This window comes from Elaeis guineensis, chromosome 5 (genome assembly GCF_000442705.2).
Source record: "Elaeis guineensis isolate ETL-2024a chromosome 5, EG11, whole genome shotgun sequence".
Taxonomy (NCBI): domain Eukaryota; kingdom Viridiplantae; phylum Streptophyta; class Magnoliopsida; order Arecales; family Arecaceae; genus Elaeis; species Elaeis guineensis.
In genome coordinates this window covers 33,765,099-33,837,187 of record NC_025997.2, presented here as the reverse complement: position 1 = coordinate 33,837,187, position 72,089 = coordinate 33,765,099, and the positions used below count along the sequence as shown (strand labels likewise).

At 39.4% G+C, this 72,089-nt stretch overlaps 1 protein-coding gene across 12 annotated transcripts; it reads right to left on the bottom strand.

Annotated features, from left to right (window-relative positions):
• Positions 1-32,562: 32,562 nt before the first annotated feature.
• On the bottom strand, positions 32,563-50,936 carry LOC140858151 (sm-like protein LSM4). Of its 12 annotated transcripts, none has more exons than XM_073257880.1 (11): positions 49,268-49,286; positions 48,946-49,029; positions 47,002-47,065; positions 46,184-46,348; positions 44,872-44,958; positions 40,800-40,841; positions 40,542-40,640; positions 40,360-40,437; positions 33,562-33,604; positions 32,952-33,107; positions 32,563-32,838 (listed from the first exon to the last, which is right to left on the bottom strand). In XM_073257880.1, exons 3-11 carry the CDS (start codon positions 47,026-47,028, stop codon positions 32,816-32,818), a joined length of 720 nt encoding a protein of 239 aa, XP_073113981.1. In that variant the 5' UTR covers positions 47,029-47,065; positions 48,946-49,029; positions 49,268-49,286; the 3' UTR covers positions 32,563-32,815. The 12 variants fall into 12 exon arrangements, with proteins under 12 accessions (XP_073113981.1, XP_073113980.1, XP_073113977.1 ...); XM_073257879.1 differs by lacking the exon at positions 49,268-49,286 and adding an exon at positions 49,111-49,225; XM_073257876.1 differs by lacking the exon at positions 49,268-49,286 and adding an exon at positions 46,447-46,517 and having other exon boundaries at positions 48,946-49,024.
• Positions 50,937-72,089: the final 21,153 nt, after the last annotated feature.

Below are 72,089 nucleotides of genomic sequence, written 5' to 3'. Positions count from 1 at the left end.
TTATCAAATAAACGTCCTTTCTTACAATACCTTCTTGCAGACATGCGCTAAGGTTCACCGTCTTACTATCAAACCCTATACTAGTACCATCTTATTACAAATATCAGTACACAGTTCGGTATGATACGAGATAATATATCGAGTGTCAGTATGGTACGATACAACATGCTGGTATGAAATCGACATGGTACAATACGCCACATACCCAATGATGTGAGGCAGCATGGCAGACCATGCATGTACTTGTATGGAGGTCACCATAAATCACCATGTAAACTTATTAGACTAAATGCTTTGAAAAGTAATTTTTAGGGAAAAAGAAAAAACTAATGCACAAGATATAAGATTTCATATTGTATAAGTGCTGCCACACCTCATCAGTTCCACGTGGCCCTGAACGGCCCACTACCAGACAGTTACGGACGTCGCTATCAATCGGTTATGCTCTCCCACCTATAAAAGAGACCTCCTAGATACGTTCTCCTCTAAGTTCTAAGTACTATCTCTAAACTCTGCTAAAAATCCCAATCGAGTGCTCTATTTCTATTGAAGCAGAGTACTAACTTGTGCGTTGGAGGGTCTTGCCGCAGCACTTCCAACTCCGGTTTAGACTTTTCTTACAGGTTCCGATGGTGGCCGCGATCTCCTCGACTCCAGCTTCTCCAGCATCGACAGAATTCTGCACCAACAGTATGTATATATATATAGTATAAAATATAACAGAAGATGGGCATATAATATCATGGAACATTGGAACAGGATGTGGATAAAGGAGCAATACTAGTCTTAGGTAATGCACGATAACCCAACATCATAATTCGAATTACTTTCATATAGAAGCAGTACATTCATGACAGGTTGATCTACCCAAATGACACAGAAAGTTAGATAGTTATACCATAGTTTTTGCCCAGGTTGGACAAAAGACCTTGATTCAGATCCTGCGTTAATGGATTTCAGGGCATATAATTATATGAGAATAAAAAATCTCCTGTGAACCGAACCCTCTACTACTTGAATATAATTATCGGTAAATCACGACAGCTAACCCATGCACCCGGTGACAGCCAAGGTATATATATTACCGTTGGTCTCAGGTTCTGTTTTATAACACACGAGTCCTGACCGCGCTGGGTAAGCATCGTTGGCTAGCTTCTTGGTTTACCCATAGCATCCCGGAGCGGTGATCGATCGTGTATCTCTGACGACTGTGATAGCTCTCGGAGGAGAAACGCCAAGAAGAGAAGGCTAAGAGAAGAGGAAGAAGAAGCAGAATACTGAAAAAGAGACGATGAACGGAGAGGTGGATGGAATGAGGTTTTTTCCAACGGATGTGGAAGTCATCCGCTACCTCCGGAAGCGCGCGGAGGGCTCTCGACTCCCACCTAAGCTGATACATAAGTGCGATGTTTATGCTCAACAACCGTGGGACCTCCCAAGTACGTGATCCAACCTCTTTTCTCTCTTCTTCTTTTTTCCTTCTTCCGGTTTCCTCTAGTACGTATCAGCAGCAAGAACGATCGAGTTCTTGATCGATACATTGCTTTGCCTAAAACCCTTGATCCTTCTTCTTTAATTTCTACACGTCCTTCTCCTTCTTTTGGTCCAAATTGCATGATCCCTCTTCTTTCTTTCTTCATCTGGTTTGTTCCTGCTCCTGTTTTCCTTTTTTAGCTAGTATCACCAGCAAGAAACGAGTTCTTGATCATATGCATAAAACCCTAATTAACACCCTGGATCCTTCTTCTTTCCCCCCCACTCGTCTCCTTCTTTTTGTCCAAATAACATGCAAGATCCTCCTCTTTCCTCCCTTCTTTTTTCTTATCTTCAGGTTTCCCTCCTCATGTTCTTGTTTTTATTTTCCTTTCTTAGTATTGTTGCGGCCAATCGCCTCGTCGTCCGATCGCCGGGGAACGTACACCTGCAAAAATAAGAAGTCCACACTGATCAGAGGCAGCTCCGGCGGGGACCCTCCGACGGTCAAGTCAGAGAGGTGACTGGGCAACAGTGAAATGAAGATAGAGAGCTCGATCGAGGGAGAGAGGGAGAGAGGAGCGAGCCTGTTGTTTTGGAGTCGAGAAGTGGGGGGAGCGGATCCCTTGCACTGTTGCCCTCCTCAAGTTATATAGTGGAGCACGGTATGGCGCCGTCATTAATGGTGCAGACAAGTGAGGAACTGTCAACTCACTGTAGACTGTCAGAGTCGCCGTGAAAGTGTCATGTCGCCGTGGGGCTGTCAAATCGCCAGGGTTGACAATGCCCTCGACGGGACAATGTCCCTAGATGGCCGCGCCGCACGCGGCTGTCAGGACTGACAAGCTCTGGTGGCTGTACGGCGATCGGAGGAGTCGACCGATCCTAGGTCGGTGGCCAGCTGAGTGGCATCGGGCCCCTCCGTTGGTCGGCGAGTCTTACGCGAGTCGGCCATCAGACCTCCGGGTTCAGTCGGTCGAGAAGGGTATGCCCGACATATCCTCAGTCGGTGATGGGTCGTCAATTGGCCGGTGATGGCGCCCGTCAGTCGGTCACTCCGACCGTCAGTCGGTTGGTCGGTCCCCTCGACCGTCGGTCGGTCGGTCGGTCCCTTCGACCGTAAGTCGTCGGTCGGTCCCTCCGGCAGTCAGTCGGTCGGTCGGTCGATCCCTCCGGCCATCGGTCGGTCGGTCGGTCGGTGGGTATTCCCCAACAGTTGCCCCCCTCCACTCCTGAGTCGGACGGTGAGCTGGCCGATGCTTTTATTTGGGCAGCAACCATGGGCGAACAGGAGTGGATTCGTCGCATGCCAGATTCCGACCGTACCGCGGGCTGATCTGATGTCAGGCGTCTCATAAATGCCAAGCGATTCGCCGGCGTCAGATGTATAGTCGGTGTCAGATGTCACGTCGGCGTCAGGTGTCAGACGTCGCGTCTTGTCGTCGTCAGACGTCACGTCGGGTGCCGGACGATGCGGTGTCAGATGACCGGATATCCGGCGCCGATTCTGGGAGCGCGGGGCGCTGTCAGGCATCCCATCGGGAACGCGAATCGGCGCGGGCGTATTAATGCGGAACCGCGGCTCCGCTTGCCGCGTGTCGAAGGTGGTTGGCCGGCGCCCCCCGCATTTAATATGGGCGGTGCGGCCGTCCTGGGATGGGGTGCGCCGAATCCTCAGGCCACCCAGAAGCCGCCACGTGTCGCACATCCGCGAAGCTTCGGTCAGCGCAGAGACATTTCGGCTGTCGGACGGCCCTATATATATAGGACCACCCGAACCCAAGACCTCACTATCGCCGTTTTGCTGCCGAAACTCTGTCCGGGCGATTTCTCAGTCGTCGCGGGCAGAGCTTTCCTGCTTCCAGACGAGTTTCTTCCGGTTCGTGGTCTTCCTTTCATCCTCTTCTTCTTCTTCTTCGCCTCTCCTTCTTTCTCTTCGCTTCTCCTTCTTTTTGTTCGGTTTCGGTGCAATGGCCAGGAATCCGATCCGGGGAGCTCGGTCGGGAAATCCGACTGACGACTCTCGGTCGACTCCGGAAGTTGAGGTTTCCTCGCTTTCGGGGCCGAATGTTGATCGGCTTCGGGAGCAGTATTGCATCCCGGAGCAGTTTCAACTATCCGCCCCAGGGGCCAGCGGTCGGGTTAACAGCCCTCCGCCCGGCCAGCTGGCGTTGTACGTCGAAGACCTTCGCGCAGGTCTTCGGCTCCCGATTCTGGAGTTCGTCCGGAATCTGTTGAACTATTACGGACTCTGTCCGGCGCAACTGGCGCCGAACTCCGTCCGTCTCATAATTAGCTTTGCGCTGTTGTGTCAGCTCGTGCCGACCAACCCTCGCATTTCGCTCTTCCGGGCCTTCTTTGTGCTCCGACCCCACCCTAAAGTCCGAGGGTGGTGGCTCTTCAACCCCCGGAAGGGCCTTTCCTTCATCACTGGTCTTCCATCGTCCATTCATGGGTGGAAGAACCAGTTTTTCTTTGTTTCTTCTCCATCCTCTTGGGGCTTTCCTTCCCACTGGGACGTGCCCCGAACTGAAGCCAATGACAACAGCCGGGTGGAGGCGGACGACCGGGAGGACTTCCACCGACTAAAAGATATGTCGGTCCCGAAGCAGAGGGAGCTTGTTACCGAACAAGCTCTCTATGACGCCGGCTTGAGCTTGGTCCCCCGACTAGGTATCGCCCGATCCCCCGGTCTCCTTTTCATTCGGCCCTTGGTCCGGTTCTTTAATTAACACTTTTGTCGGTATCGCAGGGACACCTCCAAGAATGCGGCCGACTGACGTCGAGATTCGGCAATTTGCGACAAGGAAGAGGCCAGCATCGGGGGCCGGACCTTCGCGCCCTCCGAAGAGGCCTGCTCCAGCGGCATCGATCGTCGAAGCGTCGGTGACCGACCAATCGGAGCTCGTCATAGCGCTCGCGGCTCTGGCAGCACGTGCGGAGGAGAGGCCGGTGGAAGAAGCGGCCGAAGGAACGTCGGCTGCCTCACCGGCAGCGGTGGAGCCGGATGACGTTCGGGAAACCGAACATCATCCGACGGCGTCTGTGGCCGCAACGGAGGGTGCTGGTTCTACTTCGAGCATCCCCTCGCTGCCGGTTCCGTCGGTCGGGGTAGCTGATCGAGGGAAAGCCCCGATGGACCCCGCAGACGAAACAAGGTCGGGGAGCCGCTCTGTGCCGCCCAGCGCACAGTTCCCCGAAGGGGCGTCGGCGTTGGCCGACCACAACCTGGCGAGGAGGTTGTGCCAGGGGATCCTCCTTCCGGCCGACGTGGAGTCGCTGAGGTCTCGGCAAGTGACCGAGATGCTGTCCAAATTCTACCCGACCATGGTCGAGGTAAGCTTTGTATTGCCTTCTTTCTCCTTAGAATTTTTCTCACCATGAGTTCCTGACGAAGCGCTTACAACGGCAGCTGATCTACACAATGTCGGAGCTCGAGGCCGGATACCGGAGGTTCGGGAACGTCCGGGCGGCCTGGAAGGAGAGGTCGGCGGTGGCCGAAGCTGAGAAGGCAATGCTGGTCGACCACCTACAGCAGTCGGCCGATCGGGAGGCCAAGTTGGTAGACGAGGTCTCCCGGCTCGGGTCCGAGCTAAGGTCGGCCAAGAAGGAGGCCAGACACAAGGGCTGGTCCGTGCATCGTCTGCGGCATGAGCGGGACGGCGTTGCCACCGAACTCCAAGGTGAGCGCGAGCAGCTTCGGGTCAGCCTGGAGAAGCTTGCCAAGGCTGAGGAGGAGCTTTCGATCGCCCAGGCCGATGCCGACATAGCAAAGGCGGAGGCGGAGTCGGCGAAGGATGCGCTCGGCCGGGCGAAAGAAGAGGCAAGGTCGGCGAAGGAGTCGGCCAGTCGGGCGGTTGAGGACTTCCGGGCCTCCGACCAGTATCGGGAGGAGATGCTCGAGTCGGGCTTTGCCTCGTACCGGGTGGGGTACGAGGACGGTCGGGATGCGGTCCGGGCCTTGTACCCGAAGCTGGACCTCAGCAGCATCGTCCCACCGGGGGCCGAGGAGGAAGCCACCGAGGAGATGGCCGACCAGCCATCGGGAGGCATCGTCGCTGCGGAGGAAGCTGTCCCGGAGCAAGTGGCGCCGACTGTCAGTCCCCCGCCGATCGAAGGTCCAGCTTCAGCCGTCGACCCCGCGCCGATCGTGGCCGACACACCGGTCATCCCCGATCTCCCGTCGGTCGAGGAGATCGACTCAGAAGGGTGATCGGGCCTTGCCGACTTTCTTTTGTTTTTTCTGTTTTTTGAAATACTTGTAATCGGGCTTCAACCCGACTTTGTAAACATTCTTTCAACTTTGAATGAAAACTTCTTCCACTTTTTTCTCTGTCTGTTTCTTTCAAATGTATGGTTGAATGCCTTCGTGAGTCGCTAACTTATGTAAGTCGCTAACTCACATAAGTCGGTAGGACGTTCGGTAACTCGTGCTACTACGAAGGTGGGGTAAGTCCCGACTTTGGATCGGCTTCTGATAGTCAAGGTCATCAGTCGGGCGCGTCTGTTGAGTCGGCAGCCGATCGACCGTGATAAAGGTTCGATCGTCGGGCCTCCACTGACGCGTTCGAATGTCGTCCGGCGCATTCAGTCAGGGAAACGACGACAAGTCGAATTCTGATGCCCTTGTGTTGGGTATTCATGCTGCGCCTTTTGATATACGGTGGTAAGCCGAATATCGTCCGGTCGGCCGTAGCCCGGTCGGTAAGTCGCCAATGCGACAAAGGTCGCGTCGTGCGATAGACGGTGGTAAGCCGAATATCCTTCGACCGGCCGTAGCTCGGTCGGGAGTCGCGACATCGGTCGCGTAGGCATTTCACCTTTCTTTGGTCGGGGCTCGATCGGCTTGTTAGCCGATGGTCTCTGGCCCGAAAGTTCGATCGTAGAAGGAGTGTCAACTCTCGTTAAAACAGATGCATCGGCCCTTTTAAGGGTCTGATGCGTCGTCGAAAGTCGAAGGAGTGCAACCCCCGTTGATATGGATACACCGGTCCTGGTAAGGGTCCGATGTGTCGTCGAAGGTCGAAGGAGTGTTAACTCCCGTCCGTGTAGATACGTCGGTCCTCGCAAGAGTCCGATGGGTCACCGACGATAAGGTCGTCGGCTTCAGGCAGATACCGAGTCCAAGTTCCTATGTCGGGGCTTGAACTTGGTGAGCGTTGATCGCTAGTCGAAGAGTTAAAACTTCGAGATTTCAAACCAAGCTAGTATTCCGACCGAATGATTACAAAGTTCATTGGTAATACAACTTCAAGTTGTCGGCATTCCAAGTTCGGAGAATGGGTTTCCCTTCAAGGGTCTCCAGTCGGTAGGCTCTCGGACCATAAGTGTCTGCTACCTTGTAGGGCCCTTCCCAATTTGGAGCCAACTTTCCTTGGTCCAGGGGCTTCGACACTTCCGCCTTCCTCAAGACCAAGTCGCCAGGCCTGAAGAGTTTCGGTCTGACCTTGGCGTTGTAATACCGAGCGACCTTCTGTCGGTATGAAGCCATGCGAATTTGAGCCTCGTCTCGTAGTTCGAGGAGGAGGTCTAGGTCGGTCCTCCGATATTCGGAGTTGTCCGGCTCTTGATACCACTCGACTCTTGAAGATGGCAGTCCAATCTCGAGCGGGATCATGGCCTCCGTTCCATAGGCCAAACTGAAAGGCGACTCCCCGGTCGGAACGCGGGGGGTCGTTCGGTAAGCCCACAGAACGGAGCCCAGCTCGTCGACCCAGAGGCCTTTGGCTTCGTTTAGTCGGGTCTTGAGTCCGTGGAGCAAGGTCCGGTTGGTCACCTCGACCTCACCGTTGGACTGTGGGTGCCCGACTGAAGTCAGTCGGTGCTTGATGTGGAACCTGGCGCAGAAGTCTCTGAAGTCCTGGTTGTCGAATTGTCGTCCATTGTCGGTGATGATCGTATGCGGCAACCCGAACCTGAAGATGATGGACTTCTGGATAAAGTCCTCCATCTTCCGCTCGGTAATCTGCGCCAGGGGCTCAGCCTCCACCCATTTGGTGAAGTAGTCGATGGCGATGACTATGAACTTCCTCTGACCCGACGCTGGTGGAAAAGGACCGAGAATGTCGACCCCCCACTGGGCGAAGGGCCATGGAGCGACAATAGGAGCAATTTGGCTGGCCGGTTGGTGTTGAATGTTGGCGTACTTTTGACATGGCTCGCACCTCCGGACCAACTCGGCCGCGTCTTTCTTCATGGTAGGCCAGTAATAGCCCTGTCGCAGGACTTTGTAGGCCAGGGACTTGCCCCCCAAGTGGTTCTCGCAAATTCCTTCGTGCACCTCTCGGAGAGCGTAGTCGGCGTCGATCGGTCCCAGGCACCTAAGCAAGGGAAGGGAGAACGACCTCTTGTAGAGTCGGCCATCCATGATTACATATTGAGAGGCCGACCATCGGAGTCGCTTGGCCTCCGTGGGGTCCTTGGGACCGATCCCGTCGGTCAGATACCGAACGATCGGGTCCATCCAACTTGGTTCGGCCGTTAGCTGCTGTACTTCTTCGACCCGATCGATGCTCGGCTGCTCGAGGTTCTCCACGAACGTCCGACCCAAGGAGTCGAAAGCCGAAGTTGCCAGTCGGGAGAGTGCGTCGGCACGGACGTTCTCCGACCTAGGGATGTGGGAAATTTCAAAATACCTAAGGCGTGCCACGAGGTCCTTCACTTTCTGAAGGTATTGGACCATGGTCGGATCTCGCACCTCGAATTCGCCCTTGACCTGTCCCACGATCAGCTGAGAGTCGGAGAATGCCCGGAGGCTGTCGACGCCCAGTTCTTTCGCCATCCTCAAGCCAGCGAGGAGTGCCTCGTATTCGGCTTGGTTGTTGGAGGCCTTGAAGTTGAACCAGAGGGCGTACTCGGTGACCACCCCATCCGAATTTGTGAGCAGGAGCCCGACCCCGCTTCCCTGAGCGTTTGAAGCTTCATCGATGTGGAGTACCCAGGTGGAGATCGGGTCTGGCTCGGAGACCGCGTCTCGTCCCGGGTCTTCAGCTCTCGACCCTTGGTCGGTTGTCGGGCACTCGATGATGAAGTCGGCCAAGACCAGAGCCTTCAAGGCAGGCCTTGGTCGGTACTGAATGTCGAACTCGCTGAGCTTCATCGCCCACTTTGCGAGTCGTCCAGATGTGTCCGGTCGGCGCAGTATCGCCCTCAGGGGCTGGTTGGTGAGCACCACTATGGCATGAGCCTGAAAGTATGGATGGAGTCGTTGCACGGAGACGGTCAGGGTGAAGATCATCTTTTCCGTCTCCGAGTACCTTGCTTCGGCACCATGGAGCACCTTGCTGATGTAGTAGATAGGCTGATGGGTTCGGTTCTCATTTTCTCGAACGAGCACCGAACTGATCGCCTCAGAAGATGTGGCCAAGTAGAGATACAAGGTTTCTCCGACCTGCGGCTTTACGAGCAGCGGCGGGGAAGCCAAGTACTTTTTCAGGTCATCGAAGGCTTGTTGGCACTCATCCGACCAAGAAAAACCATTTGCGTGATGCAAAGTTTTGAAAAATAGGAGGCACCTTTCAGCTGATCGAGAAATGAATCGGCTGAGAGCGACGATTTTTCCGTTCAGCTGTTGGACCTCCTTCTTGGTGTTCGGATGACGCATGTCGAGGATTGCCTTTATTTTCTCAGGGTTGGCCTCAATCCCTCTCTGAGAAATGAGGAATCCGAGGAACTTCTCTGAGGTCACCCCAAAAGCGTACTTGGTCGGGTTGAGCTTCATTCGGTGTCGTCGTAGGGTGCGGAAGGTTTCCTCGAGATCCTGAACATGATCCGGGATCTGCGCGCTCTTCACCAGCATGTCGTCCACGTACACCTCCATGTTGCACCCGATCTGGTCTTTGAAGACCTTATTGACAAGTCGCTGGTAGGTGGCGCCGGCGTTCTTCAGTCCGAAGGGCATCACCCGATAACAGTAGAGGCCCTTGGGAGTCACGAAGGCGGTGTGCTCTTCGTCTTCAGGCGCCATCCGGATCTGGTTGTATCCGGCGAAGGCATCCATGAAGCTGAGCAGTCGAAATCCGGACGTCGTGTCTACCAGCTAGTCGATCTTTGGAAGTGGGAAGCTATCTTTCGGGCAGGCTCGGTTGAGGTCGATGTAGTCGATGCAGATCCTCCACTTTCCGTTGGCTTTTTTGACCATGACAACATTGGCGAGCCAATCGGGATACGTGGATTCTCGGATGAAGCCCGCTTCGAGTAGCTTGTCCACTTCTTCGTCGATGGCCCTCTGCCTCTCTGGAGCGAAGGACCTTTTCTTCTGCCTCACCGGTCTCATCGTCGGGTCGATGTTGAGTCGGTGGGTTATTGTTTCTGGGGGGATGCCCGACATATCTACTGCCGACCAAGCAAATATGTCGACATTAGCCGTCAGCAGCTCCGTCAGTCGGCGTCGTTCGGTGTCGGGCAATTGGGACCCGACCCAAATCTTCCGATCCGGATTTTCAGCTATCGGGATCGCCACGAGCTGCTCGGCCGGCGAACCTCGTTCTTCCTCCTCCCGCTGGTCCAGCTTGTCGATTGTCAGGGAGCCCTTCGACTCGTCGTTTTGAGCAGAGATCTGGAAGCACCGTCGGGAGAGCTGTTGATCCCCGTGCATCTCTCCGATTCCATTTTTGGTCGGAAACCGAACGAGAAGATGGTACGTCGAGACGATCGCTTTGAGGGCGTTCAGTCCGGGTCGTCCGAGGATGGCGTTGTAGGCCGAAGGAACTTGGACGACCGTGAAAGTTAAGTGGACCGTGCTTTGCCGTGGTTCGGTGCCGGCTGTCACGGGCAGGGTAATTTCTCCCTCTGTCGTGACAGCGTCTCCGGCAAAGCCGATCAGGGGCATGGAGACCCTCTTAAGTCGGTCGATTGACAGTCGCATCCGGGAGAAGGTCAAGTAAAACAAAACATTCGTTGAACTTTCATTATCAACAAAAATTCGTTTTACATCATAATTTGCTATTATTGCCAACACAACAACAGCATCGTCGTGGGGAGTTTGGATGCCCCGAACGTCGTCCTCCGTGAAGGTGATTGCGTCATCCGGGCGCAGCTTTTTCGTCGGCTCGTCTCCCGCAGTCGTCCCCGGGCCCAGCCGCTTGGAGATCATGTTGATGACTCCGGCCGTCGGCTGATTGGTCGCCGCTTCTTCAGTCGGCTGGGGTCGTCGATCGACAACGGGTTGGGTCGGCGGACCCTTCCGAAATTTGCCGAGACACCCCCGGCGGATGAGAGCTTCGATCTCATCCTTCAGCTGGATGCACTGCTCGGTGTTGTGGCCGTGGCCTCGATGAAATCGGCAGTACTTCCGACGGTCGAGGCCTTTTGCCTTCAGAGGCGGAGGCCATCGCAGGTATTCTTCCCCCTCGATCTCCATTAGAATCTGTGCACGAGGGGCGGAGAGAGGAGTGTAGGAGTCATACCTGGGGCATGCCGGCCTCAGAGTCTGTTGCCGGGGTGACTTTTGGATTCGTCGGGTTGGCGAGACCCGACTATCGGTCGGGGGCCTGCTTGGTTCGGCGGGTTCCCGACCTTTCCTCCGCTTCTCCTTCGGGCCTCTGGGCTCGGCCAAACGTCGGTCGGATGCTCCTTCATCCGCGCGCATATACATGTATGCGCGCTCCAGTAGCTCGACGTATGTCCGGGGGAGGGTCTTGTCCAGAGAGTAGGTGAATCGGGATGCCCTCAGACCCCGCTTCATGGCTGAGATAGCCATGTCTTCGTTGAGGTCCCGGACCTCAAGCGTGGCCGTGTTGAATCGTGCCACGAAGTGTTGGAGCGTCTCATTTTCCCCCTGTTTGAGGGAGAAAAGGCTGTCCGACGTTCGCGGCGGCTTCCGGCTGGTGCTGAAATGGGCCACGAACGAGTGCTCGAGCTGTCCGAAGGAGTGGATACTTCCCGATCGAAGACCGGAATACCAGGCCCTGGCAGCCTTGCGGAGTGTGGCGGGGAAGCCAATGCAAAAAAGAGCGTCAGTTGCCCCTTGGATCGTCATGAGAGCTTTATAGCTCTCAAGGTGGTCGATCGGGTCGGTGGAGCCGTCGTAAGGCTCCACGTGCGGCATCTTGAACCGATTGGGAATCGGTTCGTCGAGAACTAGTCGGGAGAGAGGTTGGGCGGTCTGGAAGTCGACGTCGTTCGAAGACTTCTGGCCGTCCACCTGCAACTGCGCGAGCCGGCGGTCGATCTCTTCAAATCGGCACTCGTAGTCATCCGCCCGTCGGTGCTGGGAGACCCCAGGAGTGGAGTCTCCAGAAGATTCCGAAGGGGAGGCGGACGACGTGCGCGGTCGCTTCTCCTTCCTTGCCCATTCCAGCAGGGAAGGAGAAGGCTGCGGAGACCGTCGGTCATCGCGCCTCGGCCGTCCCTCCTCTTCTCCGTGGGAGTGTTGTTGGGGGGGCGCTCGCACGGAGGTGACGGGGATCGGCGCGGTCGTCGACGGCTGCTGCTAGAAGGTATCGAGCAGGCCGCCGGTTGTTGCTGGAGGCTTTTGACTGCGTCCGTCAGTACGGTCATCTGCCGTACGATGGCCGCGATCTGCGCCTCCGTGGTCACTGCGGGGCGTGGAGAGCTGGGCTCCGCCACCGACGGTGGCGGGGAGGCCTCTTCCCGACGGGAAGAGCGCCTCGCCGACCCGGTGACCCTCGATCGTTGGGTTCTTGTCTTTGTCATGTCGTCGTCCCCCCTACCTGGCGCGCCAATCTGTTACGGCCAATCGCCTCGTCGTCCGATCGCTGGGGAATGTGCACCTGCAAAAATGAGAAGTCCACACTGACCGGAGGCGGCTCCGGCGGGGACCCTCCGACGGTCAAGTCAGAGAGGTGACTGGGCAACAGTGAAATGAAGACAGAGAGCTCGATCGAGGGAGAGAGGGAGAGAGGAGCGAGCCTGTGGTTTTGGAGTCGAGAAGTGGGGGGAGCGGATCCCTTGCACTGTTGCCCTCCCCGAGTTATATAGTGGAGCACGGTATGGCGCCGTCATTAATGGTGCAGACAAGTGAGGAACTGTCAACTCACTGTAGACTGTCAGAGTCGCCGTGAAAGTGTCATGTCGCCGTGGGGCTGTCAAATCGTCAGGGTTGACAATGCTCTCGGCGGGACAATGTCCCTAGATGGCCGCGCCGTACGCGGCTGTCAGGACTGACAAGCTCTGGCGGCTGTACAGTGATCGGAGGAGTCGACCGACCCTAGGTCGGTGACCAGCTGAGTGGCGTCGGGCCCCTCCGTTGGTCGGCTAGCAAGAACGAGTTCTTGAACCCCAACTAAAACTCTAGATCATGCATCCTTCTAATTTATTCCCGCATTCTTCTCTGTCCTCTTGTCCGAATTACAAGTGAACCGATGGTTCCCTTTGTCTCATTGTCTCTTGCTTCCAACCATGCATCGTGGAGTTACTTTCTTAATTATAGCATGTCTTCCGTTCCTGTTTTTTTCGTCAGTTCTTTTGTCTTTCTGTTACAATCTAGTGTCCTGAATCTTGTCTCCCTGTTTCTAATTATTTTCTCCCTCCATCTACAGGGGATTTCAAGCGCGGAATAGGGGAGGAGGTGTACTACTTCACCCCCAGGCACAAAGCAAGTGCAAATGGCAGTGGGTGCAGGGCCAACCGCAACGCAGGGCAGGGCTTCTGGCATGGCAATGGTCGGGACCAGCTCATCTTTGACGAATCCTTGGAGCTGATCGGGCACAAGACTTCCCTTGTCTTCAAGTTCAGAGACAGCAAGAGGAAGAGACTGCACCCCAACTAGATCATGCACGAGTACCTCCTCCACTCACCTGATGGCAAGGTATGCAATTTTTCTATTTTTTTTTGTTTCCCTTTCTTTCATTTTCTTTTTCTGAATCTAATATCATTATAGTCTCACGTCATGGCTTCTGGCTAACTAGATTGTTTAATACATCTGATTATGATCTGTTACTCCAACAGCTTTAAAGTTGATTATCTTTTTCCTTTCAAACCTTGGTACGTAGAATCTTCGACCGCTAATTGACGTCTCCATTTTGCAGTTTCAAGAGATGGCTCTATGCAGAATTCATCCCAAGGAGGAGAACAAAGAAGTTAAGAATGATTATCCAGCCGCACATGACTGCAAAAGAAGATGGATACATGCTGCAAGGTCGACGCTCTTCAATCAGGCTTATGAGGTCAGAGATGGTAACAGTGGTGAAGATGTTGCGATGGTGACTGCCACCTGGACTGAGCAGGAGATTGCATCTCAGTTGGTTCCGCTGCTAGGACGTGTAGATGACCGCTCCACTGGCACCACCATCTCTTCCACTTCTGGCGATGGTTGCTTCATCGATTCTGAACCCCTGAAGTGGGCTGACAGCATGATCTCAACACCACCATCTTCTCAAGCATCAGTTCCTTCAAGCAACCAACCTATCGAGGTGCTTATGTCAGCAGAAAGTGGAAACCTCAGTGAGGCCGAGATCTTGGAGTGGACTGATAGCTTGTTAGCAGCTGATGATGGCATGGTGGCACAGCCAACTTCTTTTGCAACCGGATCTTCTTTTGCAACCGAAGGTGGTAGCAGTGGTGAAAATGTTGCGACGGTGACCGCTACCTGCACCGGGCAGGAGATTGCAGCTCAGTTAGTGCCACCGCCAGGACGTATAGATGACCGCTCCACCAACACCACCATCTCTTCCACTTCTGGTGATGGTTGGTTCATCGATTCTGACACCTTGAAGTGGGCTGACAGCTTGATCTCAACACCACCATCTTCTCCAATATCACTTCCTTCTAGCAGCCAACCTATCGAGGAGCTCATGCCATCAGACAGGGGAACCCCTAGTGTGGCTGATGTCTTGGTGTGGATTGAGAGCTCGTTAGCTGCTGACGATGGCATGGAGGTGCGGCCACCTTGATCTTCAATCGGCCACCCCACCAGCGCCAACGTCAAAGAGTGGGCAGCTATCTTGGAAGCTGGAGAAAATGCCTTTGCACTTGGACTTATATAGTTGTTCTATTTTACCTCTCTGGTGCTTGGGTACGCATTGTATCGACTTGAAAAGTGTATTTAAATATTTTTAAGGCTTATTTTTGTACCACCCATGTACTTTTGAAGATATTGCATTGTGTTGATATTGATGGCAAGTGTATTTAAACTTTTTTGGCAAATTAATGAGATAAATGGTTCTGAGTTTTTTTCTTCATAATTTGGTGGGAGTGTTTTTTTTCTTTTTTTTGATGAAGTGTGAGGTCATACCACCCTTATATTGATTGCTGTAGAATATGTGCAGAGTGGGGGGGATGTGATGGATCAAGCTGAGAAAGCTTGATCCCATGCCCGACATTGAAGTTAAGGGGTTACAGGTTGCAGGTTTTACTGGTTTTCAGACAATGAGTTTATGGGTTTGCTGATACCGGCTTTCGGACCATGAGTTTCGGGTATTCAACATTTACAGGCATTCAGACCAATGGTGTTCATGTTTTGCGGTTCTTCTTTTTGAAGACGTAAACAGAGTTTGAATGGCCCAGAAGAGCATACTGGCTGGAAGAAAAGCATTCTGGGTGAGAGTGTAATTTTAATCAAACCATGCATATATCGATGCAGCTGATTAAATACCATAAATCAGGAATTAAATAGTTGATATTCTGTAATTTTTTATGACTTTCTAAAATTTAAATTTCAGCAAGCGTAGTTGATATTTCTCTTGTTTTTATTGAGAAATTGACAATTCCACGAATACAGTTATACCACGTTGCCACTTACTAAGTATATTTTACGTCTTCTCGTAATGCTTCCAAACCATACCCAACCTGAACTTTGTATAGGCTCCTTGCATATACAACCTTGCATCTAGTCCAACATTCACCCCACGCACCGACATGCCAACTTTGCACCTCTGGTATATCTGTTTCTAGTTCCCAGCTGGGTTAAGAAAGACTAACTGCAAATCCTTACATTTTGGGATGCGTTCCAGTAAAAATAGTGCAAACAGGATTGGTAAAAGGATGTTAAGCCTGTAATTATGCGGCACAAATGACAAAAGAAAACCTGCACTGTTGCAACAAAACGGTTGGATTTCTGCTCTTTATTGATCAGAACAATTATCATGAAAAGTTGAGCACCAAAAAGAATAGCGCATCAGAAACCATTTCGTGCAAGAGATCAAATTAGACACCAATCGACAAGGTTAAAAATGCTCCAACAAGCTCTAGATTGAGTAATTAGTCAATGCTAGCTCCATAAATCAAGCTGGACTAGATGCTCTTTGTCATTATCAGATTGTCTTCGACCCGAAAAGGATTATTAATGGTGTCCGAACAGAAGAGATGATTCATACCCAAAGTTTTAGTTTCTGGTCAAAATAGTTGTCACGCCCCGAACCGAACACCCGGATCGGATACGTGATGGCCACACACTCCTTAGAGCAAACCCTAAAGAATATGCAAGGTCAAATTAAATCATTACAATCTTAACATCCATAATAATTTATTTCAACAATAATTCGTAAAATCTTACATAATTACAATTTAAATTTCTTCAATTCTTTGATCAGATACTATGACACTCTATTTATCTTTCTGCTCACCTGTAAAACCAAGCCATAGCCAATCATAAGCGTCCTGTAACTCTGAGAAGAAAAAGAAAGATGAAGGGTGTGAGCTTTACAACCCAGTAAGAATTTTCATATCACACCAATATAATAATATAATCTGAAAATAAAGAATAAGCAATGATATATAAAAGCCGATGTTCACTATCCAGAATATTATAAATATTTATAAATTATCTGTTTTATCAAAAGAGATGCATTATCATATGTTAATAAGTGAAACAATTTTATTCAACGATTGTTTCATGTCTTATCTTTCTATTTTCTTCCATTATCACATCTTCTTTAATCTTTTTCTTTTTGGCTTTGGCTTTGGACTACCAGGATCATGCGACGATCTTTTATTCGGATCGATTTCTGTGATCTTCCTCGGATCAAAATATTCATGATCTTTCTCGGATCAGATTCTTCCACACATAAGCCTGTGGGGGCTGTCCCAGGCATAAGCTCATGGCAGGCTATTCCACATGACAAGGTCAGTCCAAACCATATTTTTCTTTCTTTTCATTTTCATGAAATTATAATATTTGACTTCATTAATCAATTCAACTTTTGCAATGTAATAAATATGTCATACCCATATAATCATGCCATCAATCGCTGATACATATGTATTGATATAACATACTCATGTTCAAAATCACATAAATAAATAACAGTGTCTCAGATATAACAAATTCATCGATCTCAAATTTAACGATGCAAAATCAATGAGATAAAACTAACGGTAAAATAACATATATAATGGTGATCATGTACAGAAATTCTTACCTTTATCGGTGACTGATCCAAGCACAGAAATCAATGTTCTTCTTTAATTTATAAATTTTTTTAACAAAATATTTCACTTGATATCATATGCAGACAATCATCTCTTCATAACCCTAATCAAATATAAAAATCATATATGGAGAAAATTATCCGATAATCAATCCTAATAACATAAATCTAGGACCTCTCTCAGGATTAACCAAAATTAAGATTTGTCTAAGTATCTAGATCCTCCACTGATCCATAAGACTTTTAGAGAGAGAAAATCCATTAAAAAAAAATTTCTAGAGAGAGAAAGTAGAGAGAGAAAATAGAGAGAAAAAATTTTTGTATCCTTCAGACGAGGCAATCATGGTCGAGATCATCAGAGGTCCTATCAGGGTAACTCAATATGGATTAACCATGATTGATTTTATCAATTTCGAATAAAGATCGAATCGGAATCTAATCTACTGCATGAATTTCGGAGCAATCTCAGATCATCTTATTTTTATTTCAAATTTATCTTAGAGTCTGTGATGAAATCAAAGAGAGAGAAAGACTCTAGAGAGACAAAATCTATAAAAAAAGAGAAAAAGGTCTAGAGAGAGAATCTAGAGAGAGAATCTAGAGAGAGAAGGTAGAGAGAGGAGAGAGAAAAGAGGAAGAGAAAGGAGAGAGAGGAGAGAGAGAAAATTCTCTCTTTTTTTTTCTTTTTCTCTCTCTTTTTCTTTTTCTTTTCTTTTCTTTTCTTTTCTTTTTCTTTTCCTTCTTCTTTTTCTTTTTTTTTCTTTTCCTTCTTCTTCCCACGGCCCTCTCTTGGACCGAAATAGGGGATCTCAAATCCCCTCCTTTGCTCGATCGACCAAGGGCCGCAGCTGGCATGGCGGTGGCCGACGACAAGGGCCAACGATCCCACAGCTCGGAGGGACCAAACCGGTGGTCGGCGGTGACCACCGGCATCGGAAAATCGAAGAAAAACGGGCAAAATAGAGGTTTCTTCCACAATAAAATCTGGCGACTCTGGTCTCCGACGAGCATGCACACCGGCACGGGAAGAAAAGGGGAGAAGAGAGGAAGGAGGAGGAGGCTCACCTTCGACGTCGGTGAGGCTTTCCGACGAGAAATTAGACGGGCACAGGTCGGGTCTCCACGGTGGTTTTTCAACGATTGCCACTGACTGAATCTCGGATCTTTGGTGGAAGGGAGAGATGAGGGATCTCCTCCTTAAATAGAGTTGGAGGAGGCTCTTTTCCGACTCCGATTGGGAGCCAGTGAATGGAGGAAGAAGACTCCCTTCGGGAGTCTTCTCCCCTATTTCTTTCCTCTTTTTTTTTTTGTTTGGGCTGTGGCTGATTCTGGGCCCAATTAGGCCGAGGTGTTACATTTTCTCCCCCTTCAAATAATTTCGTCCTCGAAATTAAGTTATGTCGTTCGAGATACATATTTCAAAGTATACATTCTTCATGTCATTCTCAAGCTTACGATAATATCTTATATATTATTTATTTTTCATGATCTTGTTATAACAAAATTATTTGAAATTTTAAATTCATCTCTTCTTATTAATTTCTCAACTTTTTGAAGAACTGTAATATTTTGGACTTGTATTAATATACCACTGTTATTTGTCTAATACATTTCACTCAAAATTTATAATTATCTCAGACTACCCTTGATAGAAAAATAAATAAAGGTCAAACATCGGACACTCTTCACAATCATCGATTTCTTTCTTCTCTTGACCTTCCAACAAATTTTATATGTAAACTCTCATCTTAAAAAAATCTCAATCTTCTATATCAATCCAAGTAATAATATTAAATTTTAAAAAAAATATGAGATCTATGTTAGGACATTCTAAGTTTGAACTTAATATCTGAACTATCAAGCTGTTAGTAGACTTGAGATATCTAGAATTTCTTGGTATTATCTACAATGAAGCAACCTACTGACAAAAATTATCTGGCTATGATCAAATTAGATCAAAATTTATAGCATCATTTCATTATCAATAAAATCCTTCCTTATTTGCAACTAATGTATTCCATCATAATATCTTTTGATTTAAAAGATTAATATTTCTAATCAATTTAATCCACCACGCTTTTGCTGCGCACTCTGATCTTAATTTATCAAATTATATAAGTCTATCAAAGATAAAAAAATATCCTTATATGTTAGATCAATCCAGGATAGATCCAACCTTCAAATTTCATATAAGACTTACGGCAAAATTTTAAGTTTCTTTATCTTTACTACCTTTGGGTATAGCATATAAAAATTAAATCTTGATCCACTTTCTATATTTGAAATCATTGCATAAGTTTCATCACTCTTCAAGAATCCAACATGTCTAGAATCGATTGGAGTTAACCTTAGATTTACCTTACAATCATTTAGATAATTTCTAAATCAATCTTCCTTTTTAAAAGAATTAATTCTAACTTGACAAACTAGAAAAACTCAAGCCAACATCCTTAAGTAGAATCAACTTGATTATTTCTTATAGAGCTCCCTTCATCACAACCCTTAATATTAATCAATAAATCCATACAAAAATCTTATCCCTTGTATAAGTCATTCAAAATTTAATACTAACAAGATGTCTTAGTTCAATTTAAAAAAAATCCAAACTTTGACTTGAATAATTAATACACTTCATCATATTCAACGATCATAAAAAAAATTAAAAAAAAATCTAATCCAAAGATAGTAATATGAATTATTAAAGATTTCATCATAACCTGTATATCATACTCTGACAAAATAAATTTTCTTCTTTAATTTAACAACAATATCAAAATACTTTTGATCCACTTAGAAAAATAAATTTTTGACTTGAAATTCAATGCAACTTGAAAGATCAAAGAATCATATTCAGAATATGATATTTTGACTAACCAAAGATTTCACCAAGATGTGTATCTCATATTCTCATAATAAAATTCAAGTATATTTTTTCGTCTAAGATTGAGTTTCATATATGATCCTCTTATAGGTTCAATGCTCAAAAATATTTCTCTCTCATATGATAAAATTTTTTTTCTGAGACCATATCCTAACTTTCTTCTGATAAATTTAAAATTTGTAATGCTCAGATAATTAACATCAAAATCAAAAAAGTTATCATGATTTCCATCCATATAAGTTTAGCATTCCAAAATCATCGAGTATACTCAACATAACATATCAATACCTCCCGCTTCTTTTCAGGGTCAACTCTTCTTATATTCAGACCACCCTACTAATTAAAATCCAAGATATAATTCGTCAATTCTATTATAGATATCATATGCCACTTATGCATAAATTTTATCTTAATATCTATTGATTTGAAATCTAAATATTGAATCTTCTCTTTTATATCTATCATGTTCCTCATGATCATAACCTAAGTTCAAATATCACTAAAATTATAATTCTGAATGATTATAATTTTAAACTCAAATACACTTAAATCATATTTTCTAGTGATCATAACCTAAACTCTAATATCATTCTATCATACCTTTAATGATCATAATCTTAAACTCTGATATTATCAATCATACTCTATTGATTATAATCCCAAAATTTTGATATCACTTATATGACAATCCCTAGTGACCTTAAACCTGAGCTCTAGTACTGTTCTATCATATTCTTTGATATCACTCTGTCACATCCTATTGATCATGCATAAAGTTTTGATATCACTTCATAATCCCTAATGACTTAAACTTAAGCTCTAATATTATTTTATTAAATCCTAATCACTTATATCATAATCCCCAATGATCATAACCTAAACTCTGTTAATACTCTGTAATATTTAAATCACTTATATTATAATCCTTAATGATCATAACCTGAACTCTGATACCACTTTGTCATATCCTATTGATCTTACATAAAGTTTTAATATTTTTTCATAATCTCTAGTGATCTTAAACCTAAGCTCTGATACCATTCTGTCATGCCCCGAACCCAACATCTGGGTCGGATACGTGATGACCACATACCCCTTAGAGTAAGCCCTAAAGAATATGTAAGGCCAAATTAAATCGTTACAACCTTAACATCCATAACAATTTATTTCAACAATAATTCATAAAATCTTGCATAATTATAATTTAAATTTCTTCAATTCTCTGATCAGATACTATGACACTCTATTTATCTTTCTGCTCACCCGTAAATCCAAGCCATAGCCAATCATAAACGTCCTGTAACTCTGAGAAGAAAAAGAAAGATGAAGGGTATGAGCTTTACAGTCTAGTAAAAATTTTCATATCACACCAATATAATAATATAATCTGAAAATAAAGAATAAGCAATGACACATAAAAATCGATGTTCACTATCCAGAATACTGCAAACATTTATAGATTATCTATTTTATCAAAAAAGATGCATTATCATATGTTAATAAGTGAAACAATTTTATTCAACGATTGTTTCATGTCTTATCTTTCTATTTTCTTCCATTATCACATCGTCTTTAATCCTTTTCTTTTTGGCTTTGGCTTTGAACTACCAGGATCATGCAACGATCTTTTATTCGGATTGATTTCTGTGATCTTCCTCGGATCGAAATATTCATGATCTTTCTCGGATTAAAGTGGCCATAATCTTTCTCGGATTAAATTATTCATGATCTTTCTCGGATCAGATTCTTCCACACATAAGCCTGTGGGGACAGTCCCAGGCATAAGCTCCTGGCAGGCTATTCCACATGACAAGACTAGTCCAAACCATATTTGACTTCATTAATCAATTCAACTTTTGTAGTGTAATAAATATGTCATACCCATATAATCATGTCATCAATCGCTATACATATGTATGGATATAACATACTCATGCTCAAAATCACATAAATAAATAACAGTGTCTCAGATATAACAAATTCATCAATCTCAAATTTAACGATGCAAAATCAATAAGATAAAACCAATGGTAAAATAACATATAATGGTGATCATGTACAGAAATTCTTACCTTTATCGGTGACTAATCCAAGCACAGAAATTAATGTTCTTTTTTAATTTATGAATTTCTTTAACAAAATATTTCACTTGACATCATATGCAGACAATTATCTCTTCATAACCCTAATCAAATATAAAAATCATATATGGAGAAAATTATCCGATAATCAATCCTAATAACACAAATCTAGGATCTCTCTCAGGATTAACCAAAATTAAGATTTGTCTAAGTATGTGGATCCTCCACTGATCCATAAGACTTCTAGAGAGAGAAAATTCATGAAGTGAGAAAATTCTAGAGAGAGAAAGTAGAGAGAGAAAATAGAGAGAGAAAATAGAGAGAAAAAATTTTTGTATCCTTCAGACGAGGCAATCATGATCAAGATCATCAGAGGTCCTATCAGAGTGACTCAATATGGATTAACCATGATTGATTTTATTAATTTCGAATAAAGATCGAATCGAAATCTAATCTACTGCACGAATTTCAGAGCAATCTCAGATCATCTTATTTTTATTTCAAATTTATCCTAGAGTTTGTGATGAAATCAAAGAGAGAGAAAGACTTTAGAGATACAAAATCCATAAAAAGAGAGAAAAAGATCTAGAGAGAGAATCTAGAGAGAGAAATTGAAGAGAGAAGGTAGAGAGAGGAGAGAGGAAAGAGGAAGAGAAAGGAGAGAGAGGAGAGAGAGAAAATTCTCTCTTTCTTTTTTTTTTCTTTTTCTCTTTCTCTTTCTCTTTTTCTTTTCTTTTCTTTTTTTTTTTCTTTTCCTTCTTCTTCCCACGGCCCTCTCTTGGGCCGAAACCGAGGATCTCAAATCCCCTCCTTTGCTCGACCGACCAAGGGCCGCAGCCGGCATGACGGTGGCCGACGACAAGGGCCGACGATCCCATAGGTCGGAGGGACCAAACTGGTGGTCGGCGGTGACCACCGGTGTCGGAAAATCAAAAAAAAATGGGCAAAATAGAGGTTTCTTCCACAATAAAATCCGACGACTCCGATCGCCGGCGAGCGTGCACATCGGCATGGGAAGGAAAGGGGAGAAGAGAGGAAGGAGGAGGAGGCTCACCTTCGATACCAGTGAGGCTTTCCGACAAGAAATTGAACGGACACAGGTCGGGTCTCCACGGTGGTTTTTCGGCGATTGCCACTGATTGGATCTCGGATCTTTGGTGGAAGAGAGAGAGGAGGGATCTCCTCCTTAAATAGAGCTGGAGAGGGCTCTTTTCCGACTTCGATTGAGAGCTGGTGAACGGAGGAAGAAGACTCCCTTCGGGAGTTTTCTCCCCTGTTTCTTTCCTCTTTTTTTTTTTTATTTGGGCTGTGGCTGATTCTGGGCCCAATTGGGCCGGGGTGTTACATTGAATCAGCCACAACCCAATTCGGCCGGGGTGTTACATTGAATCAGCCATAGCCCAATTGGGCCGGGGTGTTACAATAGTATAGAAGAAAAAGCTCCTCCTCAATCTTAAATACTCATGTCTTGCATGAAAAGAAAGGTTTTATATATACAAACTTGAGATATTTATATTAAATCTTTCTGATTTTTTGCTTGCCTTATCTTTAGTAGATGTCAATCAGATAGATCATGAAAGCAGGACATAAATTGACATGATGATATTTATCATTTTCTGGTTGACAGCAGTGCTCCATGTCAAGCATGATAAGCATTTTCCCTTGTCAGAACTCAAGTCACGACAATACAAACTCAAAATTAATTTCGCATCTTCCCTCCTTAAGCAGTCTGCTATCTCCTGTTTGAACTGCAACGATCAGGGCATCGTTAAGATTAATAATTATTCTAGTTGACGCATGAGTAGATTAACAACTGAAAACATGACCTTAAATCTAAAAGCTCTCTTAGCAATCAATCCAAGTTTTTTTCTCATTATAGTTATGAACATTATGCATGGTTATGCATGCAATGCCTGAAATTACAGCCTAGAACTAATATATGAGGGTGACTGTTAATATTTGTTAGCATTAAGTATACAGAAGAGCTAATACTGATACCCAAAACTTAATAGCACATCGTAGCATGAGCATATGCAAAGATATGTAAGCATTATTTCTGTGACAACCATGAAAATTAATATGCGGTAATAAGAGAGAAAAATTTTTGAGCTTTTGGTTTATAATATTTATCAAGTTGATATTGTCAGTTGCAATATGCATTTTGCAATAGATTTGTGTCATGAAAACCCATAGTGATAGCCAGACAAAGGACCATGAGAATCCAGTTATTCTCGTGTATGTGCATCTGACCATGGATCCACCTTGATGTGTGGACAACCTTGACACGTGGAAAACAACCCAAAGAATGACACTATTTGACAATGGAAAATGTTGCTGAGATAATGGCTTGGCCAGCAACTATAGCAAAAATAGTAGCTAGTAGCACAAAAACAGGCCAAAACACAGGTTCTACAAGAAAAACGAAAACACCATATGAACATATTATGCCTGAGCAAGTGCATGTTGCATGATCTGATGGTATTGAGGCTTACCTAGAATGGATTCATAGAAGCTTGTAGATACATCAAAAAAAAATTTAGAAAGAAATGCCACCTGCCCAATATACCGCAACACCAGAAAAGGATAAATTACAGCAACAAAAGTTACTTGCACATAACAAGAATGTCATTTACTTCCACAGTATAAATCACATGGATCAGGTAAGTGTGCATGCAATAATTATAGCTGAAATACAAATAGGTAACATTGGATACATGACCTTTATTCTGAAAAAAAAAAAATAGTGCCACGCTCCCCAGCAAAACAAAATCTATGTGCTCCTTTGATCTTAGAGTGAATTCTTTATGGGACAAACATTAGACAAGCAAGAAAACTCCCAGTAGGGTTGAAAGAAGTTCAAAGGAGAATAAGGTTGATAGGGGGTGAATAAATAAATAAACAATATTTATATTTTTTTAAAGAATAAAGTTTTTCTAAATAAATAAACAACTGATGGAAATATGCATTATTGGTCAAGGGGTTGGGGGTGGGTGGGGGGACTCAACTAAATGGTGGGAAAGATAAATGAATATGCAAAAAAAGTCATCTGGTGTAGCAATAAAGAACCACGACTTGCATAGTAGAGCATCTTGAAAAAGCCTATGCATTTCTACAAATTTCCTAAATCAGATCCATAGAAAAATTATAACAACTAAACAGCTCCCCTCCCCCCACCTCTTGACCAATAGTGCAGATTCTCTTCAGTTGTCTTCAATTTATCCCTTAGCCGATTATTTGTGCCATCCTCTCTATTGCTTGACATACCACTCCTTTTAGTGCCCATTTTTTTATGGGTAAAAAATATATCTAGAAATCTATATTTTTTAAAACAATATTTAGACAGAAAAATAATTTATCTATATTCTTTTATGCATAGGAAAGTGGCTTCGAAATCTATTATTCATGTTCTTTTGCCTTACTACATTCCTGGCTAAGTTGTTAAAATTTATCCATATTTTTTATAATATCTTTTATCCTTTTAAAGTTTAGAGAAAGTGGATGACTATGTTATTGGGCAATGAATAATAGAGGCATTGAAAATGAGGATGGAGCATTTTAGGAATAATATTAAATGCAGACTTTACTGGATGATGGAAAATTGATTTAGCCACCTTTTAGTTGAATAAAATTTTTTCTCCATTTCATGTGTAAATGCTATCCATAGAAAGTATCTTATCCATTTGAAAAGTATGAGAATATAGATAAGTTGATCAATAAAAAAATTGATCAATATTTTCATAATATTTACCCACAAAAGAATAGGCCCTAAAGTCCGATGCTACACTTGCAGCCTTCAATTAGTAATTTGGCACAACCAAAAAATTTTAAACTTTTCAATTGCTATTTTTGATGTCTTTCTTTCATGATATAGAACGTCCTTGGACAATCAATAACTATTAGGTCAGTTTGTTGGCATCCCTCTCTAGTTCATAAAAAAGTAATTTTTCATGTGCAATATGTTTTTCTATGTTCTCTACACCTATGCTTCACTATATATCTTGATTTTGTGTGTAATACCCAGCCCAAAAGATTACTAGGTCCAACTAAAAGAAATACATATATATCTTAAGCCAGCATGTGATCTACACATGCATGGGCATGGAACAAGAAGTAGAACTCTCGAAGGAGTTCTTCTTCCTTGTCTGACCAAGACTCCAACTTCGATTTGGAGCCAGATTTTCAGCTTATTCTCTCTTCATTTGGCCCTCTATTTGAAGGGGATCCACCTCTCCCTTGAAGCTGACAACTTCAACCAAGCTTTCCTTCCTCTTCTTCCTAAATCTTTTCTAAGATGCTTGTTATTAAGCTTGCTGTGTTCGTCAGAAATTAAAGTTAATCATTGCTGGAAATAAAGTAAGAATCTCTTGCATCTTTCACTAATCACTCTCCTCATTATGTCCCACCTTTAGAAGCTTTGGTTATGGCCAACTATCACCAGATTTTCCTTCAAAACTAAGCCTCCAATTTTACCTATGTTTTTTGTGAACTTTTATGGATTTTTCAACTCTAATTGTTGCCACGATCACAAGGAAGTGAACCTCCAGCTACACCAATATAGCCCCAACCACCTTAGGCCTCAGTCAATGCTAGTGAGAGGCTTTTTCTTTAGAGAAAGAGGGGCAATGGAGTCCTCTATTTTGCCAAGGAACCAGGGGAAGAAAGAAATGGAAAAAAAGAAAAGAAGAAAAGAAAAGAAAGAAAAAAAAAAAAAAGAAGACAAAAAAAAAAGAGACTTCCTCTCTCTTCCTTCTTTTCTCTCTCTAATTTCTCTCTCCACCTTCTCTCCCTACTTTCTTTCTCTAAAGTTTCTGTCTTTAGATTAATTCTTTTTTTGAGGGTTTTTTGGATCTTTGAAAAGACTCTCAATGATCTTGATCAGTTCTGATGAATGAATCCTAAATGTTGGTTGCCGAGCATTGTGCCGGCATCCATCCTAGCCAGATTAAGAGCTATTTGTTTTGATTATCCATGATTTATATTAAGTCATCTGTATACCAATTTAATCATGATTGGATTAAATCACTTTGATTTGATCAATTGGGATGCTGGATAGTAACGTCTGATCGATCCTTTTCTACCTTGTTAATTTTTTGCTCCTCTGATATTCTCTTTTTACTTGATTTATAAATTTAGTGAAGGATCCCTACCATATTGCTTTGAATCTGAATTGATCTGATAGATAGATTTTGAACCATCCTATTGGTTGGACAGCATATTTGTACCATTCAAGTTTTTTTTATTGAGTATCATAAGATTCGATTTTTATTGATCTCTATTGAGTTCTTATATCTTAGTGATCATTGACTAGATGAAGTTACTTGATTAAATTGATCCCTGATTATAAAACGATATATTGACCTCCACTTAAATTTTATTGGACACTACTGATTTGATCACCCTTGATCTATGTTGAATCACCTATCTCCTAACCTGATTTTGATCGACAGAGTTATGATAATCAGATCGACAGAGTTATGATAATCAGATAGATCCAGATCGTTGAATGTGACTATCTGTCAATCCTATTTTTTCATAGTTATTCATATCCTTCTTAATTATTGACTTGATTCCATATAGGGGCATGATCATCTTGACAAGAAGATGTCAAGTAGTGGATTTGAAATAAAACTTCTTAAATTGTTTGGATCTTGTCAAACTATGTGATAAATAATGAATCATTTTTTTAAGATATTTTATTTAAATAATTTTATTTTGAAAGTAAATAACTAGTCTTTAATTTATGTATGATTTATAAAAATATATTTAAATGAAGAGTGATTTATGAATTTGAGATTTTTGAAAAAATTATGGTTTATTAATTTTTTACATTATATGCATATGTTGATTGGAATTGTAACACCTATGCTATCTTGCAAAAGTATTTTCATATACATTAAATTTGAACTCTCAACTAAGTCTGTTCAGAGAATGGTCACATCATAGTTCTTGCCCCGGTTGGACAAAAGACCTGGACTCATATCCTGCGTCAATGGGATTTCAGGGCATACAATTATATGAGAATAAAAAATCTCCTGTGAACCGAACCCTCCGGTGAACCGAACCCTTACTTAAATATAATTATCGGTAAATCAGGACAGCTAACCGATTCACCCGGTGACAGCTAACAAATATTACCGTTGGACCCATATAAATATCCTGTTTTATAGCTCCTGAGTCCTGGCCGTGCTTCTTGGTTTACCCATAGCATCTCTGACGACTGTGATAGCTCTCGGAGGAGAAACGCCGAGAAGAGAAGGCTAAGAGAAGAGGAAGAAGAAGCAGAATACTGAAGAAGAGACGATGGACGGAGAGGTGGATGGAATGAGGTTTTTTCCAACGGATGTGGAAGTCATCCGCTACCTCCGGAAGCGCGCGGAGGGCTCTCGACTCCCACCTAAGCTGATACATGAGTGCGATGTTTACGCTCAAGAACCATGGAACCTCCCAAGTACGTGATCCCTCCTCTTTTCTCTCTTCTTTTTCCTTCTTCCGGTTTCCTCTAGCACGTACCACCAGCAAGAACGATCGAGTTCTTGATCGACACATTGCGTTGCCTAAAACCCTAGATCCTTCTTCTTAATTTCTTCCCGTTCTTCCAAGTTGCATGATCCCTCCCCTCTTCTCTCTTCTTTCTTTCTTCGATCTTCTGGTTTGTTCCTGTTTTTGTTTTCCTTTTTTAGCTAGTATCATCCGCAAGGAACGAGTTCTTGATCATATGCATAAAACCCTAATTAAAACCCTGGATCCTTCTTCTTCCCCCCCACCCGTCTCCTTCTTTTGGTCCAAATTACATGCAAGATCCCTCCTCTTTCCTCCCTTCTTTTTTCTTATCTTCAGGTTTCCCTCCTCATGTTCTTGTTTTTATTTTCCTTTCTTGGTATCATCACCAGCAAGAACGAGTTCTTGAACCCTAATTAAAACTCTAGATCATGCTTCCTTCTAATTTATTCCCGCATTCTTCTCTGTCCTCTTCTCCGAATTACAAGTGAACCGATGGTTCTCATCGTCTCTTGCGTCCAACCATGCATCGTGGAGTTAGTTTCTTAATTATAGCATGTCTTCCATTGTTTCTTTCGTCAGTTCTTTTGCCTTTCCGTTACAATCTAGTGTCGTAAATCTTGTCTCCCTGTTTCTAATTATTTTCTCCCTTCGTCAACAGGGGATTTCATGCGCGGAATAGGGGAGGAGGTGTACTACTTCACCCCCAGGCACAAAGCATGTGCAAATGGCAGTGGGTGCAGGGCCAACCGCAATGCAGGGCAGGGCTTCTGGCATGGCAATGGTCGGGACCAGCTCATCTTTGACGATAAATCCTTGGAGCTGATCGGGCACAAGACTTCCCATGTCTTCAAGTTCAGAGACAGCAAAAGGAAGAGACTGCACCTCAACTGGATCATGCACGAGTACCTCCTCCACTCACCTGATGGCAAGGTATGTATTTTTTCTATTTTTTTTTTTTTGTTTCCCTTTCTTTCATTTTCTTTTTCTGAATCTAATATCCTTATAGTCTTACGTCATGGCCTCTGGCTAACTAGATTGTTTAATACATCTGATTATGATCTGTTACTCCAACAGATTTAAAGTTGATTATCTTTTTCCTTTCAAACCTTGGTACGTAGAATCTTCGACCGCTAATTGACGTCTCCATCTTGCAGTTTCAAGAGATGGCTCTATGCAGAATTCATCCCAAGGAGGAGAACAAAGAAGTTAAGAATGATTATCCAGCCGCACATGACTGCAAAAGAAGATGGATACATGCTGCAAGGTCGACGCTCTTCAATCAGGTTTATGAGGTCAGAGATGGTAACAGTGGTGACGATGTTGCGATGGTGACTGCCACCTGGACTGAGCAGGAGATTGCATCTCAGTTGGTTCCGCTGCTAGGACGTGTAGATGACCGCTCCACTGGCACCACCATCTCTTCCACTTCTGGCGATGGTTGCTTCATCGATTCTGAGCCCCTGAAGTGGGCTGACCGCATGATCTCAACACCACCATCTTCTCAAGCATCAGTTCCTTCAAGCAACCAACCTATCGAGGTGCTTATGTCAGCAGAAAGTGGAAACCTTAGTGATGATGGCATGGTGGCACAGCCAACTCCTTTTGCAACCGGATCTTCTTTTGCAACCGAAGATGGTAGCAGTGATGAAGATGTTGCGACGGTGACCGCTACCTGCATTGGGCAGGAGATTGCAGCTCAGTTGGTGCCGCCGCCAGGATCTATAGATGACCGCTCCACCAACACCACCATCTCTTCCACTTCTGGTGATGGTTGGTTCATCCATTCTGACACCTTGAAGTGGGCTGACAGCTTGATCTCAACACCACCATCTTCTCCAATATCACTTCCTTCTAGCAGCCAACCTATCGAGGAGCTCATGCCATCAGACAGTGGAACCCCTAGTGTGGCTGATGTCTTGGCATGGATTGAGAGCTCGTTAGCTGCTGACGATGGCATGGAGGTGCAGCCACCTTCTTTTGCAACTGGATCTTCAATCGGCCACCCCACCAGCGCACACGTCTCAGAGTGGGCAGCTATCTTGGAAGCTGGAGAGAATGCCTTTGCACTTGGACTTATATAGTTGTTCCATTTTACCTCTCTGGTGCTTAGGTAGGCATTATATCGAGTTGAAAAATGTATTTAAACATTTTTAAGGCTTATTTTTGTACCACCCATGTACTTTTCAAGATATCGCATAGTGTTGATGTTGATGACAAGTGTATTTAAACTTTTTTGGCAAATTAATGAGATAAATGGTTCTGAGTTTTTTTCTTCATAATTTGGTGGGAATGTTTTTTCTTTTTTTTTTTTGGATGAAGTGGGAGGTCTTACCGCCCTTATATTGATTGCCGTAGAATATGTACAGAGTGGGGGTTGTGGTGGATCAAACTGAGAAAGCTTGATCCCATGCCCGACATTGAAGTTAAGGGGTTACAGGTTGCAGGTTTTCAGACAATGAGTTTATGGATTTGGTGATACCGGTTTTCAAACTATGAGTTTCATTGTATTCAACATTTACATGTAACAAAAAAACAAAAAAAAAAAGGGTGTTCAACATTTATAGGCATTCAGACCAATGGTGTTTAGGTTCCGCAGTTCTTCGACGCAAACGGAGTCTGAATTGTCCTGAAGAGCATACTGGGAAGAAAAGCATTTTGGGTGAGAGTATAATTTTAATCAAACCATGCATATATCAGATGCAGCTGATTAAATACCATAAATCAGGAATTAAATAATATTTTTTATGACTTTCTAAAATTTAACGTTCAGCAAGTGTAGTTGATATTTCTCTTTTTTTTATTGAGGAATTGACAATTCCACGAATACAATTATACCACGTTGCCACTTACTAGATATATTTTACGTCCTCTCCAAACCATACCCAACCTGAACTTTGTATAGGCTCCATGCACATACAGCCTTGCATCTAGTCCAACATTCACCCCATGCACCGAGATCTAGTCCCTTCAAAGATACCGGCAACATGCCAACCTTGCATTTCTGGTACAGCTGTTTCTAGTTCATAGCTGGGTTAAGAAAGACTAACTGTAAATCCTGACATTTTGGGATACGTTCCAGTAAAAATAGTGCAAACATGATTGGTAGAAGGATGTTAAGCCTGTAATTATGCGGGCATAAATGACAAAAGAAAACCTGCACTGTCGCAACAAAATGGTTGGATTTCTGTTCTTTATTGATCAGAACAATTGTCATGGAAAGTTGAGCACTAAAAAGAATAGCTCATTAGAAAACATTTGATGCAAGAGATCAAATTAGACACAAGTCGACAAGGTTAAAAATGCTCAAACAACCTCTAGATTGCGTAGTTAGTCAATGCTAGCTCCATAAATCAAGCTGGACCATACGCTCTGTCATTATCAGATAGTCTTCGGCTCAAAAAGGATTATTAATGGTGTCCCAACAGAAGAGATGATTCACACCCAAAGTTCTAGTTTCTGGCCAAAATGGTATTGAAGAAAATGTTCCTCCTGGATCTTAAATACTCATGCCTTGCGTGGAAAGAAAGGTTTTAGATATACAAACTTGAGATACTTATATTAAATCTTGCTGATTTTCGGCTTGCCATGTCTTTAGTAGATGTCAATCAGATAGATCATGAAAGCGGGACATAATATACGATCTATGAGCCGATTCGGGATGGTTCTTCCACAGCAACTCCTCAACCGGTTGAATTTTAAGCTGTACGCATAAATTGACATGATATTTATCAGTGCTCCATGCCAAGCATGATAAGCATTTTCCCTTATCAGAACTCAAAAGTCACGACAATGCAAACTCAAAATTTCACATCTTCCCTCCTCGAGCAGCCAGCCATCAACTGTTAGAACTGCGATGACCAGAAACAGTAAAGTCAGATCCTCACCTCACACAAACTCCAGCGAGGTCCACATATGTAATGTCTACCCTGATCAGACTGCCTCTGTTGTGCCTGACTTGGAACAGGTTAATACTGAATGTAGATTCAGCAAATGATAAGATACTAAATATACAATGAAGGGGGAAAGAATGATTTCTACCCTGGATCGTTCTTTCACCGAGAGCTGCTGGCTCTATTGATTCTCTATGATGCACTGAGCTGTATTACTTCAGAATGTGATTTCTTTTCTCTTCAGGAGCCTTGTGCCCTTGCTGTACCAGAGATACATGCAGACATACATTCATATATTATACACAAACATACATACATATACATATACATACATACATACATATATATATATATAGAGAGAGAGAGAGAGAGAGAGAGAAGGGAAAGGAAAGTGCTGGACTGTCACATATTCCAACTGATCTTTGTGCTCATAGAAAAGAAAATCATGGAACAAGCAATTGAACATTAGAATAGTTTCCTTCGGTCTTCCTACAACTAAATAGATCCTCTAAAGCTTCCTCACACATGCACCTGTAATACGCTAGGCCCAGAACACAGGTGAAGCAATCTTACATCTACTCATTCATTCTTCACATTGAGGTTATCTATGCAACAGAAAGAAAAGCCTTTAAAACTGGCATTTTATTTACTTGACCTGTATCAGCCACGGCCGCGCCCTCCACCTGTTAAGATTTATTCCATAGAGATAAAGCATGAGTCAGTTTTATGCACAAAGAAAGTTCATGCCTCACACACCACCAAGAAACCCTGATGATATGAAGAGGGGGATGTGTACCTCTGCCGCCACCACCTCTACTGCCACTTGCACCCTTGCCACGACCACCTTTGCCACCATCTTCCTGACCACGTCCAATGCCTTTAGCAGGCCTACCACTGCCACCATCCTCTCTACCTCTTCCCCTTCCACGGCCAACACCAGGTGGCTTCCTGTCTGCACAGAGGACATAAAATAAAATTGGTTCAGGATGGTGCCAAATATGCGGACCGCTAAAAGTTAATGTGAACAAGGACAGAAGCTATATGCCATGGCTCATACTCTTCGTCAGCATCTCTTCTGGGAGGAAGAGGAGGGTTTCTGTTTTGGGAGGGGGGGGTGGTGGAGGTGTGTTGTTGGGTAAGACTTCAAGTTTGTTTGATCAAAAATCAAGCAGTCATCCAACAGCAGACAAATAGGCAAAAGAACCTAATAAACTCATGGGCTACTATTGCAGTATGTCTTGAAGATCGTTCAATAATCTATGCCATATATTGAAAAAGGGCATGATCGTTTCACCTTTGTCAAGTGATGAACATAGATCTATTACCTTATAACGTACAAAAATTTCCAGTATCTTGAAGTTTAAATTCTCATAATATCAGAAGTATAATAGGTTTGAGCAATTTACCTGAACGGCTCTTGGTAGTTTCTTCTTGGACCTTGTCAATTACCTAGGAAGCAGCCATCATTATAACTTCTTTTTGGCACATCACATGAAATAAAGAAATTGGAAGTTTATGAACCGCACATCCAGATAGTTGCATAATCACATATTCACTAATAGGAGGCTTAGCTACTACAAGTTAAGAGCATAACACATGTACAGAGAAAGCAAAATAACCCGCCACCCCTTATAATTTCCCAAGACAGGTTTAGAGTAAGGAAGAATTGACATGGGGATTGCATTCATCTCCATGGCACAATCTACATAAATACAAGCCAATCGGAAAGACAACAGCCAAACAAACTTGATCACTAGACCATGTTTAGTGTAACATCATGTGATAACACAAAATTGAACCCATACAACATCATGAATACCCACCTAATATTTAAGCATAAACACTGGATAGAAACAGTGTTCTTAGTGTTATCCGAGATATAAGTTGCCTGGACAATTGGCATGGTTGCCAAGTTTCTAAGTCTCCTTAAGTGTTGGAAATGGCAACCTCCAAAAATATAAGCACAGGAATTATACATAAACACGCGCACGCGCAGAGAGAGAGAGAGAGAGTCAATCTAGGTAGGACAGTTCTGAGAGTATTTGGTTTCGAATGCTTCTTAGTCAAAAACAATGTAGGGCATCTGAAAATGAAAAATCAGCACTGTTGATCATCATCTATGGCATTTTTAAATTTGTTAAAAACAAAAAAAGGATGCGTCTTTGAGATCCTTTATCCTAAACCAAAAATGACCATTTCAGCAGTATAATATCATGTTTCAGTTCAAACTTAATTTAGAAGCATCTAAATTAGCTGAAAATTTGATCTATTTATGTTTTAAAGTATTCAGATCAAGATCAACTATTCAAAATTGCAAATTATATACTTTATACGATGCTTTTGCTCACTAGTTATATTTCTCCTGTTCATTTCTTCCCAGCTTGATGCATAGGCAAGAGAGCTCAAAAATTTAAAAGAAAATACCAACGTATTTTATATATCTTAAATCATAATCATCTGTACTGGTTTTTGGTTTTGAGAGGCCCTTCATTATTTTTGACTCGGAAGCATTTTGAAACAAATGCTCCTAGAAGATCCCAAATCTGGTCAGGTTCTCACATTGATGATCCAAGCCGTTGAATGCGATTCACTATCTCTAAACTGCTTACAAACCAAAAATCATATAACTTCAAGACCCCTAGCCTATGGATCAAGTGGTCTAAAAATTTGGATAGTTCAAATGACATGAAATAATATATATTCTTTGACCACTCATTGCTTAGGCTAAGGGTCTTTAATCACATGATTTTTAGTAAGTAGTTTAAAGATAGTACTAGATAACATCCAATGGCTTATATTATTGATGTAAGACCTCCATCATTCGATCTAGACTTGATCCAATCTAAGTAGAGATTCACTCAAGTTCAGCCAAGTATAGCTATATGTGTGTGTGTGTGTGTGTGTGTGTGTGTGTGTTTATGTGTGAGCACATGTGTCCATGTGTATGCGTGTCTTGAAGCCATTGTTTTCCAAAACAAAAAAACATGGAAGGAAAAAAAAAAGGTAGAGACAGCTGCCTTATCTAGATGCTGGTTATGTGAAGGTTAGTGGATGGCAGTAGTTTAACCAAACAAATAAGAGCCAAAAATGCCATGATAAATTTAATTGATAATGCTCAAAAAGCAGGCTAGCCCTATTACCATAAGTCATGGAGGACAAGCGAAACTCTCTTCTCTCTCTTTATTTTTAATTTTTTTTCCCACAATTTATCCTACAACCCTCAAAACGTCAACCAAATAGTGAATAATTCTAGACCTTGGAGGTGGTGGCTATCAATAATTTAATATATTTACCCCTTAGTTAACTAGTTGACAGCCAAACATAACCTAAGTTATTCCTTGGGTACGTTTAAGTTATTTAACATGTGATAAGATACTTAAGTTGATAAATAACGATGATAATTCTATATAAAACACATAATGGATGCTTCACAAAAAGTACCTAGCACTCAAAACTAAGAATCTCTCACATGACACTCCACAAAAATAAGTATCGAGAAGCACTTGAAAGTTGAGTTTCCAGCTGACTTGTATTGTGTCCTATTATGTCATGTCCACATGTCCAAAAAAAATGCTGACGCCCCTAAATTAATGTCCATAGAATGATACCTCGTACAACTTGGCCGCATGTCGGTTTGCCAAGACTGTTGCTATTGCTACCAAACACTAAACCCCCTCAAGCAGGAAACTAAGCAGGGGTTACTATGGTAATTGAACTCTCAAATATTGGCACCTTATGCATTGCAGCATATATAAGAAAGATCTCTAGTTCAATTGATGACAGACATTGAGACATTAGTCAACTGGAAGCACTTATAATTTCTTTGTAGAATAAATCATCTGATAATCATTCACTTTCTTACAGTTTGAAGGAGTTGCACAATCTTGATGTATCAAAGATAGGGCATTAATTTTAGACATGCACAGAACAAAGTTATCACAAGAAATGATATGAGAATCCTACTAAAGGATACCGAAAGTCCATATATTCTACCACATCAAGAAAATAACTATGTAGACAAAAACATACATATATTTCACGTCCTAAACAAGAGACTAGGAGTTGGTAAGGATATATGTGCTGGCTGTAAAGTACATATTAAGGAGACTCTTAGTTTCTACACGTTGTTTTATCATTGTATATAGGCCTTGGGCAACTGGATAAGCCCACCAAGTCAGTCTGGTAATTTAAATGATATTAATTCAACAAGCTATTGTTTGCAAACATTTGGTAAAGTTACATTTATTCCAAGCTACTCAAATTGCAAATAAGCTTTGTGGTGGGATCAATATTTCCTGGGGTCCCAAGCCTTCAACTCTTCTCCACATGCAGCATTGATGAGGCAAAAAATGCTCATAGATATCCAAAATTGAAGAGTTGGCATTGCTATGGGCAAGGCTAAATTATGAGTATGTGACAATTACATTAAATGAAGAATCAATGGATGATGACCAAGGGCAATATGATCATATGATAGAGATGATAGCACGTCATGAAATTTTTTTTTAAGAAAATAAGTAGGTGCGATGCACCATCGTAGGAAATGATAGCTTTTCAACTTCCCACAGGAGCAAACAAGCAGCTAGTTCTGCATCTATAACCTTCTATTCTAATGCATATTAAAATTTTATTTGTATCTTGTAATGGTAAGATTAAGTCATGGAAGGCATGGTCAAGTTTCTCATTGTCCAAGTCCATGTGCCGATTCAAGCTAGTCACATTTAAAAGTTCTAGCAAGCTCTCTGTCACTTTTCTCAATATGGTTCAATAATTTTTATTTTTGCGCACAATGAATCCCTCTTCCTTGGATCACTATGGGTGCAGGGAAATATGTTCTCTATAGGGCCCCTTTACATTTATACAATGAACTGCACCAATCAGGCACCAAATAATGTTGTGGAAACACAAAAATAAAATCATAAGGCAAGATGAAAAGAAAATATGAAAACTTTTAAAAATACTCATCTAATATAAACAATATATATCAACAACACAAATAGAAAAAAGGCCATGGCTGTGCTTGGATGCTAAATAGCTAAATGGGGGTTAGATAAGTTTAACCATTGGTAACCACCTCCAAATCAGCTAACTACCAGTTAAAAGTTATCTGCTGTTTGGTTGATCTTTCGGAGTCTAGTGGGATAAATTGTGGAAAATCTGAAAATTAAAGAGAGAAGAGCGAGCTCCTTAGCTCTATCTCACCATCCGCCATGAAATAAGTTAACCAGTTTGTCTGCTTTTTAGGGCATTGACCGACTAAAGTATCATGGCATTTTGGGCTCTTCTTTGTCTGGTTAAACTACTGACCAGCAGATAACCAGCATCCAAACAAGGCCTAAGTGAGTACAATTACAACAAGCACTGCACCCCCCCCCCCCCCCCCTCCTTTTCTCCCCTCCTTTTCTCTCTCTCAAAACAGCATCCAAACATAAGGCTATTTATATTCCAAGCCTAGCCCTCACATTTCTAACTTATTGACATAGGCATGGCCTAGAACAAGGCCTTGGCTTGAAGCATGAAAAAACAAGAATCCAAGTTGAATAAAATATCAAGTGCAACAATTAAAACTGGTACAATACACCACAAACATATTAAACCCTCTAGAACATATTGATGTGTAACTGCACACTCGAAAATTGAGAATAATTTGAAAAATAAATAAATAGTAGTGTTGTCAAAGGCGATCTAGGCACTTGGGCAGGGCAAGGAAACCCTTAAATACCTCACACTCCCCAAGAAAGGTGAGTTTACTAAGGTAACATCTAGGCAAGCACTTGGGACAAAGTAAGAGGCATTCAACTGTGCACCTCTCCAATGTCTAGCACAATTTTTTTGACATGTTTCACCCATTTTTTTAGAGCTTTGATGGCTTTATGTTGATTTCAATTTTGATCTATTGGAGCCCTCATAAATAAAGGACCACCATAGGATGTTTTGTGGTTAATTCTTTAATATTATGTATTGTTGTGAAACATGAAACATGTTCTGGGAAACTGTATTTCACTGTCATCTTTAAACTTGAAAACTGTTTTAGGATGTTCATTGGTCCATTTTTGCTGATTTTTGTTTTAAAAACATGTTACGAGAAGTGTTATTCTGATGTGATGTTTTCAAAGATGTAAAACATGTATCTAATTTTTGGGATGATCATGATTTAAGATGTTTAAACATGAATAAACAATTTTATTATGAGTGTATTGTTTTCGAATACAAGCAATATTTATTTCTAATGTAATTGTTTAACTTTTTCATAGATGAGTACCTTGCTTTCTTCAACAGATGCCTTTTTAGCACCTAGCACCTCAGACAATATGAGGTATTGTTATCTTAAGCATGGCTTTTGCTTTTGATAACCTTGATAAGCAGAAAATCCTCTCCGTGATGAAGCAACCAACAGTCGACTATTAAACAAAAGATTGTATGCTGGACAACATTACCATAAAGAAGACAGCTAACTAGGAGCCAAGAGTATCATACATGGATATGAGCTCCATCCCTCTACATTCAGCTTGGTTTTATAAATTCTACCATGCCATTGATCCTTGTCTGAGCCCAAGTCACTAGTCTGGAAGTGTTCATGAGTTAGTTGTGCATGGCTCTCAATGTTCTTCCTCAAAAAAAAAAAATATCCCAGACATGTATTCCCTCATCTATCTTACACAACTTTCCTTCATGGATCTCCCTCAAACTGTATGCTCCAACATTCAACCTCTGGAAATCCTTCCAAATTTGTATTAACTTATATAAGTGCTACTATAATCAACTTTCGTGCACATAAATACAGCATAGATATTTAGTTTCTCCTTCATCTTTCCTTTTTTGCTTGCCTTTTTTGGTGTTATGAAGATCGCTAGAGCTTGCATATTTCATTACATTCACTAAACTATGTTCTTTGTTGAGGAATAAATATAGCGTTCTGTCCTACTATATTACTTTTTTAACTTCTTCTTATCAACAAGCTCATTCATTAGTTGCCGTTTGAACCTCCCCTTCCAACCACCAATTTCCCTAGCCATGAACTTTAAATTGGACAATTTTGGACATTTAAAGCATCCCAGAAGCTACCCTATTGATGAGAACCATCAAAAAATACTCAATCTTGAGGCACCTTAGTAATCTCCAATAGCAGTTATGCTCATGATAGATATATATGGAAACAATTTGCATGTGTTGAGTTGCTAACTCTGTACAACAAATAAATTTTGATGCTTATTTCTCATGTCTCCTCCCCTCACCCCCCACAAAAAAAAAAAAAAAGGAACCAAACCTATACATGATCAATTAATAATCATTATGCCTTCATATTTTATTGTTAATTACATGCTATAACTGAGTCATGTACAATTATAGTTTCAAGTGTTGTAACTAACATATCATTAGCAGCTCTGGAACACTGACTTTATCTTATCATATACACATTTGCACTGGCACATGTTTTGGGAATAAAAGCTACTGTTTCATCAGACTGTATCTACCATTGTGACAGCTAGGTTTCCTTCTACGAAATCCCTACACCCCAATTTGCTTAACGAACCTGTCTCATCCCAAACTGCATTTTATTAATTGATCTAGTTCAACATGCACCACATAGAAACTAGTAAATTTATACCGTAATACCAACTCAATTTTTTTAAAAGAATGAACAATGTCAGGACATAGTTTCACAAATTTATAGCCTTACCCAAAATTATATTCACCTGAAAGATTGCTTCATAGATAAGGGAAAAATAGGAATATTTCATTTTGAAAATCATCAAAAAAAAAAAAAAGAGTTGATTTGTCTATCTTGGCAGTAATGCTTATATGGTCCTTAATCAAGCTAGTTTCTGTAATTACTGGCTTATAGGCATCAGCCAATTATCTTCCCAAAGCATTCATCTTCTTTGTAACTGAAGATGGTGATGGCACCAGTAGCCTGCTATATTAGCGTCAATTGATTAAACAATGTATGTAGATGTATTGTACAAAGAACTATATGTATCATGTCTGCATGTAAATACACAGACATCAGCATAAAATACCAAATTAAAAAAAAAAAAGTCCTAACCAAATTTTTAAAAATAATAATAATAATAATAACAGAATTGGTTGAGATACTCCAAATTATAAATGACTAGTTGGATCTGAAATGAGTAATACCGCAAGAATAAAGTGAGAGGGTAAAAGGAAAACGCAAATTCTGCTGCAAAGGTTATGCTACATACCTCATCAGGAACTCGAAGATACTTAATGGTGTTCCCTCGAATGTAGCATTCAGGCATTCTCCAAAACCTATCTCCATCCTACACCACAATGACATCCTATAAGGAACACAAGACAATGCCAGTCTAATTCCACCTGAGCAAAACAAACATCAATACATAAAGCAAGACAACAAAGCAGCCACCTTTGAAGTGCAAATGACCTCACGAAGGTGAATGTTCATCCAGGTATCACAGTTCACCAAATGCCCATTGTACGCCTCCCCATTCTTCAGCTCCACCAGCTGTCGCGAGACAACAACGTCATCAATCAATACGCTAAATAACTACCAATATCAAGAAAAAGTAATCCAAAAACAAAACCCCAGCATAATAAATCGAATAAAGCACACAATCCTTAACCTAGGTAAAAAGAAACAAATCAAAGGACACAAGCATCTCACCATGGGATGCCCTTGGGCCGTCTTCAGGAGCGATAACGGAAGCTGGAAAGCAGCACCAAAGGTATAATCTCAAAATCAGAACAACCCACTAATCCAAAAAATATCTAAAAAATACCGAAAATTCGGAACAATTTAAACTTTGAAACCCTAATTCCATATGAACCCTGATAGAACCCACAAATTTATATTAAAAAAGGGAAAAAAAATCTGAAAAATTGTTTGAAAACTAAATCAAGGTTTATTAATTTCTTGAAAATAAAATTAAAAAAAAGGGATTTTTTGTTTGGGGCCGGCCGCATAGGCCGACCCACGCCATCCGGCAAACGGGGCAGCGGCCACGGCCGCGGCCATGCCAATGATGGCGAACGGGGCAGCGAACCGACTGAAGGGGGTGGTGGCGGCGGTGGCTGGATCCACCACCGCCCGCAGTATCTTCGGTGCAGCCGCGTGAACAGCGGCTTGTGCCGCAGCGGTCGGAGCGACGACGGGTCTTCCGCTGCCCTCCGGCAGGGGCAGCAGCCTGCCGCCCTCCCTGCTAATCTCCGGTGGTCGAGAAGAATAGGGGCGGCCGTTCGGCGCAGAGAAACCACCCAGGTTTCTCACGATTGGGGAGGAAGATGGGATTTCGGGTTCGGATCCAGATCCAAACCCGTGTAGATCCAAACCCATTAGGCTATCGGGTTTCTGATTTCAGGTTTTGGATTTAACCCATTAAATTTTGGATCAAACCCGTTGACCCAATTTTATTTTAAACTATTTTACAAATAACCCCCTGAAGAACAGTTTATTATAGATAGATTCTACAGTTTTCTGGCAGACTACTGAAAAACCCTTCTCTTATCTAGGATTTACGGTTTAATCCTCTATTATTAACCCTTCTCTTTTTCGTTTTACATCCGATTTGAGCGATTTTTAAACCATTGGACTCGTAATGACTTGAGAAATATTTTGGTTCAATTCTCATACATGATAAAATATTTGAATAATTTATATATTATTTATTCGATAATTTTGCTTACTATTACAACATTCAAGTATATTTTCATGTAGCCCCAAAAGATCCGCAGCACTCTATGGATGTTAGGTAGCTGAGTCATCAAGGAGTAATGACTTTTTCTCTCATTATAGCTTTGAAATTGCATAAAGGTGTATTTGTTACGGTTAATCCAAAGGTGACTGTAGTTTGATACAAAATTAAAAGTAAAAAGTTGACTAACTTGAATTGCATAAAGATGGAGAGTTCTACATCCAAATGTGAGAATAATCTCAAATTTTTATAATCATATTAGTTAATCACTGAAAATATAACTAATATGATAGATCACAGTTTAAACATGAATTATGTATACATACCATAATTATTGCTCTTGCTTATATATTTTATATTATTGTTGGTTATGATTTATGTGATGCATATTTTGGCATTATTTATAATGTTTAATTTATAATTAAATTAGTTGTGATACTTATTGTATGCTATGATTCTTACCCAAAGATATTTTATAATTGTATAATAAGTATTATTAGCAGAATTATGTTATGGAATTTGCATCATGATCATAATTGTGAGCATGTTCTTTTACTTACAGTTGTTATCCCTGCTTCACTCTTGTCGCATCTATCTAACATTCCCACACTAAATGGATCGAATTATCCTGATTGGCATGAGCAACTTCTCATTATTTTAGGATGCCTAGACTTAGATTTGACCCTTCGTAAGTCTCAGTCAGATCAATTTATCCCTACTAGTTCTCCTAATCATAAGAAATTATGTGAAAAATAGGAGTGTTCTAATAGATTATCTCTCATGATTATTAAGAATTCTATAGTAAAAGATATTAGGAGAGCTGTTCCTGATAACAAATTGGCCTTTGACTATCTTTTCTATGTAGAATAACAGTTTATCAAATCAAATAAAGTCTTAACTGGTATCCTAATGAATAAGTTAATCTCTATGAAATATGATGAATTTTAAGGAGTGTAAAAGCACATTATGAAAATACATAATATAGCTGAAAAATTGAATGATTTTGGTATGATGGTATCTGAAGATTTTTTTATCCTATTTGTTCTCAATTATCTTCTATCTCAGTTTATCTAATTTAAGATTTACCCCAACACACATCAGGAATCATGGGCAATGAATGAACTCACTCTCAGTGTGTGCAAAAAGAAGAGAGATTGAAACAGAAAGAGATCCTAGTTGTTCATATGGTTTCACAGGAGCATCCTAAAAGAAAGAAAGTGAAGAAAAAAAATAAAAGAGCCAACAATCCACCAAAAAAAATTTTCATAAATTGAAATGTTTCTTCTGTAACAAGGAAGGATATATCAAGAAAAATTATGAGAAAAGAAGGAAATGGTTCAAAAAAAAAAGTATTCTCTTATCACTTATTTGTTTTGAAACCAATTTCGTTGATGTTCCTTCTAATACTTGGTGGATTGATTCGAATGCTACAATTCATGTTTCTTATTCATTGTAGAGATTTCTTTCAAGTTGGAAGCCAAATAATAGAGAGCAGTGGATCTTTATGAGAAACTAGATGAAGTCCAAGGTCATTTTAGTTGGAACCTATAGACTTATTACAGACACCGGATTCCAATTAGATCTACATAATGTCTTTATATTCCTTCAGCATTTAAAAATTTAATTTCTTTAGCAAAACTTGATTTAGAAGGTTTTTCATTTACTTTTGTAAATTCAAGCTTTAAATTAAAAAAAATTTCTATTTTGATTGGTACTAGTGTTGGAAATTATGTTCCAAAGTCAATCATCAGTCTGTTGACGGTTGAGCTCATTGTTATAATTGTATATGATTGTTAAATAATAAATATTATTTAGTTTTTCATCACTTTGTACATCTTTTTTAAATTCCTATGTTATGATAAAGTTCTTAGGATTATTTGAATCAATATAGGAAGATACATCATTTAGTCCTTAAACCTAGTTCACGACCAAATGATATGCTATTATTAGGATGATAGCTATATCAAGTGTAGGTCGTTGTGTGCCATGTGTGTTGGTTGTCCTCTTAATCAAGAAGTGTGGAGACACTGATATCACATGCAAGTGAGATGTAAGTGTACATCTCACTGAATGTGACCAACTACGGAGCACTCGACTGTCCAGAGTAACTCGTAAAGGATATGAAAAGAAGTGTCCCTCCAATCTGAGATCACCATAATAACTTGCAAGCAACTCAATGTGCTTTAGTATCAGACATCTGAATTTCTAATTCAGTGATGAAAGATTTTTAGGTACAATCAAGTACTTGTGAAGTCGGTACGTGAATCAAGATAGAATTGATCCCTCCGAATAAGTTAGAGTTAATGCATCAGTGTATTTCAATTCAATAAAATCTCGATCGAAATAATCCATATGATGGATTTGAAAGTATGTTTGGTAAATACAAAATATTTTGCTATTATTTTATATATTAAAAAATAAATCTAAATCACTGAATCAAACCATATGTTCAAGCTAATCTATTAGCAATTCTATCTCTAATTATACCCATCTCTCATCGAGAGTTAGCAGTCCTGTCCATACTTGTAGTAGTTTGGCTAGGGGCATCAATCTCATCTTCAATAATACTATTTTCATCTATATATTCAATAAAGAAACTATTCTCACATGCCTTCTTCCTGATATAATTATGAATTGCTCATACGCTATAACAGTTCATGCTTGCTTTTTTAAAGAATATGGAGGCATCTCTCTCAAGATAGAAAACTACTTCTTCACCACTCCAAAGCAATGCTCAATCACATTTTGTAGAGATGAGTGATGATAATTGAATAACTCTTTGCTTATTTTTGATTGACGACCCCTTCCTCGATAGTTTTGAAGATGATAACATTCACCTCAATAAAATGTAAGTTAGCCATGCATGTTTGTGAAGCCAGAGTCAACTATATAGTACTTTTCTTCTGGTGGATTAGGAAATCTATATTCAGTATTTGTGACCGCTGACATAAAAATCCGAGAATCATTTGCAGTTCCTTCCCAACCAGATATGATAAAAGTGAATAACATATCAAATGAGCAAGCACATAAAACATTTTGAGTTACTATGATCTTCCTCCCTCGATGAGGAATTTGCTTACTAGAGGGCACGTAAATACTAACATGCATTCCATCAATAGCTCCAACACAATCCTGCATGTAAATTATTTTAGTTAATATCAAGATAATAAAATAATTTTATTAACTTTAAATAATAATATGGATATACGAAAATATCTTGAAATAAAGATAGTATTTGGAATTACAACGAATTTCTGGAGGAGTTTCAGCAAAAGAAAGTGGCACTATAAGCTCCTTTGCATATCGAACAACTATCTTTAGTGTCTTTCCAAAATGATGACTAATTGTCTATCCAAAATGCTGAGAACGATCTGCCACTATTTGATTTGACTCTCTTTGATCAATTATCATCAAGAATATAGTAATTTTTTCTTCAACACTTACAAATCGAGAATCATGCAATATATTTCTTTATCTCAAGTCAAAGCAAAAGTTAAGAAATATACAACTATCCATCCTAAATAAATCTAGACACCTGTCTAGATTTTCAAGAATTATCCTCATAACATATTCAACACCGATCAAATTATCATTTCTATATGATTGCTTGCATAGATACAAATTGTAGTACTCCTCAACTGTAGCAGTAACAACAAGCTCTATAGCATCATCTTCCTTTTCATCAAATAAATAAAATTTCTTTGTTTCCTTTCCATCACTAGAATAAAAAATATTTAAATTCTTCTCAACTTCTAAGTCAATCTCCTCCACATCACCGTCCATATCCTATTAATATGAAAGAAAATAAGACTACAGATATTAACATAGAACAATTTAAGTGATACATAATCTTCGTAACATCATAAATCCATAGCACAAAGTCTAAAAAACAATAGAACATCAATCCAAATAAAGCATAATATGCACATACATAATTCTTGATATAATATTCTAATACTTAAAGTCCATCTAAACAACTAAAAGTCACATGAACATCCTACAAACTTGCCAACCACCCCAACCTATGCTCACTTGACATCTCAGTAAATGTTTCCCTCCATCTCTTATCTTGGAACTTCTCAATTGCTTTCAAATATGTAGGCATATTCACTCTTTCAATAGTTTCAAAAATTTTAATGCAATTTGCAATTGAGTACTGCCCAGAACTCAAAGTTGCGGCTGTTTGTTGTTGTATCATCATATTGTTTCTTGTCTAGTTAGCCTCTACTAGGGATCTGATAGCATCTGCTAACTCTGAAACTCTTGATTGACTTCTCACACGGTGGATACTCATTGGAATTAAATCTCTTGGACGACGACGGTTTCTTGAACCACTAGACTCTCCTTCTATACTAACATCATCAAAAAGAAGCTCGTTGTCTTGAGAATCACTGCTATCTGACACATCTTGGGTGCTTGCTATCGCCTCTTTACTGGTAGCAGTAGTATCACCAAATATTGTTATGAACTCTTCATATTTGGGACAAATGGAAGTTCGAAATCTCTTTGCTTCTGGATGAACCTACAATAACAAATTTATATGTGAGACATATAAGATTGAATTAATTAAATAAAAATATAATAAATTATAAAAAATATAAAAGAAAAATAAATACTTACTTGCAGCAATGTAACTTTCTCAAATATCATTAGAAGCTATAGCGGTTTTCAAGACTGGATCCCATCCAAACCTGGTTGGTAACTTCTTCAAATCAGTAAAAACTCTATAGCACTTCCTCAGTTGATTGAACTTGTTCTGGAATTGCTTCAACTCATATTTCTTTTTAGTTTTCATATAAAATTTGACACGTATTTTCTTCTAAGATTTCTTTATAAATGTTATGGTTGACCTATTTCCTTTTTGAACTTGCTCCATCATTAAATCTATGAATATATTTTCCTATTCTATTATCCAATTTGCAGAAGATACTGCAGTATCTTCAAAACTAATGGACGATGGAACTCTAAAACTTGTCATTGTGCAATTAATCATTATAACTAACTAAACCAATTATAATGATAAAAGTTACTTGATTTATACCAATTGCATAATAGTAAGTAACAAATTCAACCCTTGGTGAAACTTTAAAAACTTTAAATCAAACTCAATCACGATTTAGCCCTTGGTTAGAGTCTTATCATATAGTCAATTATTACTTAGAAGCTTGGACTTACTTTTGTTTGATGCCAAATAAGTTGCATGGAGGGATGATAGTATTCAGCTTACTGGAGGACCTACCTGCCACAATAAAACATTAACATTTAATGCTTAACACGTAGAGTCTCACTAACATTTAAAGCTTAAGAACTGACGCAGATCATACTAAACTCGTCTCTTAATGCAGAACTAACATATCTAGATTATCAGAACTATCAGTTTGAAGATTATATATTACTATAATATATAATGAGAACAGCCGCATGGATTGATGTAGAGCAAGATAAATAGATGATGAGGTATCCAGTAAGATAGATAGAGCATACAACAGACTGAAGAAGTTGAATATTATAGAATTCCATATGTCTAATAAACATTCTAATTATGATCATATAGATAGTTGGTGAAGACCCATAAGCAATAAAAGTAGATAACCCAATCTATCGAACAGCAATGATAGTAGCTATAACAAGGAGATAAGAAAGATCGGCCAAGAAAACCATTAATACAGTGACTCATATCCTCCCATATATCAACACATTATCTGAAGCAGTGTAAAGATAAACACAACAATAGTGTATTACCCACGTATAAGAAACAAAAAAAGCAGACTAAGAGCAACTGAGTTGGAAAATGTTACTGTAACTTCAGTAGACTTGTAAATGTTGTAATTCTTGTAATGAACCAGAGGAAATAAATACAGAGAGGTAAACTGGTTGCAGGCAATAGATAAAGAGCATCCACAAAAAGAACGCATGTAACCATCTCCCACAGGTGCATAAAACAGTAAAGGCAGATAATCCACAATTGCATAAAATAGTTGCATAAAACAGTTTGAAATTAGTATGTATGTCTACATATTTTATTACTATATCAATGAGTTTGTTTTATTACTATATCAACTTTTGCAAAGATCAACTGGAGGCTTCCAATACTAGAAAGACTAAAATCTTTACTTGGTTGGTTTTCCAAAATAAGATCCTAACCACGAGCAATCTAAGAAAAAAAAACATTCAAGTCCCCATCCCATGATCTCTCCACAATTCAGAGGAAAAAACAGGCGATCACCTCTTCCTCACATGCTCGTATTCAAAACAAATCTGGCAACTAATAATCCTAGCACTTGGCATATCACAAATGCTAATATCAGTCGAACATCTATGGACAATATAGAGGAAGAATATACCAAGTCAAATAGCAAAGCCATCTTGGGACTATATAGCATCCGTAGCAAATACTCAATTTAGGCTACTGAAATTCTGCATAACTGAGATGGAAACTTGGAATGCTATAAATCTGAGAAAGTAGAGACAAGCAATAAAACAAGTCTTACAGGAGATTAAAAATAGAATCTCATCATAGGACTACAGTTGAATGCAGCAATAGGGGATTAACACAGACACATCCAATTCCATAGAGCTCTTAGAAGCCTTTTGTCCATCAATACATAGTTGGAAGACTATAGGGTCATCTGGCCTAATGTAAAGAGAGAGTTTTCACACCACCGGCACACCAACGTATCTTTCTCAATGGTGTGCTTTAACTGAAAGCACAGAACAATAAAATAGCCATATGTTGGTTTGAGGCACCACTGTGAACATAACTCAATAATCCACATCCAGAAAGCCAGAATTATCTTATAACAACAAAACCACAGGCAAGTCTACTTGAGAGACAAAAAAGCCACCCAGAAAGATAGCAAAGCCACCATCGTCATGTGAGTCAGGCTTTTCTTCGAATAGTAAGAAAGCATGTTGGACGACCAAAGTGTTTCAAGCCTAACGACCAAAATCATATCTTGGATGAGAATTTCATATTAGAACACAAGAAATAGCAAGAAAAAAAAAAATCCATGATAGATCAAATGGTTTGGATTTCACTGCTCCAGATTGAAACAATTTAAACCATTAGACCTAAAAGAAAGTCCAACCAGATACAGTTTGGGTACCAGAGAAACGAACCTTGTCTCCGGCGAAGTAGAGGGTGAGCAACTTGACAGCCTGGAGGGTAGTGGAGGCTGAGGAATCAATCTCGCTGATCATGAGCTGCAGAGGAATGGCAGATCTCAAGAATCAGAGAAGAATAGAGAAAGCAAGAGATCAAAGATCTGGAGGAAAGAGAGGGACAAGCGAGTTGCTAGGAGCCGAGGGTGATGTAGGAGCGATAGACGAGGGAGTCGCGCTCGACGGCGTCGTAGAGGGAGAGGTTGGGGATTTCGCTCTTGTTGATGGCATCCTGGTATGCCCCCAAGTAGAAGCTATTGCAGAGGATGAAGAGGCACACTTGGGCGGCAGAGGCCGGAGCTCCGTCGATTGACGGTGCTCGCCGGCCAAGCAGGTAGAGAGCCGAAGGGGGAGCGGTCAGGGCGAGTCGGGTTAGTCAGAAAGAAGAAAAGCAAATTTTAGGAAGCAAAAAATTTTTGCTTTCCACAAAAAATAATTATTTTTATTTTTATTTTTTTATTTTTTATTTTTCATGATGTTATCAAACATTATTTTTTAATTTTTATTTTTTTAAAATAAAAAAATAAAAAAAAATATTTTTTTAATGGCTAAATAAATGCATTGTGTAATGAAGCAAGCGATTTAGCAACATACAGTAAGTAAAAATAATTGTCAAGTTCTTGAAGGAACACTTGAAGCAAAAGCCACTACTAAGAATTTCAAGATGGAAATCTTGATTGTGAGGTGGGGGTTTGCTTATATTATTTTATCTTCATGAACATTACAATGTATATACATGCTGAGCTGCAAATATATAATTTTTTATTAGCAGAAGTGATAGTTTTTCTGTTTTGGTGACTTATGCGAAAGTAGCTTATAGTGTTCTGTTGTAGTTGATGATATGGTTGTCATCTATTTTTTCAGTTCCACATTTCTTAAAATATCTTGTATGATCAGGGGCAGCATGCTACTGCATACTTGGATATACTTACAATTAAAAGGGACATCTTCTATTCATTTGTTGCTCATGATATTCTTGATAATTTGAGGAGAGAACTGATTGGGGAATCAGGTAAAATTTATTCAGCTGAAGATGCTGAAAGTGCTGAATATGAAGGTCCTCTGAAAAAAAAAAAAGGAAAAAAGGAGGAGTATTCGATGTCTGGAAAAGTAAAGAGGTTTGTTCACATCCAAGCCTTCGTCATTCGAAGGAATTGCTAATGATTTACGGTCTTTTTTCCTAATTTCTTGGTGACCATCTGAATTTTTACATGGAAGCCACTTAGTGTTCAGACCAAGGATGTCCTAGTATATATAAAGCAATCATGTCTTACCCCAATGTGTTGCAATGTCCCAAGAAAGCTGGATGCTTGGACTTTTAAGGGATCCTGTTTATCAACAATGACATTACAACATAACAAGTTTTATTCCCCAACTCAAAAGAGTTGTCACTACTAGCTTCTCTGAAATACTTTTTATCACTTACATCTATGTGAATCTAATTCTTCCCTGGTATTCCTAATGCCAATCTGAACCCTTTGCTATATCGGGGCAGCCTCGGTCCTCTAAAGATGTGGAATCTCAGGCTCAGGATTTTAAGTGGAAGCAGGATCATTAGTCCCAGCTGAGCTTAAAATGGATCACCAAATAGCATGGTGGCTGGCACACTATATTGTTTAAAATTCTTTGAACTTACCCAGACTTCTTCAATGTCGGAAAAAATTGATACAGAATATACATTCAAAGCAACATCTAAGGCACAGCACAAAATTAATCTAAGATACCATCCAAGATCATCATGAGATAATACAAAAGAATGCTGAATTTGGCATAAGAAAGCTGCATGATGCAAACTCCAATATTGTAACATTATGGTGAACATCATTATTAAATGGTTAGGTAATTTTGAGAACCTTTAGTTTCCATAGGTATGCTCTAGAATGAGAAGCTTAAGATTCAGAGGGCAACTGTGGGATCTCAACATCAGGGCCGGTCCTGATATTTTTTAGACCTGGGGCCAAATAAAAAAATCGGACTTTTCCTATTAAAAATTAACATACTTTAAATATTAATTATTATTGAAAAATTAATCTATGTGCAATAATTTTTTATAGATATATTCGTTAAGTAGCATGTAAAACCCATCATTAACCTATTTAATTATTTTTCTTGTTATAATATTGTAGAAAGTCATCCTTGCATCTCATTGGAACATCAATGTAGGGCCTGGGGCCTGGGGTAGTGGCCCAGTTTTACCTGCCCAAGGGCCGGCTTTGCTCAACATTCAAGTAGATCTGACTCTTTTATTTTTGGGGTAAGTTCATCATGAGTGAGACTCATTCAAATTCAAAGATTTGGCAGATAATGGCAAGCTGAAATTGATGGCTATCAAGATTAATGTCCAGACATCTGCTCGGCACGTGTAGGTGCAGGAAAGCAAGGGTAATTTCTAATTCATTTAGAGAATGATATGGGTTTACTCCATTACTTTTTGAGAATTGAAATCAAGCCAAGAGAAGATTATATTTTTATTTGTCAAAAAAAATATATAGAAAGCATTCTCAAGAAGTTCAAAATGGAGAATTGCAATATTGTGGCAATATTTTTAGTGGTAAATGAGAAGTTCATGATAGAAGATGAAAGTGGTGAAGCCAATACATCACTATATAGAAGCATTATTGGAAGCTTATTGTATCTCACAACTATAAGACCGGACATAATATTTGCATCAAGTTTACTTTCTAGATTCATGCAAAAGCCAAGCAAGGTCCACTTTGGGGTGGCAAAAAGAGTCTTGAGATACATCAAAGGCACCAAAGATTATGGCATCATATATGAAAGGAGCATAAATGATCATGTGAAGTTATTTGAATTTTGTGATAGTGATTGGGTCGGAAGCATTGATGATATGAAGAGCACATCGGGCTATATATTTTTTTTTAAATCCGATGTCATATCTTGGGCATCAAAGAAGTAAGACATTGTGGCATTGTCATCCCTGAAAGCCGAATATATCTTAACTATCTTGGCGGCATAACAAATAATTTGGTTGAGAAGAATACTAGAAGATGTGGGTGAGAAGTAAGAAGAAGCCACTACACTACTTTGTGACAATAAGTCTACGATCTCTATGACAAAGAATTCTATCTATCATAGTCACACGAAGCATATCAAAATCAAATACCATTTCATAAGAGATGCGGTAGAAGATAAAGAAGTTGAAATAAAATATGTGAGGGCTCAAGACCAAGTGGCGGACATTTTCACCAAAGCATTACCTAAAGAGAAATTCATCTACTTTAGAGACCTCATAGGCATTCAAGAACAATCATTAAAGGAGAGTGATAAAATATAATGTTTGTTCTTTTTAATTTCTAAATTATATAAGTTTTTTGGTTTAGTTGTATGTTGGGTTCATATATTGGCTCATATATAGTTGGGCTCATGTTATCATAGTGATTTATGTATTGATATATGAACTTTTGTAGGATGTAGTAGCCTCACACATTCTCACCCATTTTAATCACTGTGGGTGGTACAACATGGCGTGCCACTCTTACGCACTCCAAAAGCTGAAGTATCTCGACTAGCTTGAACTCTTGAAATGTTGATAGTTGGCACAACCTTTTATCTGTAAATGAGCCTCTAGCCTTAACTGATTTAACTATTACACTGTATCCTATTTTCAAAAAATTATCTAGGATTTCTCGTCTCTCTATAGAAAAAAGGAAACTAGGTTTACCAGTTGCTCAAAAAAAATTGGTACATATTTCCTGCCAAGACACTTAAAATGTTGCTAATCAGTCAGGTACTTTATTATTTGCCTATGTACATTTTGTACTAGCCTATCCTCAAATTACAGTAGAAGCCAAAATATCTTGTGTATAATTAGTGAGGATCTGTTACCTTAATTCTACAGTGTATCGTATAAGCAGTGTCCACACTGTTAAGTCTATCATGGTTCTGCTTTATCTATAATAAGTTTTCTTTTATACCTCCTTGTATTGCTCATGGTTCTGCTTCTAGCTAATCTGCCATCATTCTTCTGCTATTCCAAATATATACAATTCTCCTTATCTCTGGCTATTCGTTGATTTCTTGTACGTCATTGTCGTTCCATGGTTTGTCTGTTATTGAACTTAGACCATCCTTGATCTGGTGGTGTGTTTGTCCTTTCATTTTGCATTATCGATCCTTCACCATCTATCCTTTGCATGTTGAGCTCCAAAAAGTCTGCCTATGTCCAGTAAATTCTTCTGAAACATCTGCTGAGCATTTCCCCATTCTTCTTGGAACTTCTCATTCCTCCTCCTTCATATAGATTGCACGATAAATGTTATTACCATTATTTATGCCCCAGTCTTTTTCCCCTTGAATGGAAAATGCTTAATCAGTCCCAATCCAAACTTAAGCCATTTTGGATCTGTATTCCTTGAGTGGATACAATGGGGAAATATTTAATGTTCGTTGGTAGTCTGATAGAAAGTCAAAGAGATATTCTTTGTCTCTACAAGCCAATCAAAATTTGTATTTTGATAGATTTTTCTTATAATCTTTCAGACTCATATATTAACATGTTATAAATAAAAGGCACTTTTTATCATATGCTGCATCTTACTTTTGTAATGATTATGATGAACTCCATAAATCAGGACAATGATTTTAGGGTTATAATGAGATCATACCTATGAGACCTAAAATTCTAAAAAATCTTGATTTAGAATATTTCTAGTCATAGGAGTATTGAGTATAGGATCAATGTTTCGGATAAACTAGCACTTCCTATGTATGCTCGATGGAGAGGGTGGCTGATCTCATAAGCCACTTATGTAAGACACTAATACAAGAAAGTGGGTGCTCATTAGAGAATGAGTTTACCGAATTGATCCGACTTAAAAAATGCCTTATGGAATCTACTTATCCGTCAAAAAATATTTTTTTATAGTGGGAGGGGTGCATATAATCCTTTGACCTGAGATTACCATGAAATTTTATATACATGAATCCATATTTTGGTTCATACTCATTTATCATGACTTAATCATGTACGGGGTGATCTGGACATGATGGAATGTGTATGGAGGTTATGAGTAGGTCAATATGAAATCGATCACTCCTGGTAAAAGGAGATCCCATCCTACTTGCTCTAATCCATTGATGATTCAGAAAGCCTTTGATCAAAGCTGAATAAAAATTAGAAAGAGTTTCTAATATTTCACTAATTGAATCATCATTTAAGATTGAGAGAAATATGAATATGATATTGGATTTGACATCATTCCATATCCAGAGTCATATTCGGGATGCAGAAAGATCGAAGGATCGAATTGCATATAATACAACAAAACAGGTTATTAGCGATGAAAATATTTCATCACTAATAATCAATTTTCATCGTTAATAATATTATTAACAAAATTTTGATCGCTAATATTTCATCACAAATAATCCAGTCATTGATAATATTTTATGATGAAAAAAAAAATTATCGCTAATAAAAGATGTTTGCGATGAATATTTTTCATCGTTAAAAAAAATGGATAAAAAAATTTAATCTAAAAAAATATATTTATGATGAAAAATTTTTATCACTTTTATTTTTTAAAGCTTTAGCGATGAAAAATTCATTGCTATTAATTTAATAAAAAAATTATTTAGAAAAAAAATTGAATAATATTTGTGATGAAAAAAATTCATCGTAAATAACTTAATTATTTACGATGAATATTTTTTTATCACTATTAATTATATATTTATTGATAAATTAAATTATGTTAGTAAAATATTTTTAACGATGAATATTTCATCAAAAATAATTTCATCGCTAATAATTTACTCATATTTTTTTGAAAGATTTATGAATATATATTTTAAATTTATATATATAATATTTTTTATAAATTAAAAAAATTTTAAAAAAATTATACAATAAGTTGATAAATAAATTTTATTATTTTATTATATTAAATTAAAATTATAAAAAAATTAAAATAAAAAAAAGTATATCAGTAAGCCGTCAAATATCGACATCTGGAGAACGAGCTGGGGACGGAGAGCACTTAACGGAGCTCAAATCGATGATGAAGCTTGGATCGGCCTGCTGTAATTTTATCAGCTGTATCGTCTGCTCTATTTATGCCATCTGCTCCATCATCTAGATCTGAAAGCATTGATAGTCATCGATGCGTACAGTCAACTCCTGAGCTCACTGTCGATCCTCGATAGCCTGCTGTCGATCTTTGACAGCCTGCCTCTGTACCTCCGTCAGCCAAGCCTCACACACAGAATGGATGTCCATCCTAGATGTGTGTGAGGATGAGGGAGCAATGATCCCATACCCTAGACTCCTAATATAACAGAATCTTGTACCGAGCACCCGATCACAGATCTCATCATCTGTGGGTGCGGTCGAGCCCTCAGGGGTAGGCTGGGATCTAATCTCTGTCATACGATCCTGAAAATTAAAATTATAGTTATTTTAATTTTATAATAAAAATTAGATTGCGAATAAAAAATAATTGAAAAGACTTATAAAGAGCTTCTAGCTCTCCGTCGTCCACTCCTCCGATCATCGTTGGTGGGTCCGTTGGTAGATATCGATCCTACTAGGAAGCTCACCACTCTCAGCATCTCTTTGCAATTTGAGAATTAATTAAAAAAATTTTAAATAACTAGAGAATTATATGCTAATTAAAAATTAAAAATTACCTACCATGTACTCCATATGACGAGCAAACGATCTCAAACCCCCATAATGCGGCACGGTCTGTCTCGCCTGGTTCGCCGCATTCTGGGCACATCATCTCTGTAAAATTATCAGTAAAATTAGTAGATAAAAAATTTAATTTAAAAATAAATGATTAAGTCATTAAACTATAAAAAAAAAAGTTTAGATGTGTAATCTGATATGTCGGATTTTCGTACTATCGGTATATAGTAGTCCAATCATCTATGGTGATGCTGTCATAGGGCTGCTGCTGTGCTACCTCCTCTCCATGATCCTGCACCACTCGATACCAATACTGATGCGTGTGATGGCGATAGTTCTTGAAATGCAATGATAACTGAAAATCGATGGCTCGCCTCACACGATCCTCCTCAAAATCAGCGATATCAAATACATCCTGCCAATAACAAATATTAGAAGAATACTATGCAAATTAAATATTCATAGTATAATTTATTTTATCTATAAGTGGATGTAGAAAATTTCTCTTTGAGTTGGTAGAACGTGATAGCAATCGAAGAGCATCATGGAGGCATAACTGCGGCATATGATGCCCAGCTCAATCTGCCATGGGTCACACCATCCCTTAATGGGTCTGGTGTAGCCGATCGGTATCTCAATCCGAAGATGCTGTCCTGGGTGCTCGTGTCTCCAACGCTCCAAAGCGAGGTTCTTCGATGGACCTCACCACCGATGAAGACTCACCTGAAACAATAATAAATAAATCATTAGTATGATCCAAATAAAAGAATCAAATTTTATTATATATAAAGTGTAATAGTTAATACCATTGAAACCCGCCTCACTGGGACCCACCCCATTGGGACCCGCCTTACTAGGACCAGTCGGTGTAGGACCCTCTGACAGTGAAGCCGGTGCGGCAATGGAGATCGATGGAGGTGCCTCAACCTCTGAGGCATCTGCAGGGAGCTGTGAACGCGAACGTCATCGTTTGTCTCCTGGTACCATATCTGCAGGAATTGAGATATAAATAAATATAATTTAAATAATAATAGTAGAAATTAAATAATATTCTAATGAATACAATTACATCGCACCCTATCCACCATATACCTAGAGAATAATGGACAGATAACTACTGAATACCGCATAATGAAATGAAATATCAACTATTAACAATAATAATATTATTATTTTTTCAAAAAGCTCGAATATGGGACATCCAAGTTTCGATCTCGATGAAGATCGAAACTTGAACGAGAATCTACGGCTCAATGTAATTTAAGTATCATCTTTGAACGTACATTCGAAGATAGATTTCTAATTTATCAAAAAAGAATAACTTCGTATTGAAATTTCTTTATTAAAAATTTTAATAAAATTTTTTCTAACATAAAAATATTTTTTTTATTATAATTTCAGCAGCATACAAAATAGTACATAAAATAATTTAATTATAACAAATAACAGTAATGTGCATTGTGTTAGTAAAAAAATAATTAGTCAAATAATTAAATAATTTCAGCAGTAACACTAAAAGATAATATGCAATAATTATAATAATTTCAGTCCGGCATGACTAGGTCAGACCCGGAACCGACCCGACTAGACCCCGACCTGCCTCGACCTGACCAATCCCGACCCCACCAGACCTGCCAGATCGCCCCATCCCCATCCCGGACCCATCCCCGAAGGCCCCGACCCGACCCGAAACTGACCCGATTCAGACCCGACCTCGACCCGACCTGGAACTGACCCGACCTGACCCGAACCCGACCCGACTTAGCCCGCCCTGCATTGACCAGACCCGACCTAGCCCCAACCTAACCCGAACCAGACCCAACCCGGCTCCACCTGACCAGCCCCAGCCCAACCTGACCTTGCCCAACCCGCCCCACCCTGACCCCTGCCCAACCTGGCTCGACTCCATCCGACCCATGCCAGCTCGATCGGATCTGGCCCGACCGGCCCCATCCAGGCCTGACCCACCCGAACCCAAGCCCGACCCATCCGAACCCATGCATGCCCGGCCTGCAGGCCCTGTGGCCTATAGGCCACGCGTGCCAGGGACAGCGGGGCCTGCCCGGCCTGCAAGCCCCGCGGCCTGCAGGCCATGCATGCCGGGGACAGAGGGGCCTGCAGGCCACGCATGCCCGGCCTGCTGTCCCTGGCACAGTCAGACCCCGGCTCGCCGTTGCCAGCTCTAGCTCTAGCTCGTTGGCCCCTCCCTGGCCCACCGTCGCCGGCCCGACCCTAGCATAGCCGCAACCCAACCCCATCCCGGCTCACCGACTCCAGCTCGGTGGCCCCGGCCCCTCTCTGGCCCACCATCGTCGGCCTCGACATGCCCCGGCACGCAGGCCCCACATGGCTGCGGCCCACAGGCTGCATGTGGTCGTGGCCCGCTGTCCCTACCCAGGCGCGCTGTCCTCGGCATGCCGGCCCCGGCACATTTTTCGTCCTCATCCCCGGTCCGAACCCACCCAAAAAAAAAAAAGAAGAGTCGACATCGCCGGCTCCAGCTCTGGTTCGCCGACCCCGGCCTTGGCCCATTGCCGGCCCACCATCACCGTTGCCATCACGGCCCACAGGCCCCACGTGGCCGCGGCCTGCAGGCCCCACGAGGCCGCAGCCTGCCATCCCAACCCAGGCGCACCATCCCCGGCACATTCCCTATCGCCATCCTCGGCCGAAACCCACCCCCCCAAAAAAAAATAGAGATGAAGTTGACTCACCTCGATGGTGGCGGCGGCAGAGGAAATTGGGATGGCGGAGAAAATCGGAGGCACGAGGGACGTCGGGGGGGAGGAAGCTCGCGGGAGGGGGAGGAAGCTGGACTGCTGGGAAGGAACGAAGAAGAAAAATGGGTTTTCGATGTGAATTGATGGGATGCGGGGTATTGGTGACGCAAATTTATGTCGCTACTAATCAGTTTTCATCGCCAATAATTTGAACAAAAAATATTTACGATGAAAAATTAATTTTCATCGCTAATAATTTCCATCAAAAAAATTCTCGCTGAAAAAATTCAGCCCCGAGAAAATATTATTGGCGACAAAAATTTTCTATGTCATCGCTAATTACATAATTAGCGACGAAATTTTTTTTCATCGCTAATAATTAATAAAAAATAATTTTTTATTTAAAAAAAAATTTCTCCTGACCAAGTCTTGTTCCCCATATTATTTTCTTCCATTCATTTTTCATTCATCTCTTAGCCACAATAATGCAATAATATATGTATATATGTGTGTGTGTATATATATAGCTGATGTAGTAAATATATCAACTTTTCAGAATATTTTAGTAATGAAATGGATGAAGTATGATAAGAACAAAAACTTGCAACAATTCTACCGCTTCTCATTGACAGTCATCTCGATGAAGCATGGGTGATGCAGTGCAAGCATCCACTCCTCAAGGGCCTATACCACCACCTATTATACAGGACTCGTAACGATTCAACGACTTAATTCGATAGGTCCAAACATTAACCAATACCGTCTAGTATTTACAGCAAACCACAGAGCAATGACAATGCCCGCAACATGCTCCTCAAACTGTGCCCTCTCCGTGTAGCCAGCAAAACTGCTTCCAGAGAATTTTTCTCGAGGTGCGCATCATCCTGCCCTGATTGATCGACAATCACTGTCCCATCAGGATCTAAGCATGAAGAATAATGCCAACATTCTCCGATCTCTTCCAATGAAGATTTGACCTTGGGCTACTCTCCGTGCCTCATAAAATCTCGTCGGGAGGAGGACCTCGAGCAAAAGATCTGAAAGATCGAACGTCATCTGGGCAAGATTCAAATGGACAGCTAAAGGAATGATGACATCCTCAGCTTTAATTTTCAACCATCTTTCTCTTGATCCATCCTCTAAGAATTGATTTTGGATTGGTTCAAGATGCCACAGATAGAGCCTTATAAAGATTGAGGATCAGAGATATCTTAATATTCTACATACCTTTCTTATGCACATATTATTTTTTAAAAACTATCTAATATTTATTTTTATAAATATAAAAAATTTACTATAATATATCTAAACAACCTTCAATAAAAAAATTTTCATCGCTAATAATCTATAATTTATGAATTTTTAAATTTTTTTATTTTTTTCAAATATTAGTGATGGAAATTTTCAAATATTTACGATAGAAATATAATTTTTGTCACAAATACATGTTATTTACAATGAAAATAGAGTTTTCATCGCAAATAATTTATAATTTCTAAATTTTTAAATTTTTTTATTTTTTTCTCATTTATTAGTGAGAAAAACTTTTCATCATAAATAATAAAGTATTTGCGACAAAAACTAAGTTTTTGTCATTAATATTCAATTATTGATGATATTAAATTTTTATTGTAAATAATTTATAATTTTTGAATTTTTAAAATTTTTTATTTTTTTCAGGTATTAGCGATGAAAATATTACATCGTAAATACTAGATATTTGTGATAAAAAAATTACTGTTCATTATAAATACTCATTATTTATGATGTAATATTTTTATCACAAATAATCTATAATTTTTAAATTTTTTAAATTTTTTATTTTCTTTTAAATAGTAGCGATGAAAATTTTTTATGGTAAATACTAGAGTATTTGCAACAGAAAATTAATTTTCATCACAAATATACAAGTATTTGTGATGTAACATTTTCATCATAAATAATCTATAATTTTTAAATTTTTTAAATTTTTTATTTTTTTACACATATTAGTGATAAAAAAAATTTATCATAAATAAAATATATTTGCAATGAAAATTTTAATTTCATTATAAATAATCAATCATTTACGACATAACATTTTCATCACAAATAATCTATAATTTTAAAATTTTTAAATTTTTTTATTTTTTTCACATATTAGTGATAAAAAATTTTTATCATAAATAAAATATATTTGAGATAAAAATTTAGTTTTCATCATCAATACTTCATTATTTACGACATAATATTTTCATCATAAATAATTTATAATTTTTAAAATTTTAAAATTTTTTATTTTCTTTCAAATATTAGTGATAAAAATTGTTCATCAAAAATACTTTAGTATTTATGATAGAAAATGAGTTTTCATCATGAATACTTCTGTATTTATGATGTAATATTTTCATCATAAATAATCTATAAGTTTTAAATTTTTAAAATTTTTTATTTTTTTCACATATTAGCGATGAAAAATTTTATTATAAATAATACTAATTTATGACAAAAAATTAGTTTTCATCACCAATGCTCTATTCTTTACAACATAATATTTTTATCACAAATAATCTTTAATTATTGAATTTTTAAAATTTTTTATTTTTTTTAAATATTAGTGATGAAAATTTTTCATCATAAATAACATGTATTTATGATAAAAATTTAATTTTTATTGCAAATACTTTCATTATTTACGATGGAACTATTTTTATCGCTAATATTTGAAAATTTAAAATTAAAATAAATATTTTATTATTTATGATGATTAATTTCATCATAAATAATATGTATTTATGATAAAATTTTGTTTTCATCATAAATATAAAGATATTTACGATAAAAATTTATTTTCATCATAAATAAATAATTATTAGCGATAAATTTTGATTTTCATCATAAATATCTTTATTTGTGATGAAATATATTTTTATTGTAAATAAATTTATCGTAAAAAGTGGCATTTCTTATAGTGATAGTAACTTTTTACTGAAGGATATTTCTGATATTTTCATCAAAATTTTATATCTTCTAGGTAGACATGATATATTGCTAGATGTCAATCTTATCTTGTGAGTTTGATCGAATTAAAACCTACTAGGTCCAACTAAAAGAAATATATATATATATCTCTTAAGCCAGCATGTGATCTACACACGCTTGGGCATGGAACAAGAAGCAGAACTCCCGAAGGAGTTCTTATTCCTTGTCTGACTAAAACTCCAACTTCAATTTGGAGCCAGATGTTTAGCTTATTCTCCCTTCATTTGGCCCTCTATTTGAAGGGGATCCACCTCTCCCTTGAAGCTAACAACTTCAGCCAAGCTTTCCCTTCTCTTCTTCGCAAATCTTTTCTAGGAAACTTGTTGATTAAGCTCATTGTGTTCACCGAAAATCAAGGTTAACCATTGCCAAAAATAAAGTAAGGATCTCTTGAATCTTTTACTGATCACTCTCTCCATTATGTCCAACCTTTATAAGCTTTGGTTATGGCCAACTATTACCAGATTTTCCTTCAAAACTGAGCCTCCTATTTTACCTATTTTTTTGTGAACTTTTATGGATTTTTCAACTCTAATTGTTGCCACGATCACAAGGAAGAGAACCACCGGCTACACCACTATAGCACCAACCACCTTAGGCCACAGTCAATGCCAGTGAGAGGCTTTTTGTTCAGAGAAAGAGGGGCAATGGAGTGCTCTATTTTGCCAAGGAACTAGGGGAAGAAAGAAATGAAAAAAAAAAGGAAAGAAGAAAAGAAAAGAAAGAAAAAAAAAGAAAAAAGAAGCAAAAAAAGAGACTTCCTCTCTTTTCCCTCTTTTCTCTCTCTAATTTCTATCTCCATCTTCTCTCTCTACTTTCTCTCTCTAAAGTTTCTCTCTCTTGATTAATTCTTTCTTCAAGGGTTTTTTGGATCTTCAAAAAGACTCTTAATGATCTTGATCGATTCTGATGAATGAATCCTTACCCTTGGTCGTCGGGCATCGTGCCGGCATCCATCCTAGCCAGATTAAGTACTGTTTATTTTGATATTATCCATGATTTATATTAAGTCATCTATATACCAATTTAATCATGATTGGATTAAATCATCTTGATTTGATCGATCAGGATGCTGGACAGTATCATCTGATCGGTCCTATTCCATCTTGTTAATTTTTTTCTTCTCTGATATTCTCTTTCTACTTGATTTATAAATCTAGTGAAGGGTCCCTGCCATAGCGCTTTGAATCCAAATTGATCCGATAGATAGATTTTGAACCATCCTATTGGTTAGACAGCATATTCATATCATGCGAGTCTTTTTTTTATTGAGTATCATAAGATTCGATTTTTATTGATCTCTATTGAGTTCTTGTATCTAAGCGATCATTGACTAAATGAAGTTACTTGATTAAATTGATCCCTAATTATAGAATGATATATTGACCTTCACTTAATTTTTATTGGATACTACTGATTTGATCACCTTTGATTTATATTGAACCACCTATCTCCTAGTCTGATCTTGATCGACAAAGTTATGACAATCAGATGGACCCAGACTGTTGAATGTGACTATCCGTCAATCCTATTTTTTCATAATTATTCGTCTCCTTCTTAATTATTGACTTGATTCCATATAGGGGCATGATCATCTCGACAAGAAGATGTCCAGTAGTGGATTTGAAATAAAACTTCTTAAATCATTTGGATTTTGTCAAAGTATGTGATAAATAATGAACTATTTTTTTGAGATATTTTATTTACATAATTTTATTTTGAAAGTAAATAATTAGTCCTTGATTTATGTATGATTTATAAAACTATATTTGAATGAAGAGTGATTTATGAATTTGAGATTTTTGAAAAAATTATGATTTATTAATTTGTTACATTATATGCATATGTTGATTGGAATTGTAACACCTATGCTATCTTGCAAAAAGATTTTCATATGCATTAAACTTGAACTCTCAGCTAAGTATGTTTAGTGGGATTGTTAAGCGTTGATACTATTATATCCTGCTAATGGAGATTATGGATCGATGTTCACTGGATCCTACCAATGGGAGTTATTCAGTGGTGATTAGTGAATCTTGCCAATAGGGGTTACGAATTAGTGTTCAATGGATCTTGCCAATATGGATTTTGTATTGATTCAATGGATCCTATTAATAGGAGTTGTATGTTGGCACTTTGATTATTATTAATTGAGCTCTAGCCCCTCAACAAAAATTAGTATGGAATATGTTGTTATGTTTATTCATGATATTTATTTTTAAATATCATATCTAATGATAATATTTGAAATATCTCGTTGAGATTTTCATTACTTCTAAACTATCGAGCTCACTATCTTTCCTTTATTTTCAAATTCTGACATTTAGTCACGGATGTGGGTGTTAATTAGGAGTGAGACTAGAGATGAGACTTGGCATAACCAACATCATTGAACTTAGATTTATTATTGCCATTTTTAATTTTTTAATGAAAAATTATTTGATGTAAGACTTTTTAAATTTGATTATCCATTGGATTGGTTATTTAATTGAATTTTGACTTATAGTGATTTAAATTATTTCAACTATGATCCATTAATATCGTGATTGGAATGCCTTGCATACTTGAGGAGGAATTTTTTCATAAGTATGTGGTAGTTATTGTGATCCCTAGCTCGCTATTTCGGGTTGGAGGCATGATATTCTTGTTGCTATAAGAAGCAATTGTCATTCCCTCTTTTCTTGGTTGTTATTAGCAGCTCATCTCTCATTTCCACTAAAGTGCTGCTATGTTTGCCCTAGAACCTCTATAGAAAGGTGAAACACTATTTTTTATGTGGAAAACAGGGTGTACATGGGGGTTTGGATGTTAATTTGGGGCCATAAGGCTAACTCTACCCTTGGCAATTGAACAGAAACCATGAGTTGTAGCAATCTGGGGGAGATCATGGGGGAACATCATGCATTTTCCATTGTAATAATTGCTTTGTAATTTTAGCATCAATTAGTTGCATTGTTAAAATGCCTCTAGAACAAGATTTGAGCGATCAAAACCCATTTTGAATTTGCATGAAAGCACCATCAAAACTATTAACTAGCCAAAAATGGAAAGATATCATTCAAATATATAAATGCCCAAGTCTAGAGAAAATATACAAGGTTTTGCTATTTAGGCGTAAAACAAGATGATCATGCTTTGCCAAACTTCTTTAACCTTTTATTAATGTAACCAAACCTCTTCAATCTAAAACTTCATATTTACCAAACCGTTTGAGTCAATACCATGCTCTATTCATTTCTTTTCTTGAAGCTTAGAATGTCTCTCTTAAGTCATTTTCATCATGCAAATAAATCTCACACTTGCTAATTATGCTTCATGGAGTTTTGTTGAATAAAAGCTCAGCTTGTTTAGCATCTATTGTTTTTCACAGAATTACTCTCACAACCTTTGCTCACTAACTGCAACAATCTTGCTCAATGTTAGTCAAACCATCCTGAACCTAATAGTTCTGGCCTACCAAATCAAATCGGTTAAGTATTGAGATGGTTCTCTCTCTTAAAAGTCACTGAGCCCCGCCCTCCCCCCCACATCTCAAACCCTTTGTTCTCTTTCTCCCTCTCTCTCTCCATCTCAATCTCAATCTTGGTTGATTTCTCCTTCTCTCTCATTTGATCTCCCCCCTCTTCCTCCATGATGGAGTTCAAAGCTCCTTGGTACACATCACTGAAGACCACCGGTGATGGAGGCTCTATGCTCCCCTTGATCGACCCCAACGGCAACTCTAACATCCTCTCTCTTTTTCACTCCCTCTCCCCACTCTACCTATCCCGCTTTCTCTTCTTCTTCTTCTTCTCTCCAACCTCAGATTTTCCTAAGATTTGGGTTAGAGTTTTCTCTCCCTCTTCCCTCTCCCTTCTTCTCTGCCCCTCACACCCTCCTCTCTCTCCCCCTCTTCCTCCCTCCTCTCTCTCCCCTTTCTCTCCTTGTTTTGGTATGCCTTGACATGGCATGGTTGGACTGATACCATATTGAATTGATCACGAGCTGGTACAAGCCTCAATACCAGTCCGACTGATCTTGGTCTTTCATATCAGTCATCTCTTGTTAATGTTTACATGTCTCAAATATTATCTTAACTTCATTCAAAACATGAAAAACCATAAGGATTTGTTGTCTACTCATTCTCATCTTTGTATACCACTTCTCTCACACCCTCCTTTCTCATGTTTGCCTATTTTATTTTATGTTCACACTAATAAACATTTCAAGATATGTTATTAAAACAAATTGTAATAAAAAGTCAAGAACTCTGGAAAATAAAAGAATGAAGAAAAAACCAAACTAAAAGATTAGCACAGTACGATAAAATATAAATGATATCAATTACTAATTTACATGAGATCATGAATTACTTGTAGGAGTTGGTATAGTGCTCTCAAATCTTGAGAGACCAAGAGATCAAGAAAGCCTGCCAGCAGAACTTGGTCGACTCGTTCTGAGATTTGGTCAACTAAGTTGAAGGTGAGTCGATCCAGTCTTAGAGTGGATCGACTATGTCTCAGAGGAAGGGCCAAACAGAAAGATGGGGTCTTGAAAAAACTACGAACAGGATGTAGGTTAGTCCACTCAGTGCCAATCTAAGTCAACTAGGTTTCAGGTGAGTAGACTCAGTCCCAGTCTGAGTCAACTCAAGCACATGCAGATAGTCATGAGATAGATTTTCTATTTGGATCTAGGGTCGGATTTGATCCTAAGTGCCTTAAGGCCTGATTAGAGAGGTCTTAAGGGAGCTAACTCGAGGTTTGTACTGAGATTAAGTCTATGGGTGAGAGCATGCAAGACTTAGGCTTAGATGAGTACTTTCATATGTGGGTTAGCCTAGAAAGTTTTTTGGGCTTGGACTTGCTACTCCCATCCACCATTAAATCAGGCTTCTGTGCTTCTTTTTGTCTCTTTTTCAGTTTACTGGATTAACACCCAGGTTCCCACGCAAGAGATCGATCCATGATTGGTATTGGAGTGGTACTAGATTTTCTTAACATTACTCATAAAAGTCATCAAATTTCTAAAATGCCATCTTTTTCAATAGGTCCGGATGAAAATGTACTAAAAGCTTTGTCTGAAAATTCAATACTGATAAGAGAACCTCTCTATAAGTCGGATGATCATCAAAATAGTGCATGATCTACCTTAAGATGGGAAAGGGGCATAGACAAAGTAGGTCCATTAGCAAGTAAATGCTTATTATGCTACATAAGTCAAGGTTTTGCCTTTATATATCAATTCAATCTCATGTATAAGTTCTAATGAGAATTCCAAATGGTAGTCTACTAATGAATTCCATACATAACTTCTTGAATGTGGTGTGTTTGCTCATAAAGTATGCTTGAAGTATGTAACATTGTCTTGATGTCCTCGAACATGTAAGCATTTATTCTTGCCACTTTGCTCTTGAGTTTCAACAATACATATGATATACATTGCCATGCATTATCAAAAACTAGGAACTGTGATGTCTCTTGAGAGTTGAAGAAAATGGACAAGAAAAAGAGGTAATGGTGTTGTTTACTATAGTAAGGTGACTCAATGGAGGTGTTGCGTGAAGGCTCCAAGGTGTTGTTGTGGCTGAAGGCAAAGGGTGATCTAGATGCTGAGACACCGATGGATCTACAAAAGAAGCTCGCTCGCACCAGAGATGGGGTCTCTAATGAGGGACTCTTCGATGATTAAGTCAGCCGGAGCTTAAGCATAGATAGAGAGAGTATGAGAGTTAAGAATGGCATGGATTGGCCTACCAGAGCTTATGTGAGGGTCTTTGTACTACCTTCTTATATAGAGAGGTGCCAGAGTTTTCTATGCTTAGGCCGTAGGCCATCAGACCTAAGCCTGTAGGTGGTTAGTCATGGGTGTTTGTTATACCCATGTGGCTATATTCCAAGAGTTTGTTAAGAGATTACAATAGATCGTCTGATATCTCGACGAGTCGGTGGATTCCCACTGATGATGAGATATTGATCGGAGGTCGAAAGAATTTCAACCAAAGGTTGGTGTCAGTCGTAGGCTTCATTCCTGCTAATGATGAGATGTCGACCCAGAGGTCGAAAGAATTTCGAAACTGGGGGTCAACCAGGGATTGACCCAGAGGTCAGTGAGCGTTCGAGTAAGTGTGGTTATTTCACCTTAGCTTTCTTTGACAAATCTGATGGTTCCTATCCTCGTCGGTCTGGGATTTTCGAGGATGAGTCCCAAGTTCCATGGCTAAGGTGGCACGACCCCGTAACAAGAGGTAAAAATATGAATGATCGCAAGCACAACACTATATTTAGTAATGACAAGTAATAAGAAAAGACAAGTTGGCTTTTGCATTAGTTAATATTCATGTGAAATAAAAGATATTTTGCTTTCATATTATCATATTCAGGATGACACTTTCTTCTTCTAGATGATTTCTACTTGATCGCTTGTCTTTGATGAAGACAGAAACCTCTAAGAGAAAATAGCAAATATGTTTAGCTACCACACCTTAATGCATGAATCAGTGAAGTGGCCAAAGAGCTACAAACATAACTCCAGTGCCTACGGGAATCATGAAAATTCAACATAAGAGGCTATTAATAGATGAAAATGAAAAGCATCTTGGACTGAGTTCGATAAAATAACCTGTAATACAAAAGAATATTCCCCCTAAGAAAACCAGCCATCTTTTCGTGTCCTTCTAAAGAACTTAATGATATAGTGTGGAGAAAGAGTATGATAAATTGTGGCATTCAAGCGAACAATATTGAATAGACCAACCACACCAATAAACAAGAGCCAATTAATGATGACAACAGGAGCAAACGGAAAGTCTACACTCTGAGTACCTCTATGTTGTAAAGCGAAGAGGCCAACTAGCATAATGCATGCAACGATAATCACCTCATCTGTGCATTAGATAATATAGCATTCTAAGAAATTAAGCAAGATAATCATGACAATTATCAAGAAAAAAGTTTCAAAAATCTAGATGGTAAGTAGATTGATGAATGATATTTTACATTTTGTTATTTAAACAGCTAATATAGATGTCATGACAAACAAGCATTTCTGATGCAGGAAAACTTTCTTTGATACAAAGTCAAACTAGAGTATTTTCCCTGTAATAGGTATAAAGATATAAAGGTTATTATTAAGCATGTGTTATTAAAAATGCTAATTAAATAATAGAACATCATGTTTGCACCCCACAACAATTGACATATTTGCTTAAAAAAAAAATTTTTATTTATCTAATTAGAAATAATGATAACTCTTGCTAAATAGGAAACTACGTAGAATTACAAAGTTTTGATGGATGATTAGATCCAAGAACAGGAGGCAAATTAGCACCAAGAAGGCAAGAATAATGGAAGCAGGTATATGTAAGATGGTAGATTCATCACAATAACCAACAGATTTGCATGCAGAAAGAAAAGAAATGATAGCAAAGACCAAAAACAACAGGAGACAAAAGGTCTCGCTTGATTTGTTTAGGGTGCCAATAGATCAGGTCGGCCAAGCTTAGATCAGATCAAATTTAGGTCAACTCTAAAAAGCTTAAACCTACGTACAATGGACCAATTTACAATTGGGTTAAAAAGAACAAACCCATGTCCAACTTATTTACTAATGATGGCAATCAAGAAGGATATAGGTCAAGTCAAATATGGATTGGATCAAAAGTTCTATCAACTCAAACCAAACTATTTATTAAATAGATCAAAAATCCAAATCCGATGTTGTATTTTCATTAAATAGGTTATCTGACTAGACCTGCATAGCCTATTTAAAATAGGTCGAATCTGGATAAATGAGTTGTGCAAGTTTTAAATGGACTGAGCAAGTCCTAAATGAGTGAAATGGGTCAAGTCATAACCCAACCATATTATTATTATTATTATTATTATTATTATTATTATTATTATTATTATTATTATTTTGATGGAAATGGGAGGTGAAACCATTCTGATTTTATTCAGAGATGAAGTTTGCAAAAAGCTGAAGATGGATTTGGTTGGCCTAGGTCAACCAACAACAAGATAAGAAAAGCTTTTTTAAGGAGAATTATGCAGTCATTATAGAGAATGATAGCATAATTTAAAAAAATATTACATTAGCTATTTAATAAATTTTTCAATCATTGTTTTTGATTTATTCTCTGTGGTTGACATCCAGCCTTGAATTGTTTGACAGATTCTCTGAAATAGGATAATCATTGTGTGTGCTTCGAATTGGAATAGTCTTCTGTCTCTTTCATTCTAAATCAACCAGTAGGTGATAGAAGCGATGACATCCCAATTTTTCTTGATAATTTCTAAAGAGATAGTTGTCCTTGCCAGCTTTACCATAGATCATTTATTGATGAGGATGTATCTGTGATATGAAGTTTGGAGGTGACTGTCTACCAAATGAATGAAGCATAACAAAAAGAAATAAATAGATGATTTGTTGATTTAGGAGTAGCACAGCACATTGGGCTATCAAATATTTGCTGAACATTTCTCCACAGGAGAATTTCAACAGTAAAGATTCTCTTATGAAATAGGAGCCAAGTGAAGACCTTCATTTTCTCTGGAATGGGGACATGCCAGAATTTTTTGACGAATGCTAACCAAATACCTCCATTGCTAAGAAAATAGTAGCAATCTCTAATTGAGAACCACTCACTAACAGTCTATTTCCATTTTGCTTTATCTGGATTCTTTGTTAGCATTATAGTTTCTATGCAGCACCTGAAATCTTGAAGAGTGTCTTTCAAGATCATGATAGTCTCGTCCCTAAAAATGCTGTTGACATCCGATAGACTTTTGAATTGTTGCACCAAAAGGGATAATTATGTTTGAGAGGCCTATCTTCACAGTCCATTGATCATATTAGAGAGAGACTTCCTTCCCATTTTCAAGCTCAAACTGAACACTCTAGTAGAGGAGCTTACCCTCTTTCACCACACTTTTCCAGATTACTGATGCAAATTTCAGATGCTTTCCTTTCATCCGGCTTGGAATCTCATTGTGATAATACAAGCTTTTTATTAGAATCCTCCATGCCCAGCTGCGATCCTTGTAGAAACTCCACTAGCATTTGTGAAGCAGACATTTGTTTAGGAGATTTAAATTAATAACTCCTAATCCTCCCATTATTTTTTGTCTACAAACCTATTTTCAATTAACCAAACAGTGAATTTCTTTGCATTGTTTATCCCTCCACCACAAACAACTCCAACATCTCTTGTCAATTCCATTTAAAATTTGTTGAGATATCAATAGTGAAGACATCCAATAGATAGGTATCAAATTGAGCAATGAGTTTACAAGTGTTAGATAGCCACCGAGTGAGAGGATGTTACCTTTCCAGCCTAACAACTTCCTCTCCATCTTCTTCTCTAGAAATCTCCAATCATTCACTATTGGTTTGCGGTGGTGTAGCAAAGATCCCAGGTAAGTTGTTGGCAACTTTGATAGGATGCAACCAAAATTTGTGCTAGAATTTTGCTCTCACTCTCTGGAATTCCAAAAGTACAAAGATTGCTTTTTTGATAGTTGATATTTAGGCCTGAAGCCAGCTAAAATGCAAGGACAATGTACTTTAGAATAGAGGCATGGTGTCTGCTTACATTGCTCATCAAAAGAGTGTCATCTGCGTATTGAATGCTCAAGATTTTTCTAGCTGTTGAATCCGGGTACCCAATTTCTGAGATTAGGTGGTTTGAAGCAGCCATTTTGAGTACTCGAATAAGTACATCTACAACTAATACAAAAAGCATTGGGGAGATAGGGTCACTCTGCTTTAATCCCCTTCTGTTTTCGATCTAATTTGAAGGTTTTTTGTTGATAAGGAGGGCCATCTTGCTAGTAATCAGAATATTCTGAATCCAGATCCTCCATTTTGAGCCAAAGCCCCTAGATTCTAGTATGGTGAGGAGGAAGGACCAGTGACCTTGTCGGATGCCTTTTGAAAGTCGATTTTGAGGACAAGTCCCTTCTGTTTTGGTTTATAACAATAGGAGATGGTCTCCATTGTAGTTAGATAGCAGTCTATGATTTGTCTTCCTCTAATGAAGGTTGATTGCGAATCATCTACAAGCAGATCCGCAAATCTAGATAGTCTGATTGTTAGAGTTTTTGTAATAATTTTTAGTATTCCATGTAATAAATTTATGGGTCTAAAGTCACATACTTGCAAGCTTTCCAATTTTTTGGGACCAATGCAACATAGGAGTAATTTAGTCTATTAAGATCTATTTTTTTGGAGTGCAAAATATGATCACAAATATGTTAAACTTATACAAATGTTAAATATTATATATTTTTAATGAAGCAAGTGGTTTTAGTAATATATAGCAAGTATAAATAATTGTTGAAGTTCTTTAAAGAACACTTGATGTAAAAGTCGCCACTAAAAACTTCAGGATAAAAATCTTGGCTGTGAGGTGGGGTTTTGTTCGTACCAATGTATCTTCATGAACATTAGGAAGTATATAGATGTTGAATTGCAAATCTATTATTTTTTATTAGTAGAAGCGATGATTGTTTTGTTGGATTTGACTCCTAATATGACCTAATTATCACTTAGCCATGTTTAACTCTTTAGGTTAGCCATATGTCCTAAATCAATTACAGTAAGTCTAATTAATTAAAAAGTTCTATTTTTGATAAGACTTAGACCGGAAGTTCAATTCTAATTAGGATTAAATCTTTTGATGGGATAAGTGTAGATATAAATAGAGGTGGCCTGATCTCTTTTCTCCAATTCTC

What these genes read in the sequence shown, in the direction of transcription:
- LOC140858151 (XM_073257877.1), bottom strand. Translation starts at nt 46,476, where the DNA reads ATGATATTTGAGAAAGTTACATTGCTGCAA. An exon ending in ACGAGCTTCTTTTTGATGAT is followed by an intron (nt 44,959 to 46,183) that starts GTTAGTATAGAA and finishes ATTTACATGCAG; the next exon opens with GATTGTGTTGGAGCTATTGA. An exon ending in AGGTCATTTGCACTTCAAAG is followed by an intron (nt 40,438 to 40,541) that starts GTGGCTGCTTTG and finishes ATTGTGGTGTAG; the next exon opens with GATGGAGATAGGTTTTGGAG.